The following is a 71,854-nucleotide window of genomic DNA, read 5'->3' as shown; positions in this document are numbered from 1 at the left end:
GAAGCACAGCATGGAAGTAATGGGCGCAGTGTAGAAGTGTAGTGTAGGGTCCCTGCAGAAGTGTAGTGTAGGGTCCCTGCAGAAGTGTAGTGTAGGGTCCCTGCAGAAGTGTAGTGCGGCGTCCCTGCAGAAGTGTAGTGCGGCGTCCCTGCAGAAGTGTAGTGCGGCGTCCCTGCAGAAGTGTAGTGATGTAGCAGCCAATGGGTGGAAGCACAGCATGGAAGTAATGGGCGCAGTGTAGAAGTGTAGTGTAGGGTCCCTGCAGAAGTGTAGTGTAGGGTCCCTGCAGAAGTGTAGTGTAGGGTCCCTGCAGAAGTGTAGTGTAGGGTCCCTGCAGAAGTGTAGTGATGTAGCAGGCAACAGGTGGAAGCACAGCATGGTAGTAATGGGCGCAGTGTAGAAGTGTAGTGTAGGGTCCCTGCAGAAGTGTAGGGTCCCTGCAGAAGTGTAGTGTAGGGTCCCTGCAGAAGTGTAGTGTAGGGTCCCTGCAGAAGTGTAGTGTAGGGTCCCTGCAGAAGTGTAGTGTGGGGTCCCTGCAGAAGTGTAGTGTAGGGTCCCTGCAGAACTGTAGTGTAGGGTCCCTGCAGAAGTGTAGTGTAGGGTCCCTGCAGAAGTGTAGTGTAGCGTCCCTGCAGAAGTGTAGTGTAGCGTCCCTGCAGAAGTGTAGTGTAGCGTCCCTGCAGAAATGTAGCAGGCAACAGGCGGAAGCACAGCATGGTAGTAATGGGCGCAGTGTAGAAGTGTAGTGTAGCGTCCCTGCAGAAGTATATTGTAGGGTCCCTGCAGAAGTGTATTGTAGGGTCCCTGCAGAAGTGTATTGTAGGGTCCCTGCAGAAGTGTATTGTAGGGTCCCTGCAGAAGTGTAGTGTAGGGTCCCTGCAGAAGTGTAGTGTAGGGTCCCTGCAGAAGTGTAGTGTAGGGTCCCTGCAGAAGTGTAGTGTAGGGTCCCTGCAGAAGTGTAGTGTAGGGTTCCTGCAGAAGTGTAGTGTAGCGTCCCTGCAGAAGTGTAGTGATGTAGCAGCCAACGGGTGGAAGCACAGCATGGAAGTAATGGGCGCAGTGTAGAAGTGTAGCGCAGGGTCCCTGCAGAAGTGTAGCGCAGAGTCCCTGCAGAAGTGTAGCGCAGCGTCCCTGCAGAAGTGTAGCGCAGCGTCCCTGCAGAAGTGTAGCGCAGCGTCCCTGCAGAAGTGTAGCGCAGCGTCCCTGCAGAAGTGTAGCGCAGCGTCCCTGCAGAAGTGTAGCGTAGGATCCCTGCAGAAGTGTAGCGTAGGGTCCCTGCAGAAGTGTAGCGTAGGGTCCCTGCAGAAGTGTAGCGTAGGGTCCCTGCAGAAGTGTAGTGTAGAGTCCCTGCAGAAGTGTAGTGTAGGGTCCCTGCAGAAGTGTAGTGTAGTGTCCCTGCAGAAGTGTATTGTAGGGTCCCTGCAGAAGTGTATTGTAGGGTCCCTGCAGAAGTGTATTGTAGGGTCCCTGCAGAAGTGTAGTGTAGGGTCCCTGCAGAAGTGTAGTGTAGGGTCCCTGCAGAAGTGTAGTGTAGGGTCCCTGCAGAAGTGTAGTGTAGGGTTCCTGCAGAAGTGTAGTGTAGCGTCCCTGCAGAAGTGTAGTGATGTAGCAGCCAACGGGTGGAAGCACAGCATGGAAGTAATGGGCGCAGTGTAGAAGTGTAGCGCAGGGTCCCTGCAGAAGTGTAGCGCAGAGTCCCTGCAGAAGTGTAGCGCAGAGTCCCTGCAGAAGTGTAGCGCAGCGTCCCTGCAGAAGTGTAGCGCAGCGTCCCTGCAGAAGTGTAGCGCAGCGTCCCTGCAGAAGTGTAGCGCAGCGTCCCTGCAGAAGTGTAGCGTAGGATCCCTGCAGAAGTGTAGCGTAGGGTCCCTGCAGAAGTGTAGTGTAGGGTCCCTGCAGAAGTGTAGTGTAGGGTCCCTGCAGAAGTGTAGTGTAGGGTCCCTGCAGAAGTGTAGTGTAGCGTCCCTGCAGAAGTGTAGTGATGTAGCAGGCAACAGGTGGAAGCACAGCATGGTAGTAATGGGCGCAGTGTAGAAGTGTAGTGTAGGGTCCCTGCAGAAGTGTAGTGTAGGGTCCCTGCAGAAGTGTAGTGTGGGGTCCCTGCAGAAGTGTAGTGTGGGGTCCCTGCAGAAGTGTAGTGTAGGGTCCCTGCAGAAGTGTAGTGTAGGGTCCCTGCAGAAGTGTAGTGTAGGGTCCCTGCAGAAGTGTAGTGTAGCGTCCCTGCAGAAGTGTAGTGTAGCGTCCCTGCAGAAGTGTAGTGTAGCATCCCTGCAGAAATGTAGCAGGCAACAGGCGGAAGCACAGCATGGTAGTAATGGGCGCAGTGTAGAAGTGTAGTGTAGCGTCCCTGCAGAAGTATATTGTAGGGTCCCTGCAGAAGTATATTGTAGGGTCCCTGCAGAAGTGTATTGTAGGGTCCCTGCAGAAGTGTATTGTAGGGTCCCTGCAGAAGTGTATTGTAGGGTCCCTGCAGAAGTGTAGTGTAGGGTCCCTGCAGAAGTGTAGTGTAGGGTCCCTGCAGAAGTGTAGTGTAGGGTCCCTGCAGAAGTGTAGTGTAGGGTCCCTGCAGAAGTGTAGTGTAGGGTTCCTGCAGAAGTGTAGTGTAGCGTCCCTGCAGAAGTGTAGTGATGTAGCAGCCAACGGGTGGAAGCACAGCATGGAAGTAATGGGCGCAGTGTAGAAGTGTAGCGCAGGGTCCCTGCAGAAGTGTAGCGCAGAGTCCCTGCAGAAGTGTAGCGCAGAGTCCCTGCAGAAGTGTAGCGCAGCGTCCCTGCAGAAGTGTAGCGCAGCGTCCCTGCAGAAGTGTAGCGCAGCGTCCCTGCAGAAGTGTAGCGCAGCGTCCCTGCAGAAGTGTAGCGTAGGATCCCTGCAGAAGTGTAGCGTAGGGTCCCTGCAGAAGTGTAGCGTAGGGTCCCTGCAGAAGTGTAGTGTAGGGTCCCTGCAGAAGTGTAGTGTAGGGTCCCTGCAGAAGTGTAGTGTAGGGTCCCTGCAGAAGTGTAGTGTAGCGTCCCTGCAGAAGTGTAGTGATGTAGCAGGCAACAGGTGGAAGCACAGCATGGTAGTAATGGGCGCAGTGTAGAAGTGTAGTGTAGGGTCCCTGCAGAAGTGTAGTGTAGGGTCCCTGCAGAAGTGTAGTGTGGGGTCCCTGCAGAAGTGTAGTGTGGGGTCCCTGCAGAAGTGTAGTGTAGGGTCCCTGCAGAAGTGTAGTGTAGGGTCCCTGCAGAAGTGTAGTGTAGGGTCCCTGCAGAAGTGTAGTGTAGCGTCCCTGCAGAAGTGTAGTGTAGCGTCCCTGCAGAAGTGTAGTGTAGCATCCCTGCAGAAATGTAGCAGGCAACAGGCGGAAGCACAGCATGGTAGTAATGGGCGCAGTGTAGAAGTGTAGTGTAGCGTCCCTGCAGAAGTATATTGTAGGGTCCCTGCAGAAGTATATTGTAGGGTCCCTGCAGAAGTGTATTGTAGGGTCCCTGCAGAAGTGTATTGTAGGGTCCCTGCAGAAGTGTATTGTAGGGTCCCTGCAGAAGTGTAGTGTAGGGTCCCTGCAGAAGTGTAGTGTAGGGTCCCTGCAGAAGTGTAGTGTAGGGTCCCTGCAGAAGTGTAGTGTAGGGTCCCTGCAGAAGTGTAGTGTAGGGTTCCTGCAGAAGTGTAGTGTAGCGTCCCTGCAGAAGTGTAGTGATGTAGCAGCCAACGGGTGGAAGCACAGCATGGAAGTAATGGGCGCAGTGTAGAAGTGTAGCGCAGGGTCCCTGCAGAAGTGTAGCGCAGAGTCCCTGCAGAAGTGTAGCGCAGAGTCCCTGCAGAAGTGTAGCGCAGCGTCCCTGCAGAAGTGTAGCGCAGCGTCCCTGCAGAAGTGTAGCGCAGCGTCCCTGCAGAAGTGTAGCGTAGGATCCCTGCAGAAGTGTAGCGTAGGGTCCCTGCAGAAGTGTAGCGTAGGGTCCCTGCAGAAGTGTAGCGTAGGGTCCCTGCAGAAGTGTAGTGTAGAGTCCCTGCAGAAGTGTAGTGTAGGGTCCCTGCAGAAGTGTAGTGTAGGGTCCCTGCAGAAGTGTATTGTAGGGTCCCTGCAGAAGTGTATTGTAGGGTCCCTGCAGAAGTGTATTGTAGGGTCCCTGCAGAAGTGTAGTGTAGGGTCCCTGCAGAAGTGTAGTGTAGGGTCCCTGCAGAAGTGTAGTGTAGGGTCCCTGCAGAAGTGTAGTGTAGGGTCCCTGCAGAAGTGTAGTGTAGGGTTCCTGCAGAAGTGTAGTGTAGTGTCCCTGCAGAAGTGTAGTGATGTAGCAGCCAACGGGTGGAAGCACAGCATGGAAGTAATGGGCGCAGTGTAGAAGTGTAGCGCAGAGTCCCTGCAGAAGTGTAGCGCAGAGTCCCTGCAGAAGTGTAGCGCAGCGTCCCTGCAGAAGTGTAGCGCAGCGTCCCTGCAGAAGTGTAGCGCAGCGTCCCTGCAGAAGTGTAGCGCAGCGTCCCTGCAGAAGTGTAGCGTAGGATCCCTGCAGAAGTGTAGCGTAGGGTCCCTGCAGAAGTGTAGCGTAGGGTCCCTGCAGAAGTGTAGTGTAGGGTCCCTGCAGAAGTGTAGTGTAGAGTCCCTGCAGAAGTGTAGTGTAGGGTCTCTGCAGAAGTGTAGTGTAGGGTCCCTGCAGAAGTGTAGTGTAGGGTCCCTGCAGAAGTGTAGTGATGTAGCAGCCAACGGGGGGAAGCACAGCATGGAAGAAATGGGCGCAGGCATTGAAGGCTCTCAGAAGCATGTTGGGTGCTGAGGATTCTTCCTCCATTTTGCTCTGCAAGAAAGTGAAGATCGGAGGCACACGTAGTGGGAAAGGTACGTTTACATCTATTCTTTTACAGGGCGAAAGAATTTATAATGCTGCTAATATAACTGGCAGACATCAGTCTCTATAATATCTTCCAACAATACCGTGCATAGCAGAAATAACAGGACTGGTCCAGTGTGAGCCAGTCAAGCTAAGGTAAGTGTAGGTTCCCTGTGTAAGGGTGGACCTCTCACTTTTTTTTTATTAAAACAGTGGAAAGAACAGGCTGTGTTATGCCAGCCAAGCATAGAAGATGTTTGTACGCCACGCTTTCACTGTTTGCACTATAGCAAGACTTTTCCTATGAGCAGTAAGCCATTTTCCATCAGCAATGTGCTTTCAGTCAAAGGAATGCAACCAGTGACCATTATTCCGTTGTTGCGTCACGCTTTGTAAACTCTGAAAATGCACCTGAATAAGCGTCACTCGTTCTTACCTCTGATAGTACCTGAACTATCCCTCTAACAGTGCGTATTGCCACTTCTGCAACTAAATTGGGATCACACCTACTGTATATTTGTTATATGTTCTCTCTCACGTATCTCAATACCAGGAGCTAAAAATTACTGCTGACATTGTACTTGCTATTTTTGTCCCCATAGGGGTCTGGGGAGTTAATGTTTACCGAAATGAAAGCGCAACTTCACTCTCTCAATCAACATGGGTTATTTTTAATCCTTATGCTGCTAACTATAGTAAATGGATAGGAAAGTATATCATATTTAATTGTTTTAAACTTTTTTTTTTACATTTCTTCATTTACATCCTGGTTTCCATGCCTAGGCAAATGATGTCATACATCCCATGAGTCTTCAGGAGGGGAGGCCTATGCCTGAGCTAAGGGCAGATAGATTCCAGGAAGTAAATTATGATACACGAATCATCTTCCCCTATTCAAAATGGCCACTACCAGAAATGCTGAGGGGGGGGTCTAAATTATTTCTCAGCAAAATAAAGCAAGGAGATATGGATGGATGGGTGAGTTTGTGTTAAATATTTAAAATGAATTAAATAGCATTTTTGATTTGTGGTGCTGAGATGCAGTGCAGTTCCACTTTAAAGCATATGTAAACTCTCACTTTGTAAAACAACCCATTCAGTTTAAAACAAAAACAAATGAAATACGCAAAATATTTGTGTATAGATATAAAAAAACATTATAAATACCTTTTTTTTTTCCCTCTGTTTTCTAAGTGATCACATACCCTCTAAGCTCATAATGCGGCTGAGAACAGACAACTGGAGGAGGAGAAACAGCAGTACTCTGAACTTCCCAGTGAATGGCTAAGCAGGGGGAAGGGGGTGAGCAGAAGCCTGATCATTAGAGGAGGGCACGCTGCATTCCCAGCACCGCTAGAGAACTGATCATGCTGTGCTCTCCTGCCTAGTATAGTCAGTTTTTATTAGGAAAGCAGAGGGACTGGCAGGAACACCAGGGATTTTGCTCAAAGGAAGCAATACAAGGGGAACAGGATACTTTTTCATACAAATACATGGTACAGCAGGCACATATCAGGAATATGAAATGTCAGGGGTACATATTTTTTAACTCTATACTGTGCTGTCACATCTCATTATCAGTTGCAAGCTAGATGCAAACACTGCAAGTCCTAACAAAGGGTTAACGATCTGCATTCTATTCTAACTTGTCATTTGGGACAGGCTGAGTTTCTTCTTATTTCAAATTGATTTATTATTATTATTATACAGGATTTATATGCGCCAACAGTTTGTGCAGTGCTTTTAAAAAAATGAAGGTGGACATTACAGTTACAATACAATTTGGTACAAGAGGAAACAGAGGGCCCTGCTTGTTAGAGCTTACAATCTAAGAGGAAGGGCTGAGTGATACAAAAGGTAATAGCTGTGGGGGATGAGCTGTTGGAGGAAATAAAAGGCAGTTTACTAGTTAGAAGCAGGATAGGCTTCTATAAAGAGAACGGTTTTCAGGGATCGTCTAAAGGTGGATAGATTAGGACAGTGGTCGGCAAGCCGCGGCTCGCGAGCCACATGCGGCTCTTTACACGCTTTAATGCGGCTCTTGTGTGCCGGGCGCCCGCTCCCCTCCCTCCTCTCGGGCGGCAGGGACTCTGCAGCGTCATCCAAAAAAAAAACAGCCAGGGCAGCGTGCTCAAATGCAATGATTGGCCAGTCTCGCTGCCACTCACATCCTGATAGCCAGTGATTGGCTGTCAGGATGTGTGTAGGCGGGGCAGCATGACGAACGTGAGAGGAGCTAGGCTCCTCTCACAGTCCGCCCTGAAGACCGGAACGGCGCGGGAACACGGCGAGAGGAACGCGCGGAGCAAAGGTAAGCAAATTGACACAGGGGGGACTTGGCTTACTACTTGGGGGGGAATAGTACTGTGGGGGATGAAATACTATATGAGGGATGAATTAATATGGTGGATGAATTAATATGGGGAATGAATTACTGTAGGGGGGATGAATTACTATAGGGGGGATGAATTACTATATGGGGGATGAATTACTATAGGGGATGAATTAAAATGGGGGATGAATTACTATGGGGGATGAATTACTATATGGGGGATTAATTACTATATGGGGGATGAATTACTATGGGGGATGAATTACTATATGGGGGATGAATTACTATATGGGGGATTAATTACTATATGGGGGATGAATTACTATATGGGGGATTAATTACTATGGGGGATGAATTACTATATGGGGGATGAATTACTATAGGGAATGAATTAAAATGGGGGATGAATTACTATGGGGGATGAATTACTATATGGGGGATGAATTACTATGGGGGATGAATTACTATATGGGGGATGAATTACTATATGGGGGATGAATTACTATATGGGGGATGAATTATTATATGGGGGATGAATTACTATATGGGGGGTGAATTACTATATGGGGGATGAATTACTATATGGGGGATGAATTACTATGGGGGATGAATTACTATAAAAACTTATTGAAACTAAAAACAGTGTACCATCCTATGTATTTTCAGATTTAAAAATGTGGCTCTCAAAATAAATTTCAATCGTGGTTTTGGCGAGATTAGGCTCAGTTGAAAAAAAAGGTTGCCCACCACTGGATTAGGAGATAGAGTAGGGAGTTCCATAGGATGAGAGAAGCTTGGGAGCAGGGGCGGACTGACAACTCATGGGGCCCCCGGGCAATAGGGGATTATGGGGCCCCCGTGTCCTTGCCCACACCCAAAAAAGCCTATGAAAAAGCCAAGGAAAGGTACCAGGGGCATCTCATGGGGCCCCCTACTGACCCTGGGCCCTTGGGCAGTGCCTGAGTGGCTAAATGGTCAGTCCGCCCCTGCTCGGGAGAAGTCCTGGAGGCGAGCATGGGAGGAGGTGACGCGGGAACTAGAGAGCAGAAGGTCTTGGGAGGACCAAAGAGAATGGTTTGGTAGATACTTTGAGACCAGGTTGGTGATGTATCTGGGGGCAGAGTTGTAGATGGCTTTGTAAGTTGTTAGTATTTTGAATTTTATTCATTGCACAAGTTGAAGCCAGTGGAGGGATTGGCAGAGAGGGGTAGCAGACACTGAACGGTTGGTAAGGTGGATGAGCCTGGCAGCAGTATTCATGATGGACTGGAGGGGGATAGCCTATGTAAAGGTAAGCCAATGAGGAGGGAGTTGCAGTAGTCAAGGCAAATACCTAGAAAGAATCGCTTTTTTTAAACATCATTTTCAGGTATGCTATGTGAATGGGAAAACATAACAAATATGTAGTGGAGTTTCCTCAAATGTGACTGCAAAAGTGGAATTACCCTTTATATGACCATACCCTGGCATGAATCTATTCTGTCTCAAGTTAATTTTACAGGCTAGCAGTGCATGAAACAAAGTTAAATGTTATCCAGACATGGTGTATCTATTTTCATCTGGCATACTTCCTGCGCTTGGGCTAATGCATTGGTCCATTCTATTTCCACACACAAAAAAATGGCTGGGGTTCGGAAGCATGTGTTTTTTTTCTATAATGATAATTATTTTCAACCATGTGATAGTTATTTTCAGCTTTTGTTGGCTCTCATTGCTGAGAATAACAATTGTCATGGCAAAACAAGATCTTTATAGCTTAGGCTATTATTAGTCATTTAGTTTATTAGGTGTGGGGTATGTCTTTTATATATAGGAAATGGCTTGTAACAAAAGTATATCAACAAACAGAGGGCGCCCGTCCTAATGCATTGCCTTCTAAAAATGAGATTGATTGAATAAAAAGTAGTATACAGGCAGTCCCCGAGTTAAGTACATTCGGCTTACGTAATACTCATACTTACGTACACTTCCCTCGGGACCGGAAGTCAAGCTGTCAGCATTCTTGTGCAGCAAGCTGATAAGAGACTAGCTGATAAGAGACATCAGAGAGACATAAGAGACAGAGACATCCATTGCTCGTTACTTGTGGGGCTAGCAGTGTCTGCCCACTATCTCCAAAGTGATTTAAGACTGTCTGTCTGCACCTCCGGGGAGAGGAAAGGAGAGGCTGTCAGGCTGCTCACTGAAGTGATCCTCCGTCTGTGCAGGGGGGAGGGGGCAGCGTGTGCTGTGTAAAGGAGAGCAGAGTTCTCTCATACAGTACATTACAGTACAGTGTAGTTTAGCCAAGATAGTTTAAAGTTGTACTCTACACTGTACAAGAGTTTACAGTATAATATTTGAATGTTGAATTTGATGTTTAAACATTTACATGCACATAAAAGTTAAATATGTTAAGGCAAACATGTGTCCAAGCTGCAGTTCTTATGCAAAACACCAGTTTAGAGCCTCTTGAGGTTTTACTGCTTTCTGTAACCTTATTACAAAAACGTAATCTAATATCCTGTCGTTTGGTTAGTAGTTAGTGCTTATAAAAGTGCCTGATTCAACTTATGAACAAATTCGACTTATGAACAAACCTACAGTCCCTATCTTGTACGTAACCCGGGGACTGCCTGTACTCACAAAATAATAAAATCAAAGGCACATCACAAAAAAGAGAGCATGGTCCAATCTCCCTAGATGGTGGCTGTTGGGGGACTGTAGGCCTCCACATGGCTGACGCGTTTCAAGGCAGAACCTCTTCCTCAGTGGCTCAGTGTCACTCTTCTCCATCCTAGAAGGTTAGGAGGTGCTACATGTATTAATCTCACTTTAGTCATGTAAATTCTGAGGTGACAAAGCCCTAGTGGCTTTAGGCCATTGCATTAAGGCCCTTGCATTGTGCATTGTATTACATGTGTTTGGGTCATGTGACATGGGTGCGTACATTGTCAAAATAGTTTATGCTACAAGGTGTCACTCTTCCCCATCCCTAGAAGGTTAGGAGGTACTGTATGTATTATTCTCACTTTAGTCATGTAAATTCTGGTAGACTATGGGGTTCTGTACTCTGCACATAGCTCTTTGTCCTGTTTACTACATAACCCTGTAACTAGAATTTTATGTATTTCAGACTCCATCTGATTTTCAAAGTGTTACTAAACCCACAACAGTAAAATCAGTCTGTATGTGCAGTAAAGCATGCTTGTTGTACTCATTGTGGAACCTAAGGGGTTAATCCTCTGCATTCTGTAAAAAGGATGTTTGACCCTGTCTTCTCTTCTCTGAGTCCCCAATATACCTCCTGATAGAACAGAGGTTTGGAGTCACTCTGCACATGCTCAGTTTTGTGTGTACTGCTAGAGAGGTTTTTTTTAATCCTGGGAGAGTGCATGTGATCAGCACAGGGCCAAGCAGCACTTTCCAATGCTGACGCATTTCGAGGCAGAACATCTTCCTCAGTGGCTCTGAGGAAGAGGTTCTGCCTCGAAACGTGTCAGCCATTTAGAGGCCTACGGTCCCCCAACCGCCACCATCCAGGGAGATTGGACCATGCTGTCTTTTTTTGTGATGTGCCTTTGATTTTATTATTTTCTGAGTATACTACTTTTTATTCAATAAATCAGATTTTTAGAAGGTAATGCACTAGGCCCGTGCACCCTCTGTTTGTTTCTTTGCACATAGCTTCTTTGGATTTCCCTGGTTCGTTGAGGGCAGCAAGGCTTGCATTCCCAAAAAGTACTCCATGTGGGGTTACTGACATTGTGGAGCTCATCATCTAGTTTCAGCATTCAGTTGCTCATGCTTTTTTATAAGTATATCAACCATCTATTGTTTTTGCGGCAGTTATTGAGGAAAGTGAAGAAATTTGATTGAAACTGCTGAGTCTACAAGGAGGTCAAGGAGGACATTGTTTCCAGTGCAGCCCAATGCTCCATGCACACGGGGCTCTTTAATAACGCTGATAACATTAGCTGTGTAAATTCACGTTAAAAACTTGAGTTTTTTAGCATTTGTGCATTAGCGTTTAGCTGCGTTTTTCCACGTTTGCGGTTTTAGCATTTTTTACTGCAGAAAAAATTTTTTTTTGCTCAAAAAAAGTCCAAAAACACTGGTTTGCTGTGGTTTACTGCGTTTTACCACTTTTTTGTAGCGTTAGAGTGTTTTCACAACTAAAAACTACTCTAGAAACCCACTAGTCCTGGGTTTTTTTTCCAGCCAAAAAACGCCCATGCCAAAAAACGCTGATTACAGTCTATGTGTGCATGGATACATACAGTGAGGAACAGAAGTATTTGAACACCCTGCGATTTTGCAAGTTCTCCCACTTAGAAATCATGGAGGGGTCTGAAATTCACATTGTAGGTGCATTCCCACTCTGAGAGACAGAATTTGTAAAACAAATTCAGGAAATCACATTGTATGATTTTTAAAGAATTTATTTGTCTTGCACTGCTGAACATAAGTATTTGAACACCTAAGAAACAGCAAGAATTCTGGTTCTCAAAGACCTGTTACTGTGCCTTTAAAAAGTCCACCTCTACTCCACTCATTAATATAACTTAGTAGCACCTGTCTGTGGGGTGGACAGGTGTCTTTAAAGAGCTCAGTCAGTCAGACGCCAACTACTACCATGGGCAAGACCAAAGAGCAGTCAAAAGACACCAGAGACAAAATTGTGGACCTCCACAAGGCTGGAAAGGGCTACAGGGTAATTGCCAAGCAGCTTGGTGAAAATAGATCAACTGTTGGAGCAATTGTTAGAAAATGGAAGAGGCTAAAGACGACTGTCAGTCTCCCTTGGACTGGGGCTCCATGCAAGATCTCACCTCGTGGGGTATCACTGATGATAAGAAAGGTGAGGAATCAGCCCAGAACTACAAGGGAGGAGCTGGTCAATGACTGAGACCACAGTTTCAAAGGTCACTGTCGGTAGAACACTACACCGTCATGGTTTCAAATCATGCATTGCACGGAAGGTTCCCTTGCTCAAGTCATCACATGTCCAGATCCGTCTGAAGTTTGCCAATGACCATCTGGATGATCCAGAGGAGGCATGGGAGAAAGTCATGTGGTCAGATGAGACTAAAGTAGAACTTTTTGGTCTAAACTTCACTCGTCGTGTTTGGAGGAAAAAGAAGGATGAGTTGCATCCCAAGAACACCATCCCTAGTGTGAAGCATGGGGGTGGTAACATCATGCTTTGGGGGTGCTTTTCTGTGAAGGGGACAGGACGACTGCACTGTATTAAGGAGAGGATGAATGGGGCCATTTATTGTGAGATTTTGAGCAACAACCTCCTTCCCTCAGTCGGAGCATTGAAGATGGGTCGTGGCTGGGTCTTCCAACATGACAACGACCCGAAGCACACAGCCAGGATAACCAAGGAGTGGCTCCGTAAGAAGTATATCAAGGTTCTGGAGTGGCCTAGCCAGTCTCCAGACCCAAATCCAATAGAACATCTTTGGAGGGAGCTGAAACTCCGTGTTGCTCAGTGACAGCCCCGAAACATGACAGATCTAGAGGAGATCTGTGTAGAGCAGTGGGCCAAAATCCCTGTTGCAGTGTGTGCAAACCTGGTCAAGAACTACAGGAAACGTTTGACCTCTGTAATTGCAAACAAAGGCTTCTGTACCAAATATTAACACTGATTTTCTCAGGTGTTCAAATACTTATGTTCAGCAGTGCAAGACAAATAAATTCTTTAAAAATCATACAATGTGATTTCCTGAATTTTTTTTTCTTAATTCTGTCTCTCAGAGTGGGAATGCACCTACAATGTGAATTTCAGACCCCTCCATGATTTCTAAGTGGGAGAACTTGCAAAATCGCAGGGTGTTCAAATACTTCTGTTCCTCGCTGTAGGATAACATGCTGGGGGGTTTACTGGCTGTAGAAAAAACGCCAAAAGCCAAAAACAGCCGCTGTAAAAACGTCCAGTGTGTATGAGGACTAAAAGTGCACCTATACTCAAAGCAGAATTCCAGGAATGATATATTTTTACATAGTTACATTAGTCCAGTTTGGATCAATGTAACTGCAAAATATGTGTATATCATACCTGGCTGATGACATCACCGCCCTGCCTCTCCACCTCCAATCAAAGAACATTTTGCAAAGCATTCTCTGAATGGCGCCTATGCTGAGTTGCTGACCTCCTGCTCACGCAATACTAGTTCTGGCGTTGTGACAGCGAGAGCAGGCTTTTCTTCACGGATGCTGCAGTTGTTTGTTTGTTCGTCGCTCCTCTCCCCTGACCCATTCACAGAATGCTTTGTACTTGGCAAACTGTTCTGTGACTGGACCAGAGGATAGGAGGCAGACAAATACTGCTGCTTTCATAACTCTCATAGCCATAGCAGGCTGGAAGTATAGTTAGAGCTGTACTTCATCTTTTGCATGTAAACTTTTGCCTAACATTCAAGAAAACCCAAAAAACTACTTTTACCATTATTAGCCAGAAAAGCCTATTATGTACAGGTAAAACTCGAAAAATTAGAATATCGTACAAAAGTTCATTTATTTCACTAATGCAACTTAAGATGAGAAACTAATATATGAGAGAGACTCATTACATGCAAAGCAAGATAGTTCAAGCTGTGATTTGTCATAATTGTGATGATTATGGCTTACAGCTCATGAAAACCCCAAATCCACAATCTCAGAAAATTAGAATATTACATTCAATCAATAAAACAAGGATTGTACATAGAACAATATCGGACCTCTGAAACGTATAAGCATGCATATGTAATCAGTACTTGGTTTGGGCCCCTTTTGCAGCAATTACTGCCTCAATGCGGCGTGGCATGGAAGCTATCAGCCTGTGGCACCGCTGAGGTGTTATGGAAGACCAGGATGCTTCAATAGCGGCCTTCAGCTCTTCTATCTCATATACTAGTTTCACCTTTTAAGTTGCATTACTGAAATAAATGAACTTTTGCACGATATTCTAATTTTTTGAGTTTCACCTGTACTCTTTTCTGATTTGGTTTCATTTTATTACAACTGATCTTCATGCACTCATTGGCTACTGGGGAACCATGAAATCGGCGTCTTTATGCCGTGGACTGGTGTGTTGTTACATTGCAAGACACTGATTGCCTTTTCTTTTCTCTTAAACAGGAACTTTGCCCTTACCTTAACCGCTTGCCTTTTTACCCCCTTCCTGCCCAGGCCACTTTTCACCTTTCAATGCTGTTGCACTTTGAATGACAATTGTGCGGTCATGCAACACTGTACCCATATTACATTTTTAGCATTTTTGTCACACACATAGAGATTTATTTTGGTGGTATTTAATCACCGCTGGGTTTTTTTTTATTTTATTTTTTGCGCTATAATTTAAATAAAAAACCTGAATTTTTTTTTTAAAAAGTGTGTTTTTCTTTGTTTCTGTTATCAAATTTTGCAAATAATCTTTCCACACAAATTTAGGCCAAGATGTATTCTGCTACATTTTTTGGGTGAAAATAACCCAAATCAGTGTTTATTATTTAGTTCGTAGGAAAGTTATAGAGTGCGCAAACTATGGTATATCTAAAAATCAATTCTGATGTACTGAAGGGCTATCTCATTTCTTGAGGCCCATAAATGTCAGGACAGTTCAGGTATCCACCAAATTACCTTTTTGGAAAGTAGACCGTATTTAGTAAGAGGCATGGCAAGTGTTTTGAAGTTGACATTTTTTGTGGAAAATGAAGATATGAAAAAATTCACAATATTATTTGTTTTTTTTACATACTGTCACCAATGCAGTACAGCGTCATCATATAACTGGTGCGGCAGTGGTCAGGGACACTGACTGGCAACAGTATGTAGAAAAAATAATAATTTTTAAAAAATTTTTTTAAAAAATTAACTTTTTTTGTTACATTTTTTTACCAACGCATTTAATTGGTATAAGCAAGCAGTTTTTTTACAGAATGAAACTGATTCATTCAGTAGTTTTTGTTGTGATCAACTGTGATTGACCACAGCAGATTACGTGCTACAAATGGGCTGTGATTGGCCCAGTCTGTACATGTGACCACTGTGACCAGTCACAGCTAGCAGCACAGTTGTAAGCAATGAATGGCATGAGAGAAAGCCATTCAATGTTTGAAACTGTCATGTGATCGGCTGTGATTGCTCACAGGGATCACATGACACTGGCAGCAGTGGACACAGCCGGTGACAGATCATGCCAGAGCTTGACCCGTGAGATCTTGCTTGGACATCATCTGAGAATAGGCTGGGCGGGATGGAGTTAAAATTAGTGCAAAGGTCTATGTATAGTGTTTTTTTTTTTAACAGAAAATATGTATAGTTTTTTTTAGATCTACAGGATATTATACTGCAAAAAAAATAACAGCAAGGGCATCTTTTGAAATGTTTAGTAAGGACAACCTACAAACAGATACCTATAGAATAGATAACTGCAGGCATTTTATTCCTTGCATGATTAATTTTATTTTCCTCCCCGTTCTACTCTTGATGGCCATTTTTACTAAGGGCGGATGAATTCATTTCCCTTTACTTCCTGGAACTCTAGGCATGTCTCCTGGAACATGTGACACATGAAGGGGCAGGCACTGGTATTGTAGCCTTCCCAGGATGCATCCATGAAGCCATGATAACATCGCCAGTGCTTCTCTCAACCAGGAAGTGGAAAATAAATAAAAAATGTAAGATAATGGTGAAAAATGCCTCTACACATGTTGCAGACTATTATAGTGTTCCACTTTTTATGTTATGCACAATACTGGGGCCGCTATTTAGTACGAAAGAGGGAAAGGGTTAAAAAATCACTCGTTTTTAAAGCCCAATTTCAGGTGAAATACAATCAAACTTCATCTCCCATCCCCTGAGTATTACCCCAGAGATGACCTTTAAAGTCCTTCTTTGCCAACAATTAATCACAAATACCAATGATATAGCCATTGATGTCTCCTGGTATCACCTTATTTCTTTTGCTTTCCCATGCTACTCTTCCATAACAAGAGTAGGATACTTAAAGTATTACCAAACCCAGGACCCTGCATTCACTATATCTGGTCTCCCACAGTACACAGAACATGGAAATGCAATTATTTTAGTAAATATAAACTGCTAAAAACATTTTCTCATCAGCAGGTAGAGCAGTCTTGTGACTTCTATCAGTGTTCAGCAAAGCGCTGGTTAAAGCTTGTAGGAGGAATTTTCATTCTCCCCTATAAGGCAGCAGGACCTCTGACCTCTGTCTGGACAATAATGATTGGCCCTGTGCTGATCACATGCACTCTCCCAATATAGAAGAAAAACTCTCTAGCAGTACACGCCAAACTGAGCATGTGCAGAGAGAACAGAGGTTTGGAGTCAATCAGGAGGTATATTGGGGACTGTGGAAGAAGGAGAGGATCAGAGAAGTCAGGATCAAACATTCTTTTTACACAATGCACAGGATTAACCCCTTAGGTTCCACAGTGAGTAAAACAAGCATGCTTTACTGCATATACAGACTGATTTTACTGTTGTGAGTTTAGTAACAATTTAAAATTCAGATGGAGTCTGAAATACATAAAATTCTAGTTACAGGGTTATGTAGTAAACAGGACAAAGAGCTATGTGCAGAGTACAGAACCCCATAGTCTACCAGAATTTACATGACTAAAGTGAGAATAATACATACAGTAACTCCTAACCTTCTAGGGATGGGGAAGAGTGACACCTTGTAGCATAAACTATTTTGACAATGTACGCACCCATGTCACATGACCCAAACACATGTAATACCATGCACAATGCAACGGCCTTAATGCAATGGCCTAAAGCCACTAGGGCTTTGTCACCTCTACCATTCCTCAATACGTAGGGTTAAATAAAACCATGCAATAACATGAAGAATACACGAAAAGTTGAGTGCAAAAGAAACTTTATCCATGAAATAGTATTTTTATTTGTACATTTATCTACACCAGAGGTGAAGGAGGGATGAGGGACTGAAGGATCTGGTTCCAAAATAGGGACAGTCCCTTTAAATAGGGGAAGGTTGGGATCTTTGGATTTAGATTGCTTGCTATGCTCACTGCAAGGTACACTTTAGTCCTTGCACTGTTTTACGCCTCGATTACACCAGCCTGCATGCTAACACATGGTATACATGGCGTAGGAGCAGTGAGGGTGGCGCGTTGCGTTGTTACAACAAATCACTCTGTTTACTTTTTTGACTGTATTGAAGTGTCACAAAATGAGAGCTCATGTAAATCTATGCCCTGCAGTGTATTGTGACACTCTTCTGTGACATGCAATGCCATGTGTCGCGGTGCGTAAAAATGCTGACATGCTGCTTTTTTTGCAGTGCACAGTGCTAAGGTGTGAACGGGCTACATACAGTTGCAAGAAAAAGTATGTGAACCCCTTGGGATTACTTGGAGTTTTGCATGAATTGGGCATAAAATGTGCTCTGAACGTCATCTAAGTCACAACAATAGAAGAACACAGTCTGCTGAACATAATACTACACAAACATTAGATGTCAATTTACGCAGCACTTTACATATATATATATATATATATATATATATATATATATAGTACATTCACATCAGTCCCTAACCCTCAAGGGGCGCACAATCTAAGGTCCCTAATTCACATTCATACATACACATGCTAGGGCCAATTTGGACAGGATCCAATTCACCTACCAGCATGTCTTTGGAGTGTGGGAGGAAAGCGGAGTACCCGGAGGACACGCACGCAGGCACAGGGAGAACACGAAAACTCCAGGCAGGAGGTGCCATGGCTGGGATTCGAACCAACGACCCTAGTACTGCCAGGCAGAAATGCTAACCATTTAGTCACTGTGCTGCCCAGATTGACACAAACCAATGGACAAGTCCTTTTTGAACAAAGCTATTATCCAGATTAGGGTGCATTTATATTTTGTACAGAACAATCCTTCTATGAAATGTTCATACTTTATGAGACTCATTCTCATGGTCATTTATGGCTGTACTCTGCCCAGATCAGAGTATTTCTGCTTTGAGTATGGCCAAATGTTGACACAGATGATGTTGGTAATGACACTGTCCGCGTGGTTAGGGACGGATGAGTGGATCTGTATGCGGACTATTTGCATCCAGGGCTGCTCATCTATATTTTACCACTGGTAATCGCTCCTAATGCGATTTATATGCAGCCACAGTTGAACAGAAACACCTGTCTGCACCCACTGCAGAAATATGTTGATCTGGGCAATGTATGGCCATGAACGATTGTGTGAATGCTACAGCGGCCGAAGTGCAAGAAAAGGACTTGCAAAACTTCCCAGCAGGGTGGAATGCCCAACTGGGGACTTGCAATCAATGCAGCAGTGGTAGGCCCGAGCTGGAGAGAGCGCTTGGCAAGGGAGGTGAAGTGCGGCGTGGCCGGTCCAGCCCAAGACAGCACTTGAGGGAGTGTAGGCATAGGCCCTGCTCTTTCCCTACTCCTCTGGAACCTTTCCCTACCACTAGTACTGTCCCTGATGGGCATGTAAGCTCTCCTTATACTATCCAAATGCTCTCCAAAACTAGGGGCAGAGACTTAACCATCTCCAGTCCGGCCCATGTATATAAAGTGACATATTGCACTTAGAGGCGATTCTCTCCTTCTCTCACACATTTAACCCCTTCCTATCCAGTGTAATTAGTACAGTGACTGTGCATATTCTTAGCACTGATCACTGTAATAATGCCACTGGTGATGTCAGTTTCAGTTAGCCAGTTCCCCACAGCATCAGTTAGTGTCAGATTGGCTTCCGCACTATCACAGTCCTGTTATAAGTCGATTATCGCCGCCATTAGTAGTATAAAAAAAAAGAATTCCAGTATACAAACCGTAGTTTGTAGATGATATAACTTTCATAGAAACCAACTAATATACACTTATTGGGATTTTTCTTTTATGAAAGACATGTAGCAGAATACATTCTAGCCAAAATTTTTAAATTTTTTAGTGGATATGTTTAATAACTGTCACCCCTCCCGGTGCCCGTGTCTCCCCTGTGTCCCCTCACCCTCTTCTCATCCTGTCACAGCCTTTGAAGACAGGCTGCGCAGGATGGGAGGAAAGTGCCCCCCCCGCACGGGGTTCTGGCACGGTGCCGCCGATCTGTCTCCGCACGCCCCCCGGTGGGCGCAGCACTGGCACGAGGCTTCCCGCGCTCTGCGCCCGCCGGAGACAAAGGTCGCGCTCCCGAAAGCGTGGCCAGAGTAAGGGGGCGTGCCTCGTTGCCCCGGCAACCCGACGCTGGGCCGGCCGTTGCTGGGGCAACCGGTAAGCGTCCTGCGCCGGCTTAAGAAGGCCGGCGCGGGACCCAGGTGGGTGTGTGCTTGTTCCCCGCTCAGGACAGGGTGCTGTGCAGGGTCTGAGCTGAGGTCAGACCCCACAGCCAAGACCCTGCCAAGTCCCTGCAAGCCTGCTGTATCCCTGGCAAGCTGACCGCCCTGTTGGTCCCCTGCTCTTTAGAGATGCGCTGTGTGGGGTCTGAGCTGAGGCCAGACCCCACAGCCAGGACTCCTGCTGAGTCCCTGTAGGCCTGCTGGTTGTCCCTGGAAAGCTGACTGCTGTGAGGGTCCCCGTCTGCTGCTGTCCCTGGAAAGCTGACCACTGTGAGGGTCCCTGTCTGCTGATCGCTGTTGTCCCTGGAAAGCTGACTGCTGTGAGGTTCCCTGTCTGCTGATTGCTGCTGTCCCTGGAAAGCTGACTGCTGTGAGGGTCCCTGTCCACCGCTGTCCCTAGAAAGCTGACCGCTGTGAGGGTCCCTGTCCGCTGTTGTCCCTGGAAAGCTGACCACTGTGAGGGTCCCTGTCTACTGATCGCTGCTGTCCCTGGAAAGCTGACCGCTGTGAGGGTCCCTTTCCGCTGACCGCTGCTGTCCCTGGAAAGCTGACTGCTGTGAGGGTCCCTGTCTACTGATCGCTGCTGTCCCTGGAAAGCTGACTGCTGTGAGGGTCCCTGTCCTCTGACCGCTGCTGTCCCTGGAAAGCTGACCGCTGTGAGGGTCCCTGTCTACTGACTGCTGCTGTCCATGAAACCATGAGTGTTCCTGCACAATGTCTACTTGTTGCCCCTGGAAACTACCGTGAGTGCCCCTACAAGCTGCATGCAGCAGAATGTGGAACTGTCCCTACTGTGCGCCCTATTGCCCTTGCCCGGACTGCCTTAGTGTGTGCCCATATCACCCAGATTACCCTTGCCTGAACTGCCCCTATTGTGTGCCCAGATTATTGCTACCTGGACTGCCCCCTTAAGTGCCATCGCTACCCAGATTGCCCTATCGTGGGCCGGATTACAATTATTTTGGGCTCCTCCCCTCTCTTCCCCTTTTTGGGTACCTGGACGCTGTCTTCCTGCCTTGATTGAGCGCCTTCCATAGTTCAATAAAGCTTTGCATGTTTACCATCTTCTTTGTGTGTTCTGTCCTACCTACGCTTCCGTCACAATAACAAAAAGCAAAAAATATTGTTTTTTTTCAAAATTTTTCAAAAAACCCAGAGGTGATTGAATACCATTAAAAGAAAGCTCTATTTGTGTGAAAAAATTATAGAAAGTTTGTTTGGTTACAGCATTGCATGACTGCGCAATTTTCAGTTAAAGTAGAGAAGTGCCACATAACGAAAAATGGCCTGGTCAGGAAGGGGGTAAATCCTCCCGGAGGGCAAGTGGCTATGTATGACTCAGGCTCCTGGGCTTGGTGTGCATTTTCTGTGAGTGGGTAGTGCAGGGACAGGTCGCCTGTCTAACAGGGACAGTGAATAATGGTAGGGATAGGTTCTAGATGAGTAGGGAAAACATAGGGACACACCATCCTTCCTGGAATCCTCCCATTTGGGTACAGACCCACCGGGCTGCATTCCGAGACAGATGCTGTCGGCACATCCAAAACCTGCTCCATTCTACATTGCTGTTACCTCTGTGAGTTCCTGGTCAGGTGCTTTCCTGTTGGGTAGTTGAGAAGTTTTGTTTCTGCCTTTAATACAATTACGGCAACTGGACTCTGTGGGTTTACTGCTGCTGCACCAACCTTTCCAGCCATTGTTGGAGTGCTCTCTCTTCTCCCCTGCAGCTGCCGCTGACTGACACAGGGGAGCACATGACTGTTTCTGAATGGGTTGAGAATAGGTAAGTAGATACTGTACATCTTTGTTGCACAGGTTAGTCAGCATAGGTGTTATGAGGTGGGAGGGAGCTTTTTTCAGACTGGTTGAGGGACAGTTGGAAGCTATGAAGTCGGGCTTTCCTTGGAATTCTGTGATCTTTGTATATATAACAACCATGCTGCCACAAACTTTTTTTCATTGTTCTGGGACTTCCCTGAGAATCCTCATAATACACTGTTAGGGTCCTTTGACACGGATGTTCAGTTATTTCATCAGTTCAGTCACATTTTTTCCAAGAAAAAAATGATCAGTTCACATCAGTTTTGATCAATAACACAACCATCAATCCCTCCCCTCATGCCAGCGTACTAGGTGTAATCCTAGACTCCCATCTGTCCTTTCAGCCCCAAATCCAATCACTGTCCAAATCTTGTAGACTTCACCTCCGCAACATCTCCAAGATATGTCTGTTCCTAACCTCGGAAACTACTATGCAACTTATTTACTCCCTTGTTATATCTCGCCTTGATTATTGTAACTCCTCATTGGCCTACCTCATCGCAGGCTATCCCCTCTTCAGTCTATCATGAATGCTGCTGCCAGACTCATCCACCTTACTAACCGTTCTATATCGGCCACCCCTCTCTGCCAATCCCTCCACTGGCTTCCCATTGCCCAATGGATAAAATTCAAAACATTAACAATAACGTATAAAGCCATTTATAACTCTGCTCCATATTACATCACCGATCTTGTCTCTAAATATCACCCAAACTGTACTCTCCGCTCCTCGCAAGACCTCCTACTCTCTAGCTCCCTTGTATCCTCCTCCCATGCTCATCTCCAGGACTTCTCCAGAGCTTCCCCCTTCCTCTGGAACTCTCTACCCCAATTGATCAGACTATCGCCTACTGTGCTCACTTTTAGGCAATCTCTGAAAGCCTATCTCTTCAAGGAAGCCTATCCTGCCCTCAGCTAATAATTGAATCTTCTCTTCCTCCTACCAGTTCATCCCCCACAGTTATTACCTTTTGTACCACTAGCCCCTCCCTCTTAGATTGTAAGCTCCAAGGAGCAAGGCCCTCCTATCCCTCTTGTATTGAACTTTATTGTTGCTGTATTGTCTCCCGTTATATTGTAAAGCGCTGAGCAAACTGTTGGCACTATATAAATCCTGTATAATAATAAAAAATAATAATAATCAGTTTTTATCAGTTCACGTCAGTTTTTCATCAGTTTACATCTGTTTTTCGTGTTTTTTTTTCCTCCATTTACATCCATTTTTTGTCTGTTTACACTCATTTTTGTCCGTCAACATCCGTTTTTTTGCCCATTTACATCCGTTTTCGGTCCGTTTACATCCATTTTTCCCTCCATTCCATTTTTTTTATTGGAAGAAAAATAGGGTTTTCTTCCTTTCAAAAAAACAGATGTTAATGGATGCGGACATTAACGGATGTAAACAGATGATCATCCGTTTACATCCGCTAGTCCATAGAAATACAAGGGTGTCCGTCTTTCATCTGTAAACGGACAGATGAAATACAGATATACGGAAAGTCCATGTGAAAGGGGCCTAAGGCTGATATCAGACAGGTGATTGCTGCTGGCGATCCTGCAGGGGTGATTTCTTGGAATCAGCGATGTCATGATCACTACGGGGCTGCTTGTTTGTCTCTATGGAATCTCTTTCTTTTTGGCACAGCCTACTAACATCTATGCTCAGTCGCTCCAAGCTGGGTTGGGCATTTTGGCCCTATAGACTTCAATGGAAGTGCCTGTAAATGTGTTTTTGCGCCTGAACTATGCGTCCTCTATTCTCCTCCCACCCAGAAGCATATTGCTTGTATTTTTAACTACACAAAAAAACTAATCAGAAAGTGAACCAAAAATGTGCATGTCAGACACACAAAGTGCTGAATGTGTGTCAATGGTCTCCTTTGGCCAAGGAAGGACCTCCTTGACCATATTGGTCCCCTATGCAGTCATGGAAAATCTGTTGCACCCGATTTGCCGTCTCTGACCACCTCTTGCACCCGATTTGCCATCTCTGACTACCTCTTGTATCATGCTCGTGATCTCTGACCATCTCTTGTATCATGCCCGCAGCCTCTGACCACCTCTTGTATCATGTCTGCAGTCTCTGACCATCTCTTGTATCATGCCCGTGGTCTCTGACCATCACTTGTATCATGCCCGCAGTCTCTGACCACCTCTTGTATCAAGCCTGTAGTCTCTGTGGCACCTCTTGTATCATGCCTGCAGTCTCTGGCCACCTCTTGTATCATGCCTGTAGTCTCTGTGGCACCTCTTGTATCATGCCTGCAGTCTCTGTGGCACCTCTTGTATCATGCCTGCAGTCTCTGTGGCACCTCTTGTATCATGCCTTCAGTCTCTGTGGCACCTCTTGTATCATGCCTGCAGTCTCTGTGGCACCTCTTGTATCATGCCTGCAGTCTCTGTGGCACCTCTTGTATCATGCCCGCAGTCTCTGTGGCACCTCTTGTATCATGCCCGCAGTCTCTGTGGCACCTCTTGTATCATGCCCGCAGTCTCTGTGGCACCTCTTGCATCATGCCCGCTGTCTCTGTGGCACCTCTTACATCATGCCCGTAGTCTCTGGCTACCTCTTGCATCATGCCCGCAGTCTCTGTGGCACCTCTTGCATCATGCCTGCAGTCTCTGGCCACCTCTTGTATCATGCCTGCAGTCTCTGGCCACCTCTTGTATCATGCCTGCAGTCTCTGTGGCACCTCTTGTATCATGCCTGCAGTCTCTGTGGCACCTCTTGTATCATGCATGTAGTCTCTGTGGCACCTCTTGTATCATGCCCGCAGTCTCTGACCACCTCTTGTATCATGCCCGCAGTCTCTGACCACCTCTTGTATCATGCCCGCAGTCTCTGGCAACCTCTTGTATCATGCCTGTAGTCTCTGTGGCACCTCTTGTATTATGCCTGCAGTATCTGTGGCACTTCTTGTATCATGCCTGTAGTCTCTGATCATCTCTTGTATCATGCCCGCAGTCTCTGACCACCTCTTGTATCAAGCCTGTAGTCTCTGTGGCACCTCTTGTATCATGCCTGCAGTCTCTGGCCACCTCTTGTATCATGCCTGCAGTCTCTGTGGCACCTCTTGTATCATGCCTGCAGTCTCTGTGGCACCTCTTGTATCATGCCTGCAGTCTCTGTGGCACCTCTTGTATCATGCATGCAGTCTCTGTGGCACCTCTTGTATCATGCCTGCAGTCTCTGTGGCACCTCTTGTATCATGCCTGCAGTCTCTGTGGCACCTCTTGTATCATGCCCGCAGTCTCTGTGGCACCTCTTGTATCATGCCCGCAGTCTCTGTGGCACCTCTTGTATCATGCCCGCAGTCTCTGTGGCACCTCTTGCATCATGCCCGCTGTCTCTGTGGCACCTCTTACATCATGCCCGTAGTCTCTGGCTACCTCTTGCATCATGCCCGCCGTCTCTGTGGCACCTCTTGCATCATGCCTGCAGTCTCTGGCCACTTCTTGTATCATGCCTGCAGTCTCTGGCCACCTCTTGTATCATGCCTGCAGTCTCTGTGGCACCTCTTGTATCATGCCTGCAGTCTCTGTGGCACCTCTTGTATCATGCATGTAGTCTCTATGGCAGCTCTTGTATCATGCCTGCAGTCTCTGACCATCTCTTGTATCATGCCTGCAGTCTCTGACCACCTCTTGTATCATGCCTGCAGTCTCTGTTGCACCTCTTGTATCATGCCTGCAGTCTCTGACCACCTCTTGTATCATGCCCGCAGTCTCTGACCACCTCTTGTATCATGCCCGCAGTCTCTGACCACCTCTTGTATCATGCCCGCAGTCTCTGACCACCTCTTGTATTATGCCCGCAGTCTCTGGCAACCTCTTGTATCATGCCTGTAGTCTCTGTGGCACCTCTTGTATCATGCCTGCAGTATCTGTGGCACTTCTTGTATCATGCCTGTAGTCTCTGATCATCTCTTGTATCATGCCCGCAGTCTCTGACCACCTCTTGTATCAAGCCTGTAGTCTCTGTGGCACCTCTTGTATCATGCCTGCAGTCTCTGGCCACCTCTTGTATCATGCCTGTAGTCTCTGTGGCACCTCTTGTATCATGCCTGCAGTCTCTGTGGCACCTCTTGTATCATGCCTGCAGTCTCTGTGGCACCTCTTGTATCATGCCTTCAGTCTCTGTGGCACCTCTTATATCATGCCTGCAGTCTCTGTGGCACCTCTTGTATCATGCCCGCAGTCTCTGTGGCACCTCTTGTATCATGCCCGCAGTCTCTGTGGCACCTCTTGTATCATGCCCGCAGTCTCTGTGGCACCTCTTGTATCATGCCCGCAGTCTCTGTGGCACCTCTTGCATCATGCCCGCTGTCTCTGTGGCACCTCTTACATCATGCCCGTAGTCTCTGGCTACCTCTTGCATCATGCCCGCAGTCTCTGTGGCACCTCTTGCATCATGCCTGCAGTCTCTGGCCACCTCTTGTATCATGCCTGCAGTCTCTGGCCACCTCTTGTATCATGCCTGCAGTCTCTGTGGCACCTCTTGTATCATGCCTGCAGTCTCTGTGGCACCTCTTGTATCATGCATGTAGTCTCTGTGGCACCTCTTGTATCATGCCCGCAGTCTCTGACCACCTCTTGTATCATGCCCGCAGTCTCTGACCACCTCTTGTATCATGCCCGCAGTCTCTGGCAACCTCTTGTATCATGCCTGTAGTCTCTGTGGCACCTCTTGTATCATGCCTGCAGTATCTGTGGCACTTCTTGTATCATGCCTGTAGTCTCTGATCATCTCTTGTATCATGCCCGCAGTCTCTGACCACCTCTTGTATCAAGCCTGTAGTCTCTGTGGCACCTCTTGTATCATGCCCGCAGTCTCTGGCCACCTCTTGTATCATGCCTGTAGTCTCTGTGGCACCTCTTGTATCATGCCTGCAGTCTCTGTGGCACCTCTTGTATCATGCCTGCAGTCTCTGACCACCTCTTGTATCATGCCTGCAGTCTCTGTTGCACCTCTTGTATCATGCCTGCAGTCTCTGACCACCTCTTGTATCATGCCTGCAGTCTCTGGCCACCTCTTGTATCATGCCTGCAGTCTCTGGCCACCTCTTGTATCATGCATGTAGTCTCTGTGGCACCTCTTGTATCATGCCTGCAGTCTCTGACCATCTCTTGTATCATGCCTGTAGTTTTTGACCACCTTTAGGGCTCGTTCACACTTGACTATTTCTAACTCTTGCCAAACACCCCTATAGCGTTTGACAGGTGTTTGGGAAGCATTTTTAATGCTCCCCAAACGCCCTATGCCCGGTTTTGAGGCGGTTGATAGGCGTTTGCCAAATGTTAAAACCGCACCGCAAATGCCTATAATGAAGTTAAATGGTATTAATGCTCCGCAACCACACCGCAAGTGCCTGCCAGGTGTTTGCGGAGCGGCACCATAGACTTGAATGGGAGGCTTCAACTCCTGACTGGACACGAGGCGTCAGTTTTGCTGCAACACAACACGACACTAACTCTTCAGTGTGAACAACACTGTGTGCAGCCATGTGCAGAATTTTCATAGGCGTTTGAGAAGCGTTAAAAATGCTTCCCAAACGCCTGCTGACAAAGCTAGTGTAAACGTAGCCTTAGTATCATGCCCATAGTCTCTGCCTATATCCTGTTGTGCGTCTGCTGTCTCTGATACATGTTCATGGAACGTGATGTTGTTTGGTGATGTTGAGGGCCTCACTTTAGGCCCCGCATACTGGGAAAGTTGTCCGGCATTGGGTTAGGGGGTCTCCTGAGGACAGACCCTCAGACAGGGATGGAAGGAACCTAAGGGCCACACATAAAAAGTGCCGCCACAGGCACATGAAGAAAACATGAAGTGCATGTGTATGATAGAAGGGCCAGGCACACCTATGGTCATGGTAAACACTACAAAGCCTGTATGAACTCCTCCACAAACACTTGCTGGCTGTGAATGGAGGCAGCCAGCTGTGAATGGAGGAAGGCAGCACTGCAGGAGAGTGCTTTATGGCCGAGCACACAATCGTAATGACATAATGGAAGTGTGACCAGTAGCAGCGATGAAATGACAGCTAATTACTGGGATGTGACCTCCAGTGTGACACGGACAGTGTACTCCATTACACACAGTAGCGCGCACAGCTCAGGGTGTGGAGATCAATGTTCAGCGCGCGCTCACCCCTTCCCTCCCGTGCACGCGCACCAGCGTTTCCACAGCGGCCCGTCCCGTGCACGTGCTCCCCGCCCCTCGGGCCCCGTATATAGTTGGCCGTTCGGGCCGTCCTCGTCCATCCTCCGCCTGTAGTCAGCGTTGTGTGGTCGTCATGTATCGCTATCTCGGGGAGCTCGTGTCCCGGGGAGGGGGGGCCCTGGCCTCCTGTGCCGCAGACTCCGCTCTGCCAGCCGCCTCTACTGCCCCCTTCCTCCGCCGATACAGCCAGGCTGTGGACCCGGAGGATGACCCCAACTTCTTCAAGATGGTGGAGGGTTTCTTTGACCGGGGCGCCGGCATCGTGGAGAACAAGCTGGTGGAGGACCTGAAGACCCGGGAGACGGAGGAGCAGAAGAGGAAGAGGGTGAAGGGGATCCTCCGCATCATCAAGCCGTGCAACCATGTCCTCAGTGTCAGCTTCCCCATCAAGAGGGACAACGGCGACTGGGAGGTGGTGGAGGGCTACCGGGCCCAGCACAGCCAGCACCGCACCCCCTGCAAGGGAGGTCAGTATGAGCGCCGGGGGACTGTCCCTATTCACCGATCGGGACCCTGCCAGGACTGATCGGGACCCTGCTGTCCCAGCCAGGACTGATCGGGACCCTGCTGTCCCAGCCAGGACTGATCGGGACCCTGCTGTCCCAGCCAGGACTGATCGGGACCCTGCTGTCCCAGCCAGAACTAGGACTGACCATGGCGATGCTGTCCCATTCAAGGACTGATCAGGAAGAAGCTGTCCTTGCTCTGCTACAGCTGGGACAGCACTGTCCTGATCAGTCCTGGCTGTGGCTGGGACAGCACTGTTCTATGAGGACGATATCTGCTGCTCTGTCACCTTTTATGGTGGGAGAACTTTCCAGAAGATGACCCTGGGGCCATTGTACAAAGCTGTGCCAAGCAGGGACAAGTACTTCTGATCTGCAGAACAGTCTCCGGTGACCTGTGGCCGTGTCCCTGGAAAACTGACGAGAAGTTCTCTCCACAGCTGCTATCACACTGCCTGTTGGTGGCACATGTACCAACCAAGACAATGCCATCTGGGGTTACAGGGCTAGGTGACGGGGGGGATAGGTTGCAGTACAAGTACCTGCCAAGATGTGCTATCTGGGGTCACTGGGTGACGTTGGGGGACGCATATGTACCAACCAAAGCAGTTAGGTGACATCAGGGTGAAGCACACATACAGCTCACACAAGTGTCATTGGGGGTTCACTGACTAGGTGACATGAGGGGGGGGGGGTGAGTACAGGGATCAGCTAAGATATTTGCCATTTGCATTCTTTAGGTGCCATCAGGGGGAAGTACAGGTACCAGTCAAGTTGTGTCATCTGGGTCCCCTTTATTGGGTGACGTTGAGGTGAAGCACACATACTGGCCAAGATGAGTGTCGTCTGGGTTCTCTAGGCTCAATGACAAGGGAAGCACATCTACTATCCATAGACGTCATCTGGGAGGGAAGCACAGATACCATCCAACGTGTCATCTGGGTTCTCTAGGCTAGGTGACACCTATGCCAGCAAAACATGTCATTTAAAGTCCTTAGACTAGTTGACATGGGGGAAGAGGGTTGGGGGGTGTGCATGTACCAGCCAAAACATGTCCTCTGGATTCTCTAGGCTAGGTGACATCAAGGGGAAGCATGGCTATTGTCCAAGATTTGTCATTTGGAGTCCCTGGACCTAGGTAACATTGGGGTGAAGCACATGTACTGGCCAAGACATCTGGGTTCACTAGGTTAGGTGACTAGGTTCTCTAGGTGATGTCAAGGATGGGAGTAGGAAGCACATGTCCCATATGTGTGCTCATCTGGATTCCTTGGGCTAGGTGACATTGAAGGGAAGCCCATGTAGCAGCAAAGACTTGTATCATCTTGAGCTCAGTAGGCTAGGTGACATTGAAGGGAAGCCCATGTACCATCAAAGACTTGTATCATCTTGAGCTCAGTAGGCTAGGTGACATTGAAGGGAAGCCCATGTAGCAGCAAAGACTTGTATCATCTTGAGCTCAGTAGGCTAGGTGAGATCTGGTGACTGGAGATTTTTCATGCAGCTGACACCTTGCAGAATGTGTCCTTGGTCCATGGCCGGCCTGCCTGCCTGTCCTGCATTCTTGTAGAGTCTGAAATTTGGAATATTTTGCTCTTCAGAATGACCCTCTTTTCTCATGAGAAAAGTAACCTCCCTGATTCCTTTTCATTGTAAAAGACTTGAGGCGTCCTTTTCTTGTAGTGCCTCAAGGCAGGTGGCTTGTAGTCTCTGGGTGTGTTTAGGTGGCCATTGTTTTTCTTGGTGCTTGCTATTCTACCTCCATGATGTCCCATTGGGAATTCTTTAACATGGTTATTGTGGTTTTTTTCTGGCCTAGTAGGAATAAAACTTGTATTCGCAGCTATTGTTTCTTCCATTCCCAACTGTTTTGAGAACAGTCTGAGTTGAATGAAAGTATTTTCTCACCAGCAATGAAGGAGGGTTGGTTGAGAAACTATCTTTTCTTTCCCCATCTGGGTCTGTGCTAGGCTGTATGTACATTTGTATGTTGTGGTGATGATAGGTGGTGTGGTTTGGTGTCATTCTTAAAAAGGCAAGCCAATGTACTTGGCCAATCCAGTGCAACAAGCGGATGTGAAGCATCCATGCATTGTAGTGCACCATGGTGAAAGAAAAATGCTGCTGGTGCATTTAAATCTGTGTTGTGCTTAGACATGCCGCTAACAATGAATGGTGCTGAAATTACTGCACATAAACACACGTGTGGTAATGCAACATGGCAGAAAAGTTTGAATTGGGGAAAATTTGCTCATTTTGATGTCTTATCTGGCCATACACTAGTAGATTTGTGAACAAATGTTTGCATGAACATATTCTCATTAGTACAGTCAATGACTTGATGAATGTCATTGGAAAACACTTAAAAAAAAATAAAATAAAAAAAAATCTTCCCCTCTCGTAGTATTGTCCAGCACCTCTTCATTGTTGCAGAGGTTCAAAGTGTCTGCAGACATCCGATAATAATCTCACCTGGTCTGTTTATTTAGTCACATATGTCCAGATGTTCTTCCTGACTTTTAGACACCGCCCAGCAGGGTCTGCTCAGGAAAGGAATTGATGGACAAAGTCGATTTTTCTTGCCAGTTTCTTTTGTTCCCTGCAAGATCTACTTAAGCTGGCTGAATTTCATTCCATGTATGGGCAGGAAGGTTATACAGAAATTGCTCTACTGATCAACTTCTGTACAACTGCCCTGTCAGATTTTCCCCTTTAGATCAGGTCTGCAGGCTATAGCCTGCAATGCAGATTAGTGTATCCTGATGGCAAGAGAGTGATCGTGCTGTCAGAACACAATAGCTCAGTGGGGACTAGTCCTCCATCTACATAGGTTGTGTGGAATCTAGTTAGTGTTTGGGTTTTTTTTTTTTCTCCAACCCAACTGACTAATCTATGAATTGCTTTAGAATTTTTGGTGGTCAGATCTTGCCTGCAACCCTTAATGCAGTTTGAAGACTAAATGACGTGGAGGACTTGGCACAAAAATTAAAGGTTGTTATAAGTGGTTGAATGTTGTATTGGGCCCCTTTCACATGAGCAGTCCGATCAGGTCTGCCTGTCCATTTTTGTTGGACCCTCCTTCTCTATAGGCAGTCCGATGTAAACAGACTTGTCTCTGTGTACACCCAGCTACCTCCAATCCCATCCAGCAAAACCAAACAGAAGGGGATCAGTTTCCTTCTGATTGGCCATATCGGATTGGAGGGCAGTCTGGTGTAAACAGATGGCCAGTCTGTTTCCGTCTGATCACCCCTAGAGCAGAATAGGCTGTCCGTGTCCACAATGCATAAGCACAGCAGACATATACCTGTCATCCGGTAGTCTGCTCAGTTCAGCGGGGGAATCGGCAGACTGTTCAGCAGGGGAATCAGCGGACAGATCCCCGGCTAAGCAAAGCCAGATCTAGCCTGTGTGAAAGGGGCTTTATAGGAAAAAACCTTTTGAGAAAATCTTACTCCCAAGCTTGTGAAAGTTCACCTAGGCAAGGTGACATTAGTGGGTCATCTTGGGGAAAATTGAGAGACCTGAATCCTGTGAACATGCTCCCGTACAACGCAGTAGCGTCGTTTCACTAGCATTGCAATCCTGAGCTTTCCCACAATCCCACTGTGAGGTCAACGACTGGATATAGCTGACAGAGTAAGGCGAGTAATTTTTATGATAAACTTCAGCTTTAACAGACTAAAAGGGACTAATTAAAAAAACAAATAAGTTAATTCTTGGTACTTATGTATCCTTTCAAAGAGAACCAGTTACATTAGGAATTTCACTAGAATCAGAATTTTTAGGCTTTGTATATTGGCCAGGTTTGTTAATGAAAGATTTCATATTTTGCTTCTTTATTTACTTTACATGATTTTCTGAGTTTGACATTTTAGCTTGACTGTAGAGGTTGGATGTCTCCTGAAATCTGACAGCTGCTGCCCTGTCAACAATTTTGCCTTGCACATTGCCTCCCATCTCCCAAGAGTGCATAGCGAGGTCAGTTTACATCACCCACTAGTTAACAGGCTAGCTGTACCCATATTTTAAATGGGGGGGGGGTGTGAAGGAGATCAGACAGCTTTGCTTTGTTGTATTCCTTACAGCTTCCTGTGGACTCCTTTACCATGTCTTCCACCTGCAGACCAATGTTCTGGGCTGCCTCTGGATGTCTTGGACCATGATGATTTATAGTAGTGGTATGGGGGGGGGGGGTTAATGATGAGACTGTGTGCTGTCCATTCATTGTCTCTTCGCTTTAGCACAATTCTCAGTTACAATTTGAAAGATGGCCTGTGACTGCTAAATTTCCCCAGCTCTGTTTGGTACAGTAAGCTGCTCCATAGGAAGAATGTTAACTACAAGGCTGTGTTATTTCCTCTATTACGCAAAAGTGTATATATTTCATAAGTAAGGCTTTACAATTAGTGTTACTAAACCCAGGACCCTGCATTCACTATATCTGGTCTCCCACAGTACACAGGACATGGAAATGCAATTATTTTAGCAAATCTATACGGCTGAATACTTTTTCTTGTCAGCAGTTAGAGCAGTCTTGTGACTTCTATCAGTGTTCAGCAGAGCACTGGTTAAAGATTATATTTTCATTCTCCTCTGGTTGACCTATGAGGCTGCATAACCCCTGGCCCTCTGGATAGTGCTGATTGGCCCTGTGCTGATCACATGCAAAAGAAAAGGAAAAATAAACTCTCTGCCAATACACCCCAAACTGAGCATGTGCAGTTTGCCCCCAAGGCTCTGTACTATCAGATGGATTAGGGACAGTAGAAGAGATTCAGAGAAGACAGGATCAAACAGCCTTTTTATACAATGCAGAGGATTAACCTCTTAGGTTCCACAGCGAGTATAACAAGCATGTTTTTTTGCATATACAGACTGATTTTACTGTTGTGGGTTTAGTAACACTTTAAGATTTACTACTCATATTCTTGTGTAAGCCCTTTTGTGGCTGGCTTAGTTCGTAGAGGAACTTCATTTTTATGCCAGTTGGTATGCAGGAAGTTAAAGCAGCTCCCAAGAATGACTATTTACTTTAAGGTTACCTGCCTTAGTCATAAGTTATTGAATGGCAAAAAACTAGGAGCATGGAGATTTACAGGAAGGCCTCACACACAGGGTCTGATCAGGTCCATCTGTTGGTTCTTCAGGCAGACCCTTCATTCAGCTCTATGGACCAACAGGAGCAAACAGACTTGTGTTCGTTTACACCCACCTACCTTCAGTCTGCTTAAAAAAAAAAAAAAAAAAATTGGAAGGGGATTCGTCCTTCAAGTAAGTGGGTTGGTTGGGTGTAAACAGACAGCGGCATCTGTTTACTCCTGGTTGCTCATAGAGTAGAGTGGCCTCTGTCCATGTCCGCCCCGCTTAAACTGAGTGGATACGGACCTGTCATCCATCTGCTCTGATCAGCAGGGAATCGGTGGACCGATCCCTGCTGATCATAACTGAATCTGCCCCATGTGAATGGGGCCTTACACTAATGACCTGCAGGTGCCCTGATACACTAGGGCTGAAGCAAGGAAGGTCACCAAATGACCCAGGTACCTGGAGAAGATGCTTCAGGCTTTGGGCAAGTGATGTTGGGTTGGCCATATGTTAAGACATTACTATTTGGTGTTGTCCCTGCAAAATAGCAGCTTTCTCTGTAGCTCTGCGGTGATTGATGCATAGCAGTGAAGTCACTTGTGTAGAGTTTAAACCCGACCCACTGTCACAAGTGGTCTTCTGTCTACCAGTGTTCCCAGTCTTTGGTCATTTTATCACCATCATCATCCTAGTGAAATTCCCTGCATTTATCAGTGTTTGTGAGGACCTGGCTTGACCAGTAGAACCAGTTTTTATGTTGTTGCCGCCACTGTAAGCTTTTTTTTTTTTTTTTTTTTTTTTTTTTATTAAATGAAGTAGGGTTGTGGGGATTTGTATTTTCTTTAGGAAAGGGCTATTGGTCAACCGGTTTGCTGGTGAGATATTTGCATGATACCTAGGAGTCATTCTTCTGTAGCCGTCATACAGGAGTTCAGATGGTTGTCGTTTGCAAATTGTGTTTGACTAACACTTTTCTGGGTGTGTTGTGGGGTTTTTTTTTCCCCCCTATGATGCCATCTGTGCCATACATTTACAATCAAATGCTTTTTATGAAGCTGGTTCTGTGATGGGTGTGCTTACCTGGGTAGTTTGAAGGGCTTTTCCAGTTGATGAGCATATGTAAATTGCTGAAAGTTCTATGTATGTGTGCCACACCACCCCAGACAGTGTGGTTAACAGGTTTGGCATGACTGTCTGTTTTGTTTTTTTGGTGTGTTTTTGTGATTTAGTCTTGCTTTGTAAATGCTTGTAGTACCCAGACAGTTAAAATCTGTACTGCCTGGGTACATTTTTCGTTTTGTTTTTCCTTTATAAACTGTGGTTTCCTTTTGAGTTTAGGGAGTGGCAGGATTTCATTTAGCAAGCTTTTTGGTTTTCATCCAATGGAAACTTTTAGTGCTGAAAAAATGAGCAAGTAATGAGTCATGCAGCACTGGCAGGGCTTTTCTTGGTGTTTTATTTTTTTGTGTGGGCTGTAAAGTTCTTATGGATTTTACTTCTTTAAAGAAAAAGTAGCATTTCGGTCAGCTTGGTTCTGTGACTTTGTATGTGTTGTAACATGGAGGGGTATTCTTCCAACACTCAGTGTGCATGAGGCCTTGTACAGCTCACCCAGCAAGCACACCTCTTAGTGCAGTAACTAGTTAAATGGACATTAAACATGTTGTTGGGCTTTAAAGTCATTCAGTGGGTTACTTTGTTTCTAAATTTACTATGCCAGGAAAATCATGTGAAAGGAAGCTTACTGCATACAATTGTTGCTGTTATAATTTAACTTTTGTATGCTTCTTTATTTTTTTTTCACTTCTTAGGTATTCGTTACAGCACAGATGTCAGTGTTGATGAAGTAAAAGCCTTGGCATCTTTAATGACTTACAAATGTGCAGTTGTAGGTAAGTCAGCTCATTTTGTGTGTTAATCCCAATAGTTTCTCATTGATTAAATTGAAGTGGTATTAAAGTTTCGACTTTCCAAAAAAAAAGGAACAAACCTATTATGCTTACCTGCCCTGCGTATTGGTTTTGCACAGAGCATCCGTGATCCTCCTCTTCCCAGGTCCCCCATTGGCGCTTCTGGCTTCTCCCCCTTGTGTCGTGCCCTCAATAGCAATCAGCTTGCTATGGAGGCACTGGTGCATGTTCGCTCCCGAGCCTGGCTCTGTGCATTCATAAGACATACAAAGCCGTGGCTTGACCCCGCCCCGCCCCCACTCTCTCAATATTTGCTCACAGGCTGTGATTGACAGCAGCCAATGAGGAGAGGGAGTTCGGGACAGCAGAAGCTCTCATGCACATCGCTGGATCAAGAGGGGCTCAGGTGAGTATTTGGGGGGGGGGGGGGGGGGGGGAGCAGCACACAGGTTTTTATCCCTTCATGCATAGAATGTAGAAAGGTAAAAAACCTTCAGCTTTTACAACCGCTTTAAAGGAGAAGTTTGGGGGGAATTAAAAAAAGCAAAAAAAACAAATCAGAAAAAAAAATACATACCTGTGCTGTGACGAGAACACTGAGTGATCACATAACCACTGATTGGTTAAGTTCTCAGTCAGCTCTGAGCAGAGAGCTGTGACTTTCAGTCATCTCTCTTCTCTGCCCCTCCAGTGCTCACTGGAGTGGGAGTGGGTGTAGCTGTATGGGGTGTGCCTTTGCATTTATTACTATGAAAAAGATGTGCATTGTTCTGTTATTAGGACACTGCTCTCTGCAAAGGGGACAGTACATGGTTCTAGATAGATCAGCGTAGCTCCCACATTTTCCACCCTGCATCTCCCTGTTCTGGTGGCACTTTCCTTTACTTTCTCCCAATAGCGGGAGAGAGAGAAGCTGGGGACCAGAACCAGACAAGAAGGTGGGAAGTTGTTTATGGATGCAATGTGTAAAGTAGAATAGAAAACAGATTCAAGTTTGGTAAGTGGCAGTAATGCTGTTTTGGTATATTGCTGCTTTAAGCTCTGAGGCTAATTTACGTCAAATCAAATCTATAGTGGTTAATGGACAAGTGCATTCTAACCATGCATACCCTTTTGAGAGAAGAACCAGTAGCTAATCTAAATACTACTTTCCAAAGCCTCCCGCTGTTCCATCCCTTGTTACCATCTTCCATCTGACTCCTGTACTTGCGAGCTGTTTTTAAATATTATAGCCTCACTCAGGGCCAGTTCACACCAGAACGTGGTGCAGGAAAACTGCGCTCTGTGCGACTTTCCTGCACTGCGCTTAAAACGCATTGCAGGTGTAAATAGTGAGTTAATGACGTCACAAATGCAGTGTTTGCCTGCTCCAAAACGCATGATACAAAAGTGCCATGCGATCAGTTGCAGTGCATGCACTGCTTTTTGGTGTGGGGTTTTTTTTTTTTTTTTTCTTTCTTACAGCCCTTACAGAATGAATGGGCTGAAATCACACTGCACAGAACAGCAGCCTTTTGTGCAGGCATGGTGTGAACTGGCCCTTTTCTGCAGCATTTTGTGATTTGCAGAAATGCAGTATAGTCCATTTAACATTTTTGCCTATGGATCATGTTCACACCTGTGCGTGTGTTTTTTTTTTTTTTTTTTTTTTTTTTTTTTCTTCCACCTGGTGCGTTTTTTTGGAAAGGGTCAGGGACTTTTTTGAATGCAAAAAGTTGCGTTTTTGGTTCAATAGACTTCAATGGAAACGCTGCAGAGAAGCATGTATTGCGCTTTTGATGCATTTTTAAATCTGCCTAGCAACAAGAAAAAAAAAAAGAGCTCCCTTCCCCCCAACCCCCCCCCCCCTTCTTAATGCTTAATGAAGTTGGAAACATCACAAATAATGAAACCGAACATAAATCTTTTTAAGTTGATTTCACATATTAAGTAGAATTTGGCAATTGGTGATGGAAGTGACTGAAAATTCAACTTGAATTCATACTACATATAAAGCTGAATTTAGAAAATCGAGGGGGCTGACAATGCTGACTACCTTCTGAAAATAACTAGTTGGCTGTGTCTTGCTTGAATACTCTGAATCCCTGACCTAGAACAAGCATTCAGCAAGCAAAGTCACAGAAAACAGATCTATATACTTGTTCCAATTCAGTGAGTTAAGAATAGGGCAGCAATGGCAGGCTCTATATTTTTCTCCTGAGAGGCTTCCTTTACATTGTCATGTAATATGAGCGTTAGGATCAATAAATGTTTTCTAGTATGCCTTTTTTTTTTTTTTTTTTTTTTTTTTTAAATTTTCATTTCCTAACTTTATTTATTTTAGATGTGCCTTTTGGTGGTGCCAAAGCTGGAGTGAAAATCAATACTAGGAATTATTCAGTAAGTATTGTCCTCTAAATTTGGGAGCCTGGTGACATGCGGTGTAAGGTGTGAAGTAGTCAAAGATTCATTATCTCCTGCGCTCAAGGACTCAGATCAAACAGGCGTTAGTGACAAGCAGCGTGTTGTGTATTCATCCACTGGTGATCAGAGGTTGTGCAGCTCTATCATGAAGCTGGGGAAGCTTAATAAAACTGTAGAGGAAGATGACAGAGCGCACAAACCTTGCGCATTACCTCAATAAATAGTGACTAATTTTATTAATAAGGAAATATACTCACAAAATTTTGTGAGTATATTTCCTTATTAATAAAATTAGTCACTATTGAGGTAATGCGCAAGGTTTGTGCGCTCTTTCTTTCATCTTCCTCTACAGTAGTAGAAGTAGTGACAGGCTTGTTAGGACACTACATACCTTTCCGTAGCGAATTGCTCTCTTGCTGACTCTACCAGTGAGAACACTTGCTAGCGATTGTGATTCTGAGCTAGTGCGGGGGGTTCACTAGATAAATCGTTGAATCTCCCTTCATGATTCTCTCTGTAGCAATATTGCCAGTGACAGAATTGCTCTGACATGGTACTTGGGGCTTATTCACATAGGTGGTCAGGGGACATTAAAAGCAGTCGGTTGTGCTTGCTTTTTAAAGGGTGCTATAGCAGTGGCTAGCAGGTGTCCAGGAGGTGCTGATGCCACCTTGTGATATGTGGTGTGTGGGTTTCTTTTTTTTTTTTTTTTTTTAATGTGGAACCACGCTTCAACTATGAGCCAACAGTGGCCACCTAAAGAATGGCATGCAGCCACTTAAGGCTGTACACCTGCTGCTATGCTTTGGGGGTGCGACAAGTCAAACCGTACTGAACACGTCCTATTTGATTGGGGCTGCACCTGAATCGCATACAAGGTATTTATAGAAAAAGGCAGCAAGGAGGTGACGTGTCCTTCACACCACCTGCCAAATGTCTGAAAAGCAGTCCACTGATCGCTTTTCAGAGAGATGGCAAGGGTTGCTGCCTGCATGAAAGCGCACTGAGCGTCAAAGATGCATGTATGACTTTTAACCACTTCCCAGCCCCAGTGCTGTTTTTAAAGCTGCTCTGGGATCAGGGGCTTTTTAAACCCATGCAGTGGCTGTAGTCACCGGCAGTGTGCGTACATTAGTTGAGCTGACTGTCTGCTTCATGTGGAAGTGATACCAGTGGCCTTGAAGCTGCCTGGAAGTGACATGCAAAATCTCACTTTCAGGTCCTTGTATCACTTAATCCTGATGGGGAAGAAGCTGATGGAATGCAATCTGCTTTCCAACCACTTCATTGGAGGACCAGTGAGACATCGGGTCCCCTATGGGATGTAAAAAAAACCCAAAGTGGTTGTTTTTGTGGTTTTTCTTTTAACCACTTCAAGTCTGGACACTTTTACCCCCTTCCTGTCCAGGCCAATTTTCAGCTTTCAGCGCTGTTACACTTTCAATGACAATTGCGCGGTCATGCAACACTGTACCCATATGAATTTTTTTTTTTTTTTTGAGAAAGATAAAGCTTTATTTTGGTAGTATTTATTCACCACTGGGATTTTTATTTTTTTTGCTATATAATTGAAAGTCCAAAAATTTTGAAAAAAAGTGTTTTTCTTATACAATATTGCAAATAAATCTCTTTTCATAAATCTTGGCCAAAATGTATTCAGTTATCTTTTTCGTAAAAAAACAAATAAAAACCCCAAATTGGTTTATAACCAAAAATTATAATTTTTTTTCACATTTTGTATTTTTTTTTTTTTTTCATACTGTCACCCTAGCAGTAAAGTGTCACCATGGTGACACTGTACTACTTGTGGGGAGCTATGCAGTTTTTTTTTGTTTACACTGATTGCTTTTACATCCATAAAGGCTGTAAAAGCAATCATTTCTCCTCCTCTCTAGCTGCATTCTTGCAGCCATTGAGAACTACTGTGTGAGCTGTGATTGGTCACAGCTTGCCACATGGTACAAGGCTATTGTGAATAGCCTTGTACCATGTGACCTCTGTGATCATTCAGATTTCACATGTAAGCAATGTCAGAAGTGACCTCTTGCTTACTAATCTTCATGTGATCACTGATTGGCCAATCGGTGATCACATGATCGGGAACTCGCACAGAGGTCCCCGTACAACGATCGGTGTTCCACTATGTCCGGAGGACACAGCGGCACCGGATTGAGGTGCTGTGCGTACAAGCAGGGGGCGGGGAGGCCGTTTATAAATGGCCACCCGCCCCTGCACTGCCACCGTCCAGCCGCTTATACAACAGCTGGATGGGAAGTGGTTAAAGTCTAACTCCTGCCAATTTCTGAGTGATGTTGAAATTTGCATAATGAATCCAGGCTTTAAGGGCTCTCTGGGTGCAGCTGGACAAAGCGTTCCCTCCCCCAGAGGTATCAGATAGGGGATGTCTGTGAGTAGAAATACCCCATTAATCTGAAGGTTGGACCCTCGTACAGATACCTCTGACCAAGAATTGTTCTGTGCCACAACACTGATGACCTTTTTTTAGCATGGGCCATGAAAAACTAGTGATGTGATACTTATCACTTCTTATTGCCATAACTCTGACCAGTATGAACTGGCACCAGTTTTAAATGTTCATGCATCAAGTATCTTCTTGTGGGTACTAATCTACACTGCATGGTTTTGTAGGCTCACTGTCGCAGCCTGAGTTTTTGGAAGTGTAATGTTCATGTATTACTTTTTTAATTTAATTTATTTTTAATTTTCTTGCTCTCATAGGATGCAGAACTTGAAAAGATTACCAGAAGGTTTACTATAGAGCTGGCAAAGAAGGGATTTATTGGTAAGTTCCTTCTCTGCATGTTGTTTGCTACCACCAACTGGTCATGTTGTGCAAATGCAGTTTTTTTTTTTATTTTTGCTGTGTGCAGGATTTTTTTTTTCTTTCTTTCTTTATACGAGACTTGGATTTGTTTGAAAGTGATCCTTTAAAGTGAACCATTGTTGTTCCTTTTTGTAGGCAGAGCAACAAGCTCAATCATTCCTCCATGACACTAAAACACAGATGACCTGAAAGTACTTGCATTTTGCAGTCAAGTCCAGTCACATGATTCTGCAGCTCTGGCTCCCCTGTGTAAGGGCTCTGTCACATTGGCCACAATGCTAACTGCCTTCTGAAAAGTGATCCACAATAGATTGCTTTTTCAAAGGGTGCTATAGCAGTGGCTAGCAGGTGTTCAGGAGGTGCTGCTGCCACCTCATGATATGTGCTGTGAGCCAACATTTCTACTGCAACCCACAGCTGACTGTGAAAGATCCCTATGGTAGGGCTTGACATCGGCTGTGAAATCCCAGAGCCATGACGTCACCCACCTGCTCCTATTACCCCTCTGTTGTCAGCTTTTTTTCCTTTCCCTGCAGCAGTCACTCCTTGATACAAGGAGGCCAGAGCTACAGGTTCATGTGACTGGACTAGGCTAAAAAATGAGTAAGTACACAGCCTTTTTTAAAGGGTAATAATCATTTGTATAATCATTTCCTCTGTGGGAGCACCAAAAAATAACCAGCCCTTTAAATTTCCATTCGCCTGCTCGCATTTGGAATGGAAATAAAGTGGGGGCAAGTGTGTCCAAGAGAGCAGGGCTGGCTGGGGAATAATGCACTGCCTCTGATGTACCCTGGATGGGGCATCTACAGGGCCGCCATCAGGAAGAGGGACGACCCATACTCATGTAGGGGTCCTGGGTATCCTGAGGAGTTCACTTTCTGCATGCTCAGACCCTTGTTCCCTTCCCTGTGTTCAATGGGAGCGCTACTGACATCCCCCCCCCCCCCATGGAGTGAGGGGAATACTGATGCAGGAGGAGGGGGGGGGCAGAGATTACATGGGCAGTGTGCCTATGACTGGATACAGGCGAGTTTACCAATACTGTCTGCAATATATCATTTTAGAACACAGGTTATTTCAAGTTCAAGCTTTGTCATGTGCTGCTCATAGTGGCTCTGTGGTCCACCATTCTTTATGGGAGCTGTGTGATGGGGGCAGACTGAATCCATAGAGGTTTATACACTTATCATCAACCACCAATCCTGGGCCAGCTTGCGCTTAATAACCAGGGGTTTCCACCACTCCTTTACTCTCATGACTCAGCTTTAAGTCGGGTCACCCTCTCATGCAGCACTGCTGCCTCTTCTCCTTTATATCTCAGTCATGCAGGGTGGGGTAAAGACAATAAAAACCGCCATAGTGTAAAACCTCTGACCATCTCCTGTGCAATGTCTGCAGTCTCTGACCATCTCCTATAGTACGTCTGCAGTCTGTTCAGATGGGACTGGAGAAGGAGGGCCTGGGATGGAGAAGATGTTTACATTGCTTTGTTAATATTGTTAACATACTTAAATGTCTTCTGCAGAATAAAGTTGCAAAAATAAATATTAAGTGTCATTTCATGAGGACGTGTTTAGGGTAGGGGTTGGGCGAGACAACTGGTGGCGAGTTACTCTTAAGGCCTGGCTAGTAGCCCAGGACTTGCAGTTTTTGATCCCTGAAGTAACCATGGGAGGGTATCTCTATTTGCCAGCTTGCTTATGATTCCAGGGAAATCTACTGTGGATGAATTAAATGTAGCTGTATTCTACTTCTATTCCACAGGGCCTGGTATTGATGTCCCTGCTCCAGATATGAGCACCGGAGAGAGGGAGATGTCTTGGATTGCAGACACCTATGCCAACACAATTGGACACACTGTAAGTTCGGCTCATTGTGATGTTTGTGATTTATTTATACTCCAATATGCATTTCTATTTAAAGAATTAGATTAACAGAACATTGATCCAGTAGTTTTGCCTTTTTTTTTTTTCTTTTTTTTTTCTCTTTTCTTTATTAGAAATGCTTCTTGCTCTGTGGGGTTCTTTCTGTATAGGTGACGTTGGATATTTTATCTTTTTACTATAGGATATCAATGCACATGCATGTGTCACAGGGAAGCCCATCAGCCAAGGTGGCATCCATGGACGTGTTTCTGCAACTGGCCGAGGTGTATTTCATGGCATTGAGAACTTCATCAATGAGGCTTCATACATGAGCCAGCTGGGAATGACTCCTGGGTTCGGTGATAAAACATTTGTTATTCAGGTGATTTTATTTCTAGTGAAGAATATATTTTATATCTGACACATCAATCGAGGCTTTGTGTTGTCCAAAACGTCAAACTTTATATGTATTCTTTTTTTAAGATCAGTTAGTTTTGGGTCACGCCATAGCTTGTACTATACTGCAGAAAAACCCTGAGAACCCCCTGGAGTAGGAAAATTAGGAAAAAATCCTGAGAGAAGCACCCCCCTACATCCAACAATGTGGTGCTTTGGCAACTTGTTGAGAGGCACATGGCTTGGTGGGATACGTAAAGTAATCTATGGACAGATTGGCACAAGGCATTTCTTAGTATTTGCTTGCATTGTTGAACAGTAGAGATTTTCTTTTAAACTTGAAGGTAGGCTACAGGTGTTGGGCTAGTGTAAGGATGTAATCGTAAAGTGGTGTTATTGGTGGTTGTGGGTTAGGTTGAAGGTTTAAGTGCCATAAATTGTATTCTTGGGGTGATGCTCTATAGGAGGCATTGTCCAGTTTTCACTGCTGCCATTGTCCTGCGTCTGTCTACTGTTGGTAAACATAAAATGCATCTTTTGCAATGAGGAAAAATCTTAAGATACCAGCAATGTAAATATAAATGGAATAAACCACTAGTAGAGCTTTTGAGGTGTATTTTGTGCCGTCATAGGCCTCATGCACACTGAAGCTCAAACTTCTGTAGCAAAAAAAAAGAAGTTTTTAGAATCAAAAACATGTTAAAAAGCTGTTTTTAACGTGGTGCTCCTGCATCTGGCGTTAATATATTGCATTGCCAGAATTCTGGCTATTGTAATGCATGCTAATGCACATTTTTCGCTTTTGAGTATTTTTTTTTTTTTTTTTTTTTTTTTATATGCCCAAAAGTTCCTCTCCTCCTGGGGTTTTTTCTTCTGTAATCTCTCTAGCCACCAAACTCCTAAAAATGCTTAAAGTGTGCATGGATACATAGGCTAACATGGGGGAGACTTAACTGGCAGAAAAAATAAAAGCTCAAACTGCTATAGGGGCAGCTTCTTTGAGCTGCAGTGTGCACGGGGCCCCTGTGTAATCCTCAACCCAAATAATGCAATCCTTGTGTTTAACTATTGTGGCTCCTTATCTCTTTCCAGGGATTCGGTAATGTAGGTCTACATTCTATGCGTTACCTTAATCGTTTTGGTGCAAAGTGTGTTGGAATTGGTGAAATAGATGGGACAATCTGGAATCCTGATGGCATTGATCCAAAAGAACTTGAGGATTACAAGTTGGTGAGTAATTTCATATGTTTATTTATTATAGGTACTTATATAGCACTCTCAATTTGCGCAGCACTTTAAATATATATATTGAACATTCACATCAGTCCCTGACCCTCAAGGGGTGTACAATCTAAGGTCCCTAACTCACATTCATACATACACATACTAGGGCCAATTTAGACAGGATCCAATTAACCTACCAGCATGTCTTTGGAGTGTGGGAGGATACCAGAGTACCTCGAGGAAACCCGCACAGGGAGAACATGCAAACTCCAGGCAGGTGGTGTTGTGGTTGGGATTCGAACCAATGACCCTAGTACTGCCAGGTGAAAGTGCTAACCATTTAGTTGTGTAGCCCACAATGTTTACATCTTGATATAAATAAACGGCGCAAACCTAGACCTCTAAATACAATCAATATATAAAGTGCATACTAATATATCGTAAATCATATTAATAGTGAAAATGTAAACACCAAAAGTTCGTGAAATATATAAAAATTATCCGTGTAAAGATAAGAAATCCAAAATTCTTCAGATGCAAAGAAACTTCCACCTTCCACCCGTGCAAACCAACATCAAATACACTCACCACATTTTTGGTGAATGAGATGCCTTTTAGGGATTTAAAGGGATCCTAAGCCCTCTTTCGTATCCGCTCTATAGGATTCCTCACCATCAGAATAGGCTCCTCCATTCAACCAGGGGAATATTCACCCATTCACCCTAAATATGGGTGTTCTATGTTCTAAAAGGTGAGCTTGGCCCTTTTATAAATGATCAATTCTTAAAGCAGAACTACACTGCATCTGAGCACCGCAAACCAAAAGCACTATTTTTCATTTTTAATATTAAAAGCAAACTCACCCATCCATCCAGGTTTCCATTCTTTATTTTGCTGAGAAATAACTTACATAAGCACCCTCCTAGCATTTCTGTCAGTGGCCATCTTGAGTAAGGGCAGATGATTCGTATAGCATTTACTTCCTAGAATCCATCTGCCCTTAGCTCAGGCATGCTGGCAGGAGGGTGTGCTTAGCTGAGAGGCTCCTGGGATGTATGACATCATTTTTCCCTTGGCATGGAAACCAGGAAGTATCTAAAGAAATTTTAAAACCAGTAAATATGATATGCTGCTAACATTAGTAAAAAGCTAGGAAAAGTATAAGGATTACAAATAGTCACTGTTTGAGAGGGTGAAGTTTCACTTTAATTACTGGGAAGGCCAGAAGCCCATATTGCAGAATTTTTTTTTTTTTTTTTGATCCACTGAGCAGGTACCTGTGAGATAGATAGAGAAATATATATATATAATCACTTTATTTTTTTTACTTTCTGAGCTCCTGGGTATTAACAGAACTTGGATGTTCCATTATGCTGATATTAACCACAGTCTGGCCCACTTGGACATAGTTTAGTTTTCCTGTTGTCTGCAGAATGTGATACATGGCCTCTTTAGTTGGTATGGAGATGAGCCAGGAGTCAACCATGGAAGCTGTGGTTGATAATTGCTTGAAAGAACACTTGGGTTTTTAGGATACTTGGGTCTTCTGGATATAAGGTGAGGATGAAAGAACCACCCAAAGGTGCCTGTTCTGTGGACATAAATACATTTGCTAAAAAAAATCCATGCAGTTCATTTTAATGAATCCTAATGGCTGTTTTTTATTGGCAATGAAAATGGTGTTGTGTAAGGTGTGCGGTTTACCACACGGTGGCGCTGGTTTCAAACATGTGTTGTTTCTACTGCGTCTCCATATTTGCTGGAAAAGTAAAAGTTGGGAACTAATACAGCTAATACTGTGGAGCATGTGTATTCGTATAGGTGTAATAAATATCTTTTTTATGCTTACATTTTGGCTTTCAATTGCTTTAACAGCAACATGGAACAATAGTTGGATTCCCAAAAGCCCAGGCTTATGATGGGAACATCTTGGAGGCTGACTGCGACATTCTAATTCCAGCAGCCAGTGAGAAACAGCTAACAAAATCTAATGCACATAAAATTAAGGCAAAGGTATAGTAAATATCTTAACAAATAAAAAAAAAAAAAACTGACTTTTTTTATTCTTATATTGTCTTAACCATTGTATTAACATTTTTATAGATTATCGCTGAAGGAGCCAACGGTCCCACAACCCCAGAAGCTGACAAAATCTTCCTTGAGAGGAATATAATGGTCATTCCAGTAAGTGATACTTTTCACTTTTAAGCACCTAGTCCTGTGCAGATATGTGATGTATCAAATTTTAACACCAGGTGTTTAACACCAGGCTACCATTGCTGACCTTTTCTTCCAAAAATGCTGTGTTTCATGCTGACCCTTGCTTCACAACTGACATATACTGACTGGAACAAGTGTGTAGGTTAGACCATCTGATTTTTCCAGTTCTGAAAACTTGTCCCTGGGTTAGTGACTTGAGGCTCTGAAGCCAATGGTTTAGAAGAAAAGGGGCAACTGTGTTGTGGTTGTTTTTGTTGTTTGTGTGTGTTTTTTTTTTTTTTTTTTTTTTCTTCCCTTCCCCCCCCCCCCTAAGGACAAGCAAAGAGCACCCCCTGTCTTTTTACCATTCCAAGTTGTCTTTGAACAAAAAAAAACCATGTCAGGCCCTTGTTATGCAAAAGGGAAGATTATTATTATTATTTTATATAGTGCCAACAGTTTACTCAGCACTTTACAATATAAAGGGAGACAATACAGTTCATAAAAAGTGTAACCCTCTTGTACATTGTGCTGGTGTTAACAAATCTTAAGGCAGTGTGTTGTGTGTTTTTTTTTTTTTTTTTTTTTTTTTCCCCCCGAGACCAGCAGCACAGATGTAGATTGTAGACATACATTTTGTGCTACCAGATAGAACACAATCTTTCATCTTTCTTTTGCTGTCACCTAATTTTTTTCTATTTGTGTTTTGGAATGTTTTATATAATGTTCTTGTAGCTGTAAAGGTATGTAATGCTATAAACCTGTGATGTGTTTTTTAAACGTGACATTTTTATCTTCATTTTAGACTAAAATCGTTCTGAACACAAACCTTTTTTGTTTTGCAGGACCTGTACTTGAATGCTGGTGGTGTAACTGTGTCTTATTTTGAGTGGCTGAAGAATCTCAATCATGTGAGCTATGGTCGCTTAACCTTCAAATATGAGCGGGACTCAAACTATCATTTACTCAGTATGTATACATTGTCATAAAATGATGATTTGTTCTTTTCATCAAACTAGTCTACTAAGTTCTTCTTTTCTTTTAGTGTCTGTCCAGGAAAGCTTGGAAAGGAAGTTTGGGAAACATGGTGGATCTATTCCAGTGGTGCCAACAGCAGAGTTCCAGGCTAGGATATCTGTATGTGATACTTTGATAGTATTTGCCACAACTTTAAGCCATGATGTGTTATCACTTGTGCACATATTTACATAAATGAATAAAACCTAGCTTTTCTCCTTTCCTTTTGGGCCATCTTAATCATGTAGGCAGACATTGGGGAGTGCAGGTAAAGTAGGTATTGGAAGTGACCAGATTTTCGGTCATAAATCCAGAAGTTGCACAGGCGAGGCTTTTTAGGCTACTGCAGCCATGAGTTGTTTTTTAACCACTTGAGTTGCAGGCTGTTTTTATTTATATATTTATATATCTATATCTCTGTGGACGACAAATGATTAAAGTGTAAACCCTACCGCTTTAAGAAAAATAAAAAGTTAAGTTAAAGGTTAATTTCACCTTTGTAACATAACTTATGTGCATCACTGTTCATATATGTTTTTGTCCAATGTTGTATATTGATTTATTATGTGTATAAGTGCATTTTTACACTTTTTTTTTTTTTAGACCATTTCAATTTCTGATATTTCATATGTGCATATTCATTTTATTTATGATATTTTTTTGGTGGGCTGTTATAGGGTAGTAGCGCCACATTGTTTTTCTTTGTTAATTCACGGTTTGTCATTAGGTTTGTGACTGAATGTTGGCAGCTTTACCTCAGTGATTAGTATATAGGGACCTAGTTAGGCGCGCAGGAGGTCTGTTACATATTAACCTTTTGTAACATGTTGCGTGTTACTCCCATATTTAGGGAGTAACCTGTTACGATTGGACTGGGCCCCGCCAGAATCTACTTCTCCCTGCTAGCTGTCACAATGTTTAAAGAACGTTGTCATGCAGGGTTCCGCCCGCCTGGCCGGCCATGTAACTCATTCACAGTATTCTTTGAATGAGAACACTAAAAGTTCCGACAGCCTTTGCAGCTGTTGGCTTGTAGTTGCCAATGAACTTCCATGGCGTTGTGGAGTGCTGTTGTAGTTCATTGAGTCTTCCTGTCAGTATCTACTTGCCCATACGAGCAAGTAGATGGTGACAGGTCAGAGGGAGACCTGCATGGCAAAAACCTTACCTGAAAAAAAAATGTGCATTTTTATTTTTTATTTATTTTTTTTTTAAAGGTGAGCCTACAACAAACTGAAGTGTAAGATAGTAGTGACCAATCCAGATGGTCTTACTCCCCTTTTCTTGCACCATGCTTGTAACTTGGTGCACCCTGTTCCCCATCACACTGCAGGCACCTTGTCATGCAGTCGCAGATACTCAGAATTAATGAACTAAAAGGCCCATCTGCCACCGTAGCATACAGACTTGTAGTTCTCAATGTGATACAGAAGCAGTGATCACTGCACTCATTGTCCATTGACATTTCCTCCAGCTCTCCAACTGAAAGTCAGTATGCATGTGAAGTTGGAGAGAGTCTGCGGAAGCCTGGCATTGCATTCGTGGTTACTGATTGCTGTTGCAATGCTTTTCAGGCTGATTGGGGAAAAAAAATGTGTGTCTGTCAGTCTTTTATTTTTGTAAAGACTTATGCAGGCCATAGATGGGTCGAAAATCGGCCGATTTGTCGGCCGAAAATAAAATCGGCCGATTTTCGGATCGTTAGTGGGCGATTTGGTCGGCCGTTTTTTGGTATTTTGGCTGTTTTTGTTTTTCGATAAAGTTGGAAAAAAATCGGCCGATTTTCGCGGCAATTAGTGGGCAAATCGGCCGATTTTTTACCGATAAAAAATCTGCGCATGAGCAGTGACCTGCAAGAGGAAGACAAGAAGAAGAGGATGAAGAGGATGAAGAGGATGAAGAGGATGAAGAGGATGAAGAGGATGAAGAAGTAGGATGAAAATAAGAATTCCAGTCCAGCAAAAAGTATCTGCAGAGAGCTCCGCTATTTCTGACAGTTCTTTGACATTTACAGCGGTTGAAACATTGTATCTATTTGTTTCCGAATAAAAACATCTGTATCCTAAATGGAAACAAATAGATACAATGTTTCAACCGCTGTAAATGTGAAGGAACTGTCAGAGAACTGTCAGAAATAGCGGAGCTCTCTGCAGGGACACTTTTTGCCAGCTGTAGAAGGGATGAAAATCGGGCGTTTTTTTTTTTTTTTTACCATTGATGGTAACGTCGGCCGCTTGAACGACCGAATTTTCGTTTTTTAAAAGAAAAATCTACCGTTTTTTCTCCCCATCTATGGCCTGCATTAGCCTTTATGCATCCTGTTGTAAGCTGACAAGACTGCTTTTAGACATACAGAATTTAAGGATCAGTTACTTGTTTTCTTTTAATAATGCGTTTTTATAATGGTTGCTTTTGTTTCCAGGGCGCTTCTGAAAAAGATATTGTCCACTCTGGCTTGGCGTATACCATGGAAAGATCAGCAAGAGTAAGTTTACAAATACATATATGCAATACAATTTTTAAATGTAAAGTTCTTTCAGCTCCAGAAAATGTACCCCCTTCCTGACCAGTTTTCTTTTTGTGATACAGCGCAGTGTTACTTTAACTGACAATTGCATTGTCATGTAACACTGTACCCAAATGAAATTTTATGTCTTGTCCTCCCACCCCCACAAATAGACAAATAGATTTTTTCTTTTGGTGGTATTTGATCACTTCTGCAGTTTTTTTTTTTTTTTTACTTTTTTGCATTTTTAGAAAAGACTGACCATGTAAAAAAAAAAACAAAAAAAAACCCAATATCTTTTTTATTTTCTACTATAAAACTCATCCAATTAAAAAAAAAAAAAAAAAAAAAAAAAAATTTCTTAAATTTAGGCCAAAATTTATCCTGCTACCTATTTGTGCAAACTAATCAATATACGATTTATTAGGATTTTTGTTAGCATAAAGGTTAGTGTCTACAAACTACGATACATATACTGGAATTTTATTTATTTTATATTAATGGCGGTGATCAGCGACTTGTAGTGGGACTGCAATATTACTGCAGACATTTGTAAACCTAGGCACAGCTCTGTTTTTCGTCCCTGCCCAGTGATCTACGGGTGCCAGCAAAGATTTGTTTGCCGGGACTTGCAGGTCTGCTTCTGCTGTGACCGTTCACAGCAGAAGCGATCTGCCTGCGGTGCACACGTGCCCCAGTGAGGCGGAAGTGCAAAATAGCCTGAGTGTGTATATACGGGATATTGCACAGGAGAGCCACCCAGTAGGAGTAAACCTGCTATAGGGCGGATGTATAGTGGTTAATCATTACAAAGTTTAGGCCTAAAGATGAAGACCCATGTCTAAGTTTAGAATCGTCTTTTACAATTTGAGTTGTATATTAACCGCCTCCTGCCCGCCATGTAAGGAAATGATGGACAGGCGGCGGTTCTCTTATTCTGAGAGGACGTCATATGACCTTCTCCCAATCTAACCGTGCGTGCGCACAAGGACATGCCAGTTATCGTTATTCCTCTCCTCACGAGCTGTCACACTGACTGCTCGTGAGGAGAGAAGAGCCGGTAATCTGCATTCCTCGGAGGGGACATGTACACTGATCATTGGGTCACTGATCAGTGCCTAGCAGTGCACATCAATGCCCATCTGAGCAGCCTTTCAGTGCCGCCTATCAGTGTTGTATATGAGTGCTGCCTTTCAGTGCCCATCAGTGATGTCTGTCAGTGCCATCTACCAGTTCCTCCTCATCTGTACCCATCACTGCAGCCTATCAGTGCGCCTCACTGCAGCCTCATTAGCACACAACAGTGAAGGAGAAAAATCCCTTATTTACAAATAATATAACCAAAACTAAAACTTGTTTTTTTTTCTTTTTTTCAAATTTATTTATTCAGTTTTTTTTTTTTTTTGCTTTGTTTGGCAAAAAATAACACCAGGGGTGATTAAATACCACCAAAATAAACTGTCTTTGAAGAAAAAAAAAAAAATTTGATAAAAATTTCATATGAGTATGTTGCATGACTGCTCAATTGTCATTCAAAGTGCGACAGTGCTGAAAGCTGAAAATTGGCCTGGTCAGGAAGGGGGTATAAGTGCCCGGTAGGCAAGTGGTTAAATCACTGCCTGCCTACTGCCTTATGTGTCCTTTTGATTGTTTTATGTCGAGATTGTCACCTTTTTCTTAAAATGCTAACTCTTGAGCCTAGTTTGCCAGACATATAAAACAAAATGACCACCTCACACTCTCAATCACAAAATAAAATGTTAAGTACATTGTAGTGCTATAAACTAGAATGATAGTCCTAAACATCCCTCCCTCCCATTCCTCAAGGATTGGTATTGGTACATCAAAAAAACTCAGCATTGGTGTTCAGTGGTTTTACTTACTATACCTGCTCTTGCCATGCTCCCTCTTTCCCATGCTGCTGCATTATGCACTCTGCTGAAACTTAACTGTCGGGCAAGAGATCCCAAGCTGACTATACATACAGTAAATCTAAAGCCGAAAGGATACAAATTGCATAGTGGCTAATGGCAACAAAGCAGCGGAACTCTCAGTACAACGCAATTATTTTTGCACACAGAACACTTTTCATAATATAGAACAGATAAGGCATTAGCAGTGCCCATTGGCAACTGCCTTTCATGTGTACAGTGTGAGTGGTATTACAGAGAACATAGTAGGAGACACATGTATATATTAAACTGCAGCATCCCAACTTGTCCTGTGAGCCATCTGAAAGTAATACTTTTGCCACTTTGGTTGCTGACCCGTGGTCTCCAAACTGTGGCCCTTTTGCTTGCTTTGATGCGGCCTTTGGGGCACTATTCCTCCCACTGACAGACAATGGGGCATGGTCTCTTCCTACTGACATTGAGACCCTTTCTGCTCCCAGTAGCTGCAGTCTGGCCCCCCTAAAGTCTGAAGAACCGTAAACTGGCCCTTTGTTTAGAAAGTTTGGAGCCCCCTGCTCTAGGTGATCCCCAGATGCATCGAAGATCTATTAATGGAGCTCTGTATGTTAAAAAAAAAAATAAATAAAGCATTATCTCTTAGGTGGATGCAGCATCAGTCCTATGCTGCATCTGTCCCACTCAGCCTCTAAGAATGACAAGTATGTAATTAAAGATCTTCGTCATTGGCTCTCTGCTCTGCCCCTCCAGAGCTTACTGAAGCTCTGGGCTGTGGAGGGGGTGGGAGCGGTTGGCGCTGGCTGTCAGCGGCACGCCTCAGCCTGTTATTGGCTGAAAATGGGATTCCAAAGAGAAGTAGAACCAAAAGACCCTCGGCCCTGGGCCAAAAGTCCCTTGGCACTGCTTCTCCTTAAGTCTCCGAGTTTGACCTTGTATTAGCCTCTTGCAATGCTGGAGTTTAGCCTTGAACTATCTGTCTTGCTTGTGACCTGAAAACCTATATTGTGTCTAACACTCTGTAACCTTCTATTTCAGCAAATTATGCGCACTGCAATGAAGTACAACCTGGGTTTGGACTTGAGAACTGCTGCCTATGTGAATGCTATTGAGAAAGTGTTCAAGGTCTACAACGAGGCTGGCCTGACCTTCACATAAATATCACAACATATGCTGGATTGTAGTTTTCACCCTCCTTTATATATGTATAAAAAACAATCTTATATAAGTTTACATATAACCACAAGACTTCAATTGTGCTCTTCCTCCTGCCTCGCAGAGGACCCGCTTTTGAATGCTTCCGTCCATATCTTTTTCTATTTTAACGTTACACCATTGGTGTATACATTGTCCTAAAAGCATAGGAGCATAATGTGAGCATCACATTTAGTGGCCTTGCAGATACCTTGTTGACACATGAAGGTGTTATGTTGTGCATTTTTCTCTGGGCATCAATTTATTTTGAATTGTGAGCATGGCAGCAAGTAGAGTGCAACTACCACATACTTAACTTCCTGCTTGTTTAACAGTTTCTCCAATTGATCTGTCTGTCTATGTGGTTACGTTTAAGGTGCCTCTGCCCCCCTACTCCTACCAATTCCCCAAAGCCTTTTCAGTGTAACATACTCTATTCAGGGCATCGTAGTACCAGAGGCAGAGATTAATGACACTGTCTCTGTCATGAGGAGTCTATTTTTGAGAACTTTTTTCAGGGAAGACTTTCCATAAATGCACTTTGTGGAGTGGGGTTGGTCCTGCTTCAAGTGTTTTTTAGGAGAGTCTGTTATTGGTTTGCACATTGACTCGGCCACCTTTTTTAAACCTGTTGCTGCTGAAATAGATTTTTTTTTTCCTGTTTCAGATCTAGTCTGAATCACTTCCTGTAAATATTAGTCATTGTCACACAAACGCAACGTAATGCATACTTTTTTTTTTTCTTCTTTCAATAACCTGGAGCTGTATGCTAAAAGGTTTATGCCATAGTGACTGCTGGTGCATCTCGACCTGCAGTGTGCTCATTATTTGAGGAAAACTTTTTTTTTTTATTACTTCACAAAGCTTTTTATATTAACTTTTTTTTTTTTTTGTTTTTAAAGTATTTAGACTGGTTGCTTTAAGCAATTTTATTACATTAGTCACTCATGGATTATACTCTTCCACAAGCTCACAATCTATCGGTTTTAAGCAATGTTCTCCCAGTTGAGTTTTTTTTTTTTTTTTTTACCACTTAAAGGCCTTGCATTCAACAGAAGGGTTTCTACAATGTTCTGCCACTGTAGTTCCAAAGATGTTTGTCACAGAACTTAGAATTTTGATCAAATGCTGTAAATTAAAGTCCTCCTTTACAAAATGAGTTTGATGGGTTTTAATGACAATTGTATGCATTTAATATCACTGATCTGATCTTTTGTTTTGATGTAATGTAATGTTTGCCCTCTAAAGCCTTTTATAATATCTCACCTAACTGACTTGACATCAGCTGTCAAAAACCGCAAATTATATCCCATATTTAGTGACGTCAATATCTGACAGAAGGGCAGGAGCAGTGGTGTATTTAGGTTTTGTGCTGCCCTAGGCAACACAAAAATCAGATGCCCTCCCTGGTGGAGAGAGCCTGACACCGACCAACACCAGCCCCTCACCCCACCCGAGAGAGCCTTCCACTTACACCCCCCCACCTGGTGAGAGAGAGAAACGCTCACCTTTACAGCTCTAGACATTCCTGGGAATGACAATCAGGCTCTGCATACACCATCAAGCAGCCCGCAGCCTATCTCGGATCCCACCTGGTCCCCATGCAGCATATGTCCCTTCTTCCAGGGGGCAGTGCTGCCCCCCTAAAAAATGCTGCCCTAGGCAAATGCCTTGTGGTAAATACGCCCCTGGGCAGGTGTCCTAGCACAATGCAGTTCTTTAATTTTACCTTATGCTGACTATAAAATGCCAAATCAATTTTCATTTGCCAACTTCCAGAAAGCTATTAAAGCGAAGTTCCAGCTGTAGAAAAAAATAAAGAACAATACAGCCACTTACCTGTCCCTTGGTCCAGTGGTGTCCTCACCACTTCTGGTTTCACTGGCCGTCTTCTCTACCTGGTGCCGGCATCTTTTGGTGTGGGCACCCGGCTGTGACAGCTTGCAGCTCCACAGCCGGGTGCCCACTGTGCATGCGCGAGAAGAGCTGCACTTTGTGAATGGCTCCAGTCTTCTGGGACCTGTCCCAAAAGACCGGGAGGAGGGGGGGCAGCTTCTGATTGCCTATGCAATCGCAGGGGAAGTGTGAACGGGTACCTGTCAAATTTGGGCCCCCGCTCCCCAAAGATGCCAATCCTTAATGGGGAAGGGGGGACAAAGCATTAAAGCAGAACCTCCCCTTTTGGGTGGAGCTCCGCTTTAACTAGACTTAAAGTGTATGCACCTTTTTTTCACACAAGGTTCTTTTGGGTAAGAACAAAACAGCATGGTTTCCAATCATGATAGTTAACACCACTGTGCTGTGTTGGTGTGCACTGAAAAAAAATAAAGTACAGCATGCAGTACTATGCTGGGGGCCATTAGAACCTAATGAAATGTCTCTTTGACATGTCAGTAAAGTTTGCACTGAGACCAGCACTATTTCCCCCAGCAAGTGGCTGTGCATTCAGCACAGCTGATGTACTTAAGCCCTTAAGCTTTGGATGGGATGTGGAGGTCTTATATATAAGAACCCTCTATTCTGACCTGTCGTCTCTTCTCAGTTTGCCCTGACGACCATTGCTTTTGGTGGAGAAAGTGATCATTTTGAGTGGCCACCAGTATAAGTGATGAGTAGAAATCTTTCAAGAGGGGCACAAATAGCTTTGAAGAAATCCAATTTTTTTTTTTTCTCTCTAATGCATCTCTGGTACAGGAAGTGAAGGAAAATCTCCCTAAATGGGACACAGATTGTAAAAAAAAAAAAACAAAAACCTGAAGGGGTCTTTTAACTGGTCCTTTTTATTTATAAAAATTTGGTAGATTTGGCTACCTCAGTGTTGCTATTTAAAATCGCTAGCAATTTCAAATCGGGCATTGTAGGAAATGTTTGCTACACAATTGGAGTAAGTGGATCCTGTGGTGTAAACTTCGGAAGTTGTAGAATTCAATCTCGCATGAACTTACAATGCTCCAGTCATGTGCAATCACTACTAGGTGTCAGGTGGGAAAAAGTACACCTTGATGGTGTACCCAAATCTGGGCTATTCTGCAGAGATTCTAGTACTTCTGGTTGTTAGTGTTTGCTTGCTTCATAGCATCTCCTGCACTTTACAAAAAGGAAGTTTGATTCATAGCCATATTCAGAGTGAGTTTATTTGCATTTTCAGTGGCAACCATGTGCCTCAATGCAGACAGGCATTTCCATTCAGGACTAAGTATCAGGCTTCCAATAATGCCCATATCTCCAGCAATATATACTAACCCTTTCCTTCAGTTCTCTGCCACTAGTTGTAGACAATCTAGGCATAAACCAGGTATTTTTGGATAACACAAAGCATGTCTCATTCCATGGTGTGTAAGCTATAACTCCAGTAACTTGCGGAAGACTTGTGTGAAGAGTATGAGAAACTCATTTGCTAAGGGTTAGCAGGCCATTTAAAATAAAGGGGTAACATGGAAGCCAAATACATTCTAGAAATAAAACCCTGGAATAGTTATACCAACACCTAAAAAGCTAGCAAAACCATTGTGCCCAGGAGTGGTCTGTTACCTTGGGGGTCGTGTACAAAAAGAACAAACAGGAGGGTGCAAAGATCTAGTACATTACCAACTCTGGAGAACTCTGAGGAAGGAGGTACGCCTATGAAACGCATTAGATGGCCGGTCCAGCTAAGCTGCATAGAGACGCAATTCCCCTTGCTGTAGCATCTTGTGGTTTTTTTTTTGTTTTTATGCTATTTTTACATTCCACTTCTGCAAGTATCCATTTGGCATCTATGTTTTGTGAATAGATTGTTGATAATGCTCTAGCCGTTTCTGCCCTCCCGTTTGTTCTTTTTGTAGTTTTCACAAGACTTCCCTGGTGGTTGAGGAGGGCAGCAGCTACTACACATTCCTGGCAAAGTTCATTATTATTTTATTATACAGGATTTATATAGAGTCGACAGTTTGCTTAGCGCTTTACAATATGGTGGGAGACAGTACTCGAGATCCATTGTTGATCCTACATCAGTTGTGGTCATCTTCCTCTTCGGTAGACCTCTGGAAAGAGGAAAGGAGGTGCCACTAAGTGCAGTATGGTACAAAAAAAACTTTAATGGCAGTAGAAATGCACTCACAGGAATAAATAAAGGTAAAGCATATCCAGAAAGGGGGAGTCTCTTCTCCATCCCGTAGGGAAGCCTTTATCAACCAGGGTGCCTTGAGGTTTCTTTAGGAGTACCTTGGCCAAATGTCTAAAAATTGACTAAAACATGCATACAAGGCAGCAGGTGGAACAAGCCTGCCTTTTAGTTATAAAAAGCCACAGGTTTTTATTGTGCACCATTATGACCTTCTATCCACTGGCGTCCTGACAACCAATGACATCATCAGCTGATAAGGAGGATGTCAGCTGGCTGCACAGCATCCTTTTATGACCCTCCCCTGCCCCTTTCTGTCAGTGCTGGGGCCACATTAGCTCAGTGAGGGAGAAGAGAAACACCGGAATACTGGTCGGTACCAGTGTGCAAAAGTGTATTTGCTTTGGAAGAATAAATCACCTCTAATGTTGGGTGTCTTACATGTGTGGATGTTGCTGTTAGAATAGTTTTTCACATTTTAGAATGGGGTGCCTTGGGGCTGTCTATAATTTTAAAGGGTGCCTTGACTGAAAAAAGGTTGAGAAACACTGCCGTAGGGAACAACCAGTGGAGGGAAAAAAGTCAGATGGTAGTGCTGGAAGTGAAGTCCCAGGGATGCAATTTGAAGTGGAGCAGGAAGCCACCCTGCTGACCAATATGGAACAGGGATGGATGTGACAACACCGGAGGACCAGAAGGGGATAGCAGTAATTGCAGGCTATACGCTCGGAGCCTCTAACTCCTTCTACAGGCCGCCTTCGGAGATGTCACATTCGCCCATGTGTTCCACGCTGGTCAGCAGGGTGGCTTCCTGCTCCACTTCAGATTGCCTCCCTGACCTTCACTTCCAGCACTACTATCGGACTTTTACCCACTGGTGGTTCCCTACAGAGTGGAGAGGAAAGACCACCCCCTTTTGGATATGCTTTATATTTATTTACTCCAGTGAGTGCATTTCTACTGTTTTCATTAAAGTTTTTTTTTAACCATACTGCACTAGATGGCGCCTCCCCCCCCCCCCGTCTCCATTGTACAGAGCTGGCTCACTGCAGGATGGCAGCTGTGGTTTAATCCCAAAGTATATTAAGGACACAATATCTACACACATATACAGTATATGGACTCCATTGGCAGTGTTTTTATTCTCGTTATAAGTTCTATCATTGCTTGTGTACATATGCCCTCAACCCTTTTTTGTGCCAGAATTTCATCTTATTCGGTAGACCTGACCGCTGAAATGTAGAGTTTGTCTTGGGTGTAATGTAACTTTACTGCAGGCTTTCAAACATCTGTAAAACAAGGTCTTGGTATTAGTATACCTTCTGCTATATTTTGTTTATATATTGTGTTTGCAGCTGCCGGTGGGAAGGAGAGGAGAGAAGCTGGCAGCACTGGGGGCACATGGGGGGGAGCTGGGCAGTAGGGGGATATGTATAATGCACAGGGAGGAAGATGGGTGTGGTGGACAAGGAGGCAATTACTTGAACCAATCCCCTGTATGGCTCTCCGCAGCAGTTGAAAGACACTGGGAGGGAGAGCAGAAGAAGCCAGCTTTCAGCTGCTGCAGAGAGAGACATACAGGGGATTGGTTCCAGTAATTGACCCCAGTCACCCTCCCTGCCCATATCTGATTCTCCTGGGCCCTATACAGGAGGACTGGTGGTACCCCTTTATCCACGGCCCTGGTGACATGGCATTGTCTTGCTGATGAGGGACATTTTCCAGTGCTTCCAGCAGAGAGGAGGTTGTGGTAATATGTGTATTTCTTTTTGGTAGCAATTTTGTCATTGGTGAGGAGTCACCCACTACAGGTCTGCAAGTATGACGTGTCTCTTTGTGACTTGTTTTCAGAAGATCACTGGGATGTCTCCTGGAGTGTTTTCTGTGGCTATCAGCCACTTGTAAAGACTTATTTGCTTCAAGTGCCCCCTGCTCAATGCAATGGCAGCAGAAATAAAGGTGGTTTTCAAGTATTTAACCACTTCAATACTGGGCACATTCACCCTCTTCCTGCCCAGGTCAATTTTCAGCTTTCAGGGCTGTCGCCCTTTGAATGACAATTGCGTGGTCATGCAACACTGTAGCCAAATACTGTACATTTTTTTTCTTTTTCATTTTTTTTTTGTTTTTTGAGACCAAGCTTTCTTTAGGTGGTATTTAATTGCCATTGGGTTTTTTCTATTTCTTGCAAAACAAACAAAAAAAGACCAAACATTTTGGAAAAAAAAAACCAAACCCTTTTCTTAGTTTCTGTGATAAAAATTTGCAAATAAATAAATTTTCTTCTTCGCTGATGTGCACTGATGGAGACAAATTGGCACTGATGGGGCTGCACTGACGATCAATGCCCTGATTATCAGTGTAAATATCCCGTCACAGGAAATACAGTTATCAGTTTTCCTTTCTTCACGCTGTGACAGCCTTGAGGAAAGGAAACGCCAATAACCCGCATTTATTTACATGTGATCAGCTGTGATTGGACACTGCTGACCACATGGTAAAGAGCCAACGTCATTGGCTCTTTACCTTGATCAGCGATGCAACTCACCAGCGATCGCCTCGCTGCGCAACCTGACATTCACCTGGAAGGACGAGGGGCCCACCCGGATGTCAACTTGCTATTGGCCAGGGGGGAAACAGTTAAAAAAAATACACTGGTTCACGCTTTAACTTCTTGCCTCTGACTTTGGTACAGTATAATAACAACCTAGCACAGTGACTAAATGGTTAGCACTTCTGCCTGGCAGCACTAGAGTCGTTAGTTCAAATCACAACCACTGCACCACCTGCCTGGAGTTTGTATGTTCTCCCTGTACCTGCGTGGGTTTACTCCGGGTACTCCAGTTTCCTCCCACACTCCAAAGACATGCTGGTCGGTTAACTGGATCCTGTCTAAATTGTCCCTAGTATGTATGTATGTATAAATGTAAGTTAGGGACCTTAGATTGTACGCTTGTAGATTGAGGGTTAGGGACTGATGTGAATGTACAATATATATGTAAAGCACTGCGTAAATTGATGGTGCTATATAAGTGTTTGTAATAAACAACCTAACAAATGGCAGAAAATGTTATATAAATTTGTTAGGTGCAATCAGTAAATACATGGCCTTTTAGAAAAAGGTGCTTTGGGACACAACCAACAAAAATTCATTTTCTCTGTGTGTGTTAAAAGCTCAACATGACAACTGATGGCAGGCAACTAGCATTTCCAGAACATAACATATCCAAAGTGGTGATAATGGTTGTAGGTTTTTATGAACTGAGAATTACAACATTTTATTGTACAGTTAGAAGTTTAAAAGACTTCCTCACTAAAATACAAAATCGCCTTAAATATACAGCCTGGCAACTATTTCCTGAATCTTTGGAGTATTTTCTGTAGAGTATGACGTGGTTATTTCAACCATCCAGTGGGGAGCTTGTCTTTAACTTGCCCGGTTACTTGGTCACATGTATTCTGAGCAGCTTGGCATCCTTGGTTGATTGCTGGTGAAGAGAAATAAATGTTCAATAAGATAATCAAATGTATATAGATGTTCTGGCAAAACTACAGGACATTGTAAATACCTCAGCATTTTCACATGGCACATAGATTGCCAAACTGCTGTTGCATATTGAGATGTTCAGTAATTTTTGTCTTTGTAGCAAGCTCCATCTTTTGCCTGGCAGAAAGCTGTGGAGTTGGAGTTGCCAGGGTACTATTTTATCTTCCAAAACTCATTCCAGTGTTTGGATCCAGTATTAAAAGTAAACATTCTAATCAAATACCTACAAACATGCAGGTTACCTTCATATAATCTCTCAATCCATAAGGAGCCCTAACGTTTGGGGGCTCCAATAGGCAGGTCTTCTCTTTTGTAGAGACATTTTTTATGAATGGTTTTCTGGTGCGATTGTTGGTGTATGGCAGCCCGTTCAAGTGAATGGACTGCCCCATTCATGATGAGTGAAATGCTCTAAAACATCCAAAATAAACACATGCGGGAAGATGTGAACGGGGCCTGACAATTGAAAGTCTCCATTCACTCCCTCCTATGTACTTGTATAAAGATGGCCATACACTATGCAGTCTGATTGTACAATCTCAGTACAATTTCCTTTAGATTTACCAGAACTATGGAATAGGAGGACACACCTGAATAATCCTTTCAATTTGTATCAAATCAGCTCTTGTACTACATAGCTGATTGGAGATCTTTCTCCACTCGATCTCTTTATTCTGATACCAGGGAAGTCTCCCCACATGGTGAGATGGTGAACCTACCTAGCAGGGGCACAGCAATAAAATGTAAAGGAGGATCTAATCCTTTCCTACCCTATCCTAACCGATTCCCAACTGCCCTATAGCAGAACTACTGCTACAGCGCAGCAGGGCTGCACAAAATCGTGTGTGTATGTGTGAATATATATATATATATATATATATATATGTGTATATATATGTGTGTGTGTGTGTATATATATATATATATATATATATATATATATGTGTGATTTTGCATTTATTTTAATTTATTTTTGCATTTATTTTAAAACTTTGATCTTGTAGAATGCTTTTCTTAAATAGATTAGATCATGAACATTGAAAATTTGCCATTGCATCTTGGGTAAGATTTGTAGTTAGAAAAATTCAGCTTTTTAACCACTTCAAGTCTGGACATCCGGTGCCAAATCTCAACATAAAACAATCAAAGGACATATAAGGCAGTAGGCAGGCAGTGATTTAACCATTTGCCTACTGGGTACTTTTACTGCCTTCCTTCCCAGGCCAATTTTCAGCTTTCAGTGCTATCACACTTTGAGTGACAATTACTCAGTCATGCAACACTGTAGCGGTATGAAATTTTTTATCTTTTTTTTTTTTTTTGATAGAGCTTTTTTTTGGTGGTATTTGATCACACTGGGTTTTTAAAAATGTTTCTATATAAATAAAAATATACCGAAAATTTTGAAAAATAAATAATTTTTTTGTTTGTCATAAAATTTTGCTAATAAATAATTTTTCTTCAAATGTTAAGACCAAAATGTATTCTGCTACTTTTTTTGGGTAAAAATAACCCAAAACAGTGCATAATATTTAGTCTGTGTGAAAGCTATTGAGCCTATAAACTATGGGATATATATTTGAAAATTTATCAGTTGAGACCCTAAAATGCTGGACACTGGTATGGCGTATGTCGGTGATCAGGATGCTGGTATGGGGTATGGCGGTGATAAGGACATTAGTATGAGGTATGGTGGGGTTCAGGACACTGGTATGGGGTATGACGATGATCAGGATGCTGTTATGGCAGTGATCAGGATTCTGGTATGGCGGTGATCAGGATGCTGGTATGGGATATGGTGGCGATCAGGACGCTGGTATGGGGCATGGCGGTGGTCAAGATGCTGGTATGGGGTATGGCGGCAACCAGGATGTTGGTATGGCGGTGATCAGGATGCTGGTATGGGCTATGGCGGCAATCAGGATGTTGGTATGGGCTATGGCGGCAATCGGGATGTTGGTATGGCGGTGAGCAGGATGCTGGTATGGTATGGTGGTGAGCAGGACGCTGATATGGCGGTGATAAGGATGCTGGTATGGGGTATGGCGGTGATCAGAACGCAGGTATAGGGTGATCAGGATGCTGGTATGGAGAATGGCGGTGATCAGGATGCTGGTATGGTATGGCGGTGAGCAGGATGCTGGTATGGAATATGGCCGTGATTAGGATGCTGGTATGGGGTATGGCGGTGAGCAGGTTGCTGGTATGGAGTATGGCGGTGATTAGGATGCTGGTATGGAGTATGGCGGTGATCAGGACGCTGGTATGGGGTATGGCGGTGATCAGGACATTGGTATGGGGTATGGCGGTGATTAGGATGCTGGTATGGGGTATGGCAGCAATCAGGATGTTGGTATGGCAGAGATCAGGATGCTGGTATGGGGCATGGCGGTGATCTGGATTCTGGTATGGGGTATGGCGATAATCAGGATGCTGGTATGGGGTTTGGCAGTGATCATGGTGTTGATTTGGGGTATGGTGATGACCAGGACATTGGTATGGTGAATGGGGGTGTGAATGGGGCAGGTGACGGGCTGGGTGCATTGTTTATTATGTATTTATTGGGTCAGTGATCAGGATGCTGTTATGGTATGGTCGTGATCAGGACCCTGGTACGGAGTATGGTGGTGATCAGGATTCTGGTATGGTGTATGGCAGTGATCAGGACACTGGTATGGGGTACGGCGGTGATCAGGATTCTGGTATGGGGTATGGCAGTGATCAGGATACTGGTATGGTATGGTGGTGATCAGGGCACTGGTATGGGGTATGGTGATAATCAAGATGCAGGTATGGGGTTTGGCAGTGATCATGGTGTTGATTTGGGGTATGGTGATGACCAGGACATTGGTATGGTGAATGGGGGTGTTTTTGTGCACACTGGGACAGGTGACGGGCTGGCTGCATTGCTTATTATGTATTTATTGGGTCAGTGATCAGGTTCACATGGGCACTGATCAAGGATACTGAAGTGGCTGGAATAGCAGTCTGTGAATGTACAAGCAGCCTGACAGGGTTCTGTACACTCACACACTGCAGGGTCACCTCTCTCTGCTGTCACACTGAGAGCAGAGAGAAGCGATCTTTACTTTCACTTTCCATTGTTTACTATGTGAGTGCTGTGACTGGTCACAGCAGTCACATGGTAACACACCATGTGATCGTCTGAAAACAGTGTTAATGTGTTCTGCTGTGTCTGGGAGACACATCGATCGCCGGGCTCCGGGATTTGCTCTCTGTGAGCCTTTGATGCAGGCTGACATACAGAAACGTTAGCCCACACAGGCAAAGCTTCCCATCCACCATCTATGTAGAATGGATGGACGGGAAGAGGTTAATGTCCTTCATACTTCTCCGGTTTCCACTACCAAAACTGAACACACTCGATATGTAATAATTTCATTCTATTCATTAGGCAATGTACAGTATGGTGTGAACAGGGGTCATAGAAAGCAAGTGTTTTCCTTGTGCCCCATTCATACCACACGTGCAGTGAGGGGCAGAAAAATACAGCTCAGCTGACATGATGCCAACAAGCACCTAAATCCAGTATTTCTACAAATCATAGTCAGGCCCCATTCACACCTGAGTTTTTGTGTATTTTTTTGTGTGTTTTTATGCGCGGTTGCAAACATTTATGCACGATTTGTTCAGGCGTTTACAGGTTTTTTGAATCCTGGCGTTTTGTATTAGCCAATAGAGAAAAATTTCATCTGTGACATAAATTGTTGCCATGTTTTGCCACGCCGGGAAAACGCTCTTGGTTGAGTAACAAAATGCGCTAAAGTGCATGAAAACGTGTGACTTACGCGTTTCCATGTATTTCTATGGGAATGAATATGTACCAAAAATACATCAATCTGCCCAAATTGAGCTAAAAAAGTAGGTGTTTTGCTTCAGGCGACTCGGAGTGGAGATGTGACCTTTCTCCATAGAGTAATAATAATTTTTTTTCTCCCTGAGGGTTTTGGAGCTTCGGGCTATAGAACGCTCAGGTGTGAATGGGGCCTAAAAGTGTTATTAGGGGCTGTTATGTTTGTTTTTCAATTTTTCAGATAAACCTGAAATGTTTATTAGGAGTACATATTCATTTCCAGCCACTAGTTGGAGCTCTAGGCTCATTTTTCCATGTTTACAGGGATAATCCTGAATGAAACATTGCTGCAGTTTTACATTGATACACAGAACATAAATCAGGGGTAATTTATCTATGCCCCCCCCCCCCCACCCTATACAAGAAGGGCATATGGACATTCATTCAGAAGGGAAGCACTCAATTTGGAAGACCTATAAGGCTCTTATCACACCAGTGTGCTGGATATAATTTTTTGGTGTGAAATTAAGATTTTATGTAAAAAATCATTTTCTATGCCAAGATTTGAAGAGAAGGCTTTAAACATTAAAGCTACCCTGTCAGCAATTTCTGTTCTCAGCAGCATTTGTGCAGCGGCAGGACACTGTATTTGAACACCTATTCATATCACTTTAAAAGCAACCCAATGGCTGAAGCAAGAGCTTGAGTATTCTAAAATGCTGGGGACTGTATACATTAAATCATTTTATAAAATAAGTTTTATGTTTAAGATGCTGGATTTTGGCTATAGGTACCAATCAGATGTTGATCATTTTCCCAATGATTAGATTGGGAATATGTAGAAACAGGAAAGAGAAAAGGAAGCGCCTACTAAGTGCAATAATAAAAGATCATTTTAATAGACCACAGTTAAAAATACCCACAGAATGTGTTCAGGTAAAACGCTCATCATAATCATGTCAAGAAACACACACCACCATGCATTCGTGTCCTGCAGGATTCGTCGGTGTCCACACAGGAATCCAGAAATCCCTAGAGCCAGCTTGAGGTGCACACATGGGCGGATGTGACGTCACAGAAGAGGAGCGTTCCGTGCACATACAAGGCTACGCGCTTAAAGATTACTGCTCCGTCTAGAGAACTGTGGTCTATTCAAATGATCTTTCAAGGCACTATGCCTCATCTTTTTAACTGCACTTAGTAGGCGCTTCCTTTTCTCCTTCCTATTTCTACATACAGAGTTGGCTCAGTCTAGGATGGCTGCCACTGGTGCATCATAGGACCACACGGATACTAAAGACTTTTATGGACTATCATATTGTTTTCTACATACAGAGAAAAAAACAAACAAAAAATGTGTGCCCCCCCCCCCCCCAATCCTTATCAGACCCTTTAGGTGGTCACAGTAAACATGTTTTTTTTCAAAAGTGCGTAGGTTTCCCCCTAAATACCATACCAGGCCCTTTTGGCCTGATAGGACTTTTAAGGGGAACTCCACCTCCCAAAAATGAGGGAAAAAGGTGTGTGGGGTTCCCCCTAAAAGCCTTACCAGGCCCTTTAGGCCTGGTAGGACTTTTAAAGGGAACCCTTCCACGAAAAAAGCATGGGGTCCCCCCTAAATTTATATCAGACCCTTGATCTGAGCACAGGCCTGGCAGGGCAGGAAAGGGGGGGACAATCGAGCTACTCCCCCTACTGAACCGTACCAGGCCACATGTCCTCAACATGGGGGTGCTTTGGGGTAGGGGGGCTCCCCCCCAAAGCACCTTGTCCCCGTGTTAATTGGGACAAGGGCCTCTTCTCCACAACCCTGGGCTGTGTTTGTTGGGGGTCTGCATGGGGTGACATATTGGAATCTGGAAGCCCCTTTTAACAAGGGCACCACCAGATCCCGCCCCCCCCCCTTGTGAATGAGTATGGGGTACATAGTACCCCTACTTATTCACAAAAAAGTGTAAAATGTAAATACAAACACAGCTGTTTTTGATAAGTCCTTTATTTTAAAAAAAAGCCAAAAAGGTTCCATCATTGTAATCCATTGTCAATCACATTGTCCAGCGTTGTCATGACGCCACAAACTTGCCAAAATAAAAAAAAACGACACCCACCAGCTTGTCCACGCCCGTCGAGCACTTGCCGCTATCTGATATTTGCAGGTTAGAAGTAAACAATTGGGCGGAGCTAGCAGTGACGCCAGCGCTAGCTCCACCCAATTGTACTGTGATTGTGTGAATTGCAGAATCGGATCCGATTCTTGTTCGGTAAAAAAATAACGTTTCCTGCACCATTTTGGTGCAGATGCGGTGCAATTTGAGCCATACAAAATGAATAGGCTTAAATCACACTGCTGAAAAAATTTGCACAGGGATGTGGTGTGATTCCTGTGCGAATCACATGTGATGTGCTGCATCATGGCAGTGTGAACCAGGTTGGGTCTTAATGCAGGGCACCATGTTGGGTCCAAGAAGTTAAGAGAGAGAAAGGGAGGGAGAGAAAGGGAGGGAGATGGAGGAAGAGAAGGAGGGGCAGAGAGAGAGGGGGGGGCAGAGAGAGAGAGAGAGAGAGAGGGGGGGGGCAGGAGAGAGAGAGGGGGAGAGGAAGAGGGAGGGCAGGAGGGCAAGAGAGAGAGATAGAGGGGGGGCAGAGAGGGAGGGGGGGCAGGAGAGGAAGAGACAGGGAGGGAGAGAGAGGGAGGAGAGAGAGGGGAGAGGGGGGGCGGGAGAGGGAGGGAGAGAGAGAGGGAGGAGAGAGAGGGGGGAAGGATGGAGAGAGGGTGAGGGAAAGGGGGAGAGAGAGGGGGGTGGAAAGGGAGGCAGGGAGAGAGAGGGCGGAAGGATGGAGAGGGGGGGAGAGAGCGGGAGAGGGGAGGTGGAAAGGGAGGCGGGGAGAGAGAGGGGGAGAGGAAGAGAAAGGGAGGGTGAGAGAGAGGGTGGAAGGATGGAGAGAGGGGGGAGGGAGAGGGGAGGTGGAAAGGGAGGCGGGGAGAGAGAGGGGGAGAGGAAGAAAAAGGGAGGGAGACAGAGAGGGCGTAAGGATGGAGAGAGGGAAAGGGGGGGGAGAGGGAGAGGGGAGGTGGAAAGGGAGGCGGGGAGAGAGAGGGGGAGAGGAAGAGAAAGGGAGGGAGAGAGAGGGTGGAAGGATGGAGAGAGGGGGAGGGAGAGAGGGAGAGGGGAGGTGGAAAGGGAGGCGGGCAGAGAGAGGGGAGAGGAAGAGAAAGGGAGGGAGAGAGAGAGGGCGGAAGGATGGAGAGAGGGGGAGGGAAAGGGGGGGGAGAGAGAGACAGTTCTTGAGAACTCTGTTACCGCCAGGAGTGGCCACACAGTCGGAGCTGTAAGCACAGAGCCCTTGGCAGCATTGGAAAGGCTGAAGGAGGAGAAGAGGCGGAGTTTCGTAGGACACAGAGCAAATCACTGGGGGCTACAGGGGAGAGGATAAGGTACTGGAGGAATGGTGAGATGGAAGAGGCGAATCCTGCAGTATACCGGGACATGTCGCGCTGCGGTCTGTCTACACAGGCAGAGGGGGCATTTCACCGCCACCCTATCCTGGCACTAGCCAGGCATTATGTAAGACCTGCAAATTTGTAGACCATGGACAAAAACCTTTACCACCAAGGGTAAAACCTATTTTCTGAGTGATTTTTATAATTGTTCAACCGATTATGTAGTGTACTGTCTGACTTGTCCTTGTGGCCTATTGTATATAGGCCGTACCATCAGACCTATATGTGCCAGATTTGGTGAGCACCGTCGGCTTATTGAAGACGGTAAGGACAAACACAGTGTCCCCCGTCATTATCTAGAATTCCATCATAAATCCACAACAGGTTTAAAAGTCTGAAAGTCTTTTATAGAAGCCATACCTAAACATCTTTCTGAATCTGAGCATTTCCAAAAATGATGCTCCCAAGAAACATTGGATTTCACATAATTAGTCTAGCTGAAAAAAGACAAAAAAAGACAAAAGTCCATCCAGTTCAATCATTAAAAAAAAAAAAAATGCTGGACACATTGTCCCCGGGTGGACTTAACCAAGAATTAGATGTTAGTACCATTTTATAATGTTAATCTAGGTATGTGCTACTTGCACTATTATTTAGCAATTTTATTACCCTATGGGGTGTTTTTATAATAATTATTTATAATAATTCTTTGTAATAAATATTATATAATACATTCATTTGTTTTTAATTTTTCATAATAATTTAATATCTGCATTTTATTTTTAATATTTAATATTTGATTGTTAACATCAATATTGCTATATACTGCACATATTTCATGCTGATTATTGGCCTATAGTTTTTTGTGCGAGAATGGGTGGGTACGTCTATCCTCATACATTTCACAATTGGATTACCGCTTCTTTCATCATAGTTTATAATAATTCTTTCTTCTTTTTTATTTCCATTCTTTTTTTTTCCTTTTTCTCTCTCATAATTTTTCCCAGTTTATTTAGTTTAGTTTATTTATTTATTTTATTATTTGATTTATATACATATAAATATTTTTTTTATAATTTTTATATATATTTTTTATATATCCGTAGATTTATTTGTTGTATTTTGTCCATTCTGTGCATATATTTTTTATCCATGATGATTTAATTTATAACCTTTTTACCCAAGATGTTTCCATTTACATTCTCACTTGCCCATCTGTTTATTTGCTTAGCACTCATTGGAGTTATTTGTTCAGCACTCATTAGAGTTCTCTGCATGTGTATATATATATATATATTGTCCTCATTATTGCATTTGCTTAAGCTTGAAAAGGGAGCGCACTTGCCCTTTAGTGGCCTCGCGAATGCTCTGAAACGTGCCGCACTGCATGCTGGTCCTGCCTACGTCATCACGCTGACACCGACGCTGCATTCGAGTTGCGTTCCATTGCCCCTCTTCCGAGAGACACACATGCTGGCCAGCTTTCACCATCTTTAGTCTCCCCTAACGGGAGCAGTGGCTTTTTCAGCAAGGACTGGGACTTCATCCTTATACTCTACTACACTGATGAGCTTCTTTTACTCTCTTATCATGTGAATGTCTTTTTATTGTTCAGAAATAAATGTTCTACTGCATTTACCCTCCGTTCACATCAAGCCCGACTTTGAAATCGTGCGACTTACAGTGAAGTCGCATGATTTCAAAAGTGGGAGACCCGTCGATTTCAGGTGCGATTTGCAAAACATCTGATACAGATGTCTATGCAAATCGCACCAAAAGTAGTGCATGTACTACTTTTGAAATCGGTGCGGCATCGACCAAGTCGGAACAGTTGCAGGGCATGCAAATTGCATGCCAAGTCATATCCAGTGTGAACCAGAGCTTAGAGGCGCTTTTTTCTTTTATTTGTGTCTTTACGCAGAGCCTGCTACAGCTTCAAAGAGCTTGTCCTAGTGCTATGTGGACTTGCAATATTTGAACTTTTATTATGGTTTTTGATATTAAGGTTTTGGAATCTTGTTTGCGCTGATTTCTCTGTTTTTGCTTTTGGCACCAGCCCTGCCTATAGCCTGGGGCACACTCGCCCCCACACACTTTCCACTTTGCAAATGCGAGCAGGCGAGTGGAAATTTTGAGACCTGCTTGTAGTATTATTCATAAATTACATAATACCAATTTGATACAATTCAACACAAAGGTTTAGGATGGTCTTGCTTCTGAAAGCTTACAATCTACAAGGAAGAGACAAATAATATAAGAGTTAATTACTGTGAGTTTATGGAAAAAGTCCAGTTTTCAGGTAGCGGTCGGATAGGCTTCCCTGAAGAGTTCTTACAATCTGCCTAAAGGTAGATTGTAAGCTCCAAAGAGCAGGGCCCTCCTAACCCTCTTGTATTGAACTGTATTGTTGCTGTATTGTCTCCCATTATATTGTAAAGCGCTGAGCAAACTGTTGGCGATATATAAATCCTGTATAATAATAATAATAATAATAAAAAAGGTGGATAGAGTAGGAGATAGCTAGAGGGATTGGATAGGTCGTAACAGAGTTCTGGAGGCGAGCATGGGAGGGAGTGAGGATAGAGCTAGAGAACAGGATGTCTTGGAAGGAGTAAGGAGCATGGTTTGAGGTTGGTGATGTTGCTTGGGGCAGAGTTGCAGGTGGCTTTGTATGTTGTTAGTATTTTGCATCTTATTTGTTGGCTGAGTGGAGGTATTGGCATCAAAGGACAACGAATACTGAATGGTTGGGTAGCAGCATTCATGATATACTGAAAAGGTAGGCCAACAAGGAGTTGCAATATTCAAGGAGGGAGATAATAAGGTATGTGAATAAGTAGCTTTGTGGTGTCATTGGTTAGGTAGTGCCATATTTTTGGGGTGAAGACAGGAAGATATGGACAGTGATTGGATGTTGGGCCCAGAAGGAAAGGCCAGAGTCCAGGATTACACCCAGTAGGTAGGGACTGATAGTTTTGCAATTGGTCTCAAAGAAAAAGTCAAGGGAGGAAATATAAGCTCAGTTTTAGAAAATGGTGTGATATCCATACTGATTTGCCAGTTAGTAAATTGGTTAAGCACGAGGAGACTAAAAATTGGTGCGAAGGAGTGGGTGGTCATCTGCATGAAAGGTAGCAGAAAGGTTTAAGAGTATGAGTTCAGAATAGTGGCTATTGGTTTTAGTAGTTAGTTGGTAGTGAGTTTTAGAAGTGCAGCCTTGTGGGCGAAAGCCTGACTGTAAAGCGTTCAGAAGGTTGTTATCAGTGAGGTAGTAGCTCAGGAAGATGTAGACCAGAGGTTGTGGTGGACTTACCATTTTGACCAACTTCCTTGCCCTTTTCAACACAGTCATGGACTACCTGTTCTCCTTGTTTAACTGCAAAACAGAAATGGTACTTTCAATCTTTAGATTCTACATTTTTTAATTACTGAAATTGATCTATCATGTGAAAAATATAAGAGCTTCTATAGTTCCAAGTCACTGACCTGGAACAAGCAAACAGCAAATGAAAGTATAGCCAGAATTCCTTTTCCCTTTTTTATGTAATGCCGAAACTATGCCTGACCCCTTTATACAAATAGGATTGTGTCATCACTTCAACAAAACTAATCACCAACAGGCCTTTGTATTCCTCTGAATCCCAAACTTGAATTGCTATGTTTATTTGATTTTTGAGTATTTATTTGTATTCTCTTCAAACTGAACTGACATGCAGATTGTAAGGCCAACATAACTCTGGTCTGAGCTCAGGGCTGATACTAGACACAAAAAAACCTGCCATAACACAGGACTTCAAACTGATCTGAGATTTCTGAAAAGAAGAGAATAGATTTAAAGTCATTCCAAAGCTTCAATTTACAAAAAAAATATTAACCAGTCATACTTACCCACTCTGTGCAATCATTTTGCATACATCAGCCCTAAACCTCATTTTCTAGGGTCCCCTGACAACACTCTCAGCTCCTCCTCCCTTCCAAGTGTACCCATAGCCAATTGCTTTGGGGGCACTTGTGTGGTCTCAGTCCCAAGCTGGAAGGTGCGTATCTATTTCCCCCTCACCCACATTCCCTGCTCACAGGTTTTGATTGACAGCAGCAGGAACCAATGGTTCCTGCTGCAGCCTCCATATCCAGCTAGGAGAGAGCAGTGCAGTTGTAGCACAATGTAAAGGGAATGAGCCTTCCAAACCTCTCATAAATATAGTGTTGGCTTCTTTAATTTCAGCAATTTCAAATGTCACAGATGCCAAAAATATAATATTGACACTTTTCTTTGACAGGTATGCTGCTTCTGGTAACATTAGGGTCAGGGGCGGACTGACCATTTGGAATCTCGGGCACTGCCCGAGGGCCCGGGGTCAGTAGGGGGCCCCATGAGATGCCCCTGGTACCTT

At 44.2% G+C, this 71,854-nt stretch overlaps 1 protein-coding gene and 1 long non-coding RNA gene across 2 annotated transcripts in view; one reads left to right on the top strand and one right to left on the bottom strand.

Annotated features, from left to right (window-relative positions):
• Positions 1–27,475: 27,475 nt before the first annotated feature.
• Positions 27,476–53,711, top strand: LOC149462740 (glutamate dehydrogenase, mitochondrial). The gene is made up of 13 exons (XM_089676519.1): positions 27,476–27,959; positions 34,898–34,978; positions 37,320–37,375; positions 40,139–40,202; positions 42,012–42,106; positions 42,315–42,494; positions 43,601–43,738; positions 45,608–45,745; positions 45,836–45,916; positions 46,777–46,900; positions 46,977–47,068; positions 49,371–49,433; positions 52,400–53,711. Exons 1-13 carry the CDS (start codon positions 27,566–27,568, stop codon positions 52,517–52,519), a joined length of 1,626 nt encoding a protein of 541 aa, XP_089532645.1. The 5' UTR covers positions 27,476–27,565; the 3' UTR covers positions 52,520–53,711.
• A 6,184-nt stretch (positions 53,712–59,895) lies between these two features.
• LOC149462739 (uncharacterized) overlaps positions 59,896–71,854 on the bottom strand; it is a 15,741-nt gene continuing 3,782 nt past the window's right edge. The window contains exons 2-3 of the long non-coding RNA XR_016312603.1: positions 70,774–70,836; positions 59,896–60,145 (exon numbers count right to left, since the gene is read on the bottom strand). This is a non-coding gene — a long non-coding RNA (uncharacterized LOC149462739). The remainder of the gene's footprint in view (positions 60,146–70,773; positions 70,837–71,854) is intronic.

This window comes from Staurois parvus, unplaced genomic scaffold, assembly GCF_062004578.1.
Source record: "Staurois parvus isolate SC_StPar_1 unplaced genomic scaffold, SC_StPar_1.0 ptg000170l, whole genome shotgun sequence".
NCBI classification, from domain to species: Eukaryota; Metazoa; Chordata; class Amphibia; order Anura; family Ranidae; genus Staurois; species Staurois parvus.
The sequence above is the reverse complement of the archived record's forward strand: the minus strand, read 5'-3'. Positions and strand labels throughout refer to the sequence as shown.

Coding starts and splice junctions, on each gene's coding strand:
- LOC149462740 (XM_089676519.1), top strand. CDS start 27,566: ATGTATCGCTATCTCGGGGAGCTCGTGTCCCGGGGAGGGGGGGCCCTG. Junction 45,917..46,776: donor GGAATATAATGGTCATTCCA/GTAAGTGATACT, acceptor TTTGTTTTGCAG/GACCTGTACTTGAATGCTGG. Junction 49,434..52,399: donor CCATGGAAAGATCAGCAAGA/GTAAGTTTACAA, acceptor CTTCTATTTCAG/CAAATTATGCGCACTGCAAT.